At 46.7% G+C, this 61,896-nt stretch overlaps 2 protein-coding genes across 8 annotated transcripts; both read left to right on the plus strand.

Annotated features, from left to right (window-relative positions):
- The first annotated feature begins 294 nt into the window (after positions 1 to 294).
- Positions 295 to 25,572, plus strand: LOC136106686 (tropomodulin-3-like). Of its 4 annotated transcripts, none has more exons than XR_011741140.1 (11): positions 295 to 381; positions 7,893 to 8,078; positions 9,488 to 9,644; positions 16,129 to 16,251; positions 16,854 to 16,943; positions 17,449 to 17,579; positions 18,743 to 18,850; positions 20,220 to 20,363; positions 20,680 to 20,824; positions 21,900 to 22,039; positions 22,822 to 25,572. XR_011741140.1 is itself a non-coding variant. In XM_065847189.2 (10 exons), the coding sequence occupies exons 2-10, from the start codon at positions 7,953 to 7,955 to the stop codon at positions 22,851 to 22,853; spliced, it is 1,056 nt and encodes a 351-aa protein (XP_065703261.2). In that variant the 5' UTR covers positions 295 to 381; positions 7,893 to 7,952; the 3' UTR covers positions 22,854 to 25,572. The 4 variants fall into 4 exon arrangements, 1 of the variants encoding a protein (XP_065703261.2); XR_011741142.1 differs by having other exon boundaries at positions 335 to 353; XR_011741141.1 differs by lacking the exon at positions 295 to 381 and adding an exon at positions 6,797 to 6,875.
- A 684-nt stretch (positions 25,573 to 26,256) lies between these two features.
- On the plus strand, positions 26,257 to 38,298 carry LEO1 (LEO1 homolog, Paf1/RNA polymerase II complex component). Of its 4 annotated transcripts, XR_011741143.1 has the most exons (13): positions 26,257 to 26,370; positions 27,433 to 28,158; positions 28,414 to 28,521; positions 29,255 to 29,349; positions 30,006 to 30,151; positions 31,510 to 31,594; positions 31,933 to 32,027; positions 32,313 to 32,447; positions 33,027 to 33,162; positions 33,459 to 33,645; positions 33,894 to 33,991; positions 36,005 to 36,188; positions 36,289 to 38,298. XR_011741143.1 is itself a non-coding variant. In XM_065847497.2 (12 exons), the coding sequence occupies exons 1-12, from the start codon at positions 26,313 to 26,315 to the stop codon at positions 36,107 to 36,109; spliced, it is 1,974 nt and encodes a 657-aa protein (XP_065703569.1). In that variant the 5' UTR covers positions 26,257 to 26,312; the 3' UTR covers positions 36,110 to 36,279. The 4 variants fall into 4 exon arrangements, 3 of the variants coding, with proteins under 3 accessions (XP_065703569.1, XP_065703570.1, XP_065703571.1); XM_065847497.2 differs by lacking the exon at positions 36,289 to 38,298 and having other exon boundaries at positions 36,005 to 36,279; XM_065847498.2 differs by lacking the exon at positions 36,289 to 38,298 and having other exon boundaries at positions 28,417 to 28,521; positions 36,005 to 36,279.
- The last annotated feature ends 23,598 nt before the right edge of the window (positions 38,299 to 61,896 follow it).

Here is a 61,896-nt window from a genome sequence, read left to right on the forward strand (position 1 = left end):
AGCAGGGATCACTTTTCCTGGGTCACAGCAGCACTGCAGAGCCCTCGACACCTGGAAAACCCTTCGAGGTTGCGACTGCCACCACTGTGCTGGCGATTACTGGTTATTATTTTCATGCGGGGATGGCAGCGTCTACCAGGGAGGTTGCTCAGCGGTTCCATCGCTTTGCTGAAATGCGGCCGCTCAGTGCGCGCAGCTCTGCCGGGGTCCGCCCGCCCGGCAGCGCACCCGCCGCGCCCCGCATGCGCGCTCTCGGGCGCCGCGCCCGCACTACAGCTCCCGCCGTGCTCCGGGGCGCGCAGGCGCGGCTCCGTGGCGGTGAGGGAGCTGGAGCTGGAGCTGGAGCTGTGGCGGTGAGGGAGCTGGGGCGCTGCCGCCCGGGTGAGTGCGGAGCGGCCGCGGGCCGGGGCTGTGGCCGGAGCGTGGTCGCGACCGCTGCAGCGGTGCGGGGGTGCCGGGGAGGACATGGCGGGGTGGGCGGCGGCGGGCGCAGCCCTGTGGCCGCTGCCACAGCGCGGTGGGAGGAGGAAGGAGAACGGGCTGGGTCGGCGCCCGCCCGGCCCGGGGCCCAGCGGCTCACCGGGGGGGGCCCGAAACCTCGGCTGGTTTTCCGGGGCGACACGGTCGGAGCTTCCTTAGTGCGCGGCTGAAGGGCGCAGGGCGGGGTTCCGTGTTTGCCCTGGGAAATGGGCTCCCCGGCAGTGGCCCGGGCACCGGGGACTCGGGGGGCTGAGAGGAGCCGGCGGGGCTGCCGGGGCCTCGGGCAGAGGCCATCGGTTACCAGCCCCGGCTTGGCTGGGAAACCCGAAAACTGTGACTTTAAACACTTTGCCTGTGGATCTGGTTAGCATAATTCTTTCAACTTGCTGTGTATGTTTTCTATAACTCATGAAGCGCGCACGTTAATGACACTTAATGAGGGAAGAAGCTTTTCCGGTGCGCCCGCGGCCCGGAGGGTTCGGGCTCCCGCGGGGAGCGGCCGGGGGCCGGGGGCTCCGTGTCCCGGGGAGCGCCGGGGGCCGGGGGTTCTGTGCCCCGGGGGCCGGGGCTCCGTGCGCGTCTGCACACCCGCTCGTCTGTATTTCTGAGAACACTGCACACAAGCTTTCAGCATAAGCCTCTGCAAGCTACCTGCCTGTTTCTTTGTGGGTAGGCGCAAGTTGTGTTGAAGTGCTGTTGTGAAGAGGTTGCTGCATGCTTTAAATTTGCTTTAATATATTGAATGTATCCCCGAGACGAATGTTTTGCTGTGTCAGGTGTACAGAGTTTGAAAGACAGCCAGTGACATAAGGAAGAACCTGAAATTGATTAGGACACAGAAGTCTTCCCTAAGTAACATAATGGAAATCAAGTGAATGTCTTCTACAAGGCTTGTAAGTTTCGTCACTTTTTTTAACAGATACAAATATCTGAATGTCTCTATAAACATTTCTGTAAACATTCAGATATTTGTATCTGTTACTGAAAAAAACAAAAAAGCTACAAAAAGAAACATAAGATGCAAACTGTCCGAACATTTCTATAAACATTTATATAAACGTTCAAATAGTTTGAATCCGGTGTTTCTTTCTGGCTGAAACACCTTCAGGCAGTTCCTCTAGGAGGAGATCCTGTGTATCGATGTCCACCTTCAGCGCAACTCCATTGAGGAAATCCAGGTGTTGTCTAAGAAAAAATGGTGCCAAAACACCCCTCATCCTGGTGGCTCAGTCACCCCCAATGCAGCGATGCTGCCCTGAGTGCTGGGAGACGGAGTGGGCAGCTGGAGTGGCCATCACTGCCAGAGGGACTTCTCAGGGCCTGCAGTAACTGGGATTTTTAGCTTATCTCAGCCTGGTATTTGTTTGGGCTCACAACAGCAGCCCTACAGCCAGTTTGAGCACACCTGGCAGTGTGGTGGAGATGGGTGTGCTGAAATGCCACCTGCTGTGCTGCCCAGGCTGCTGCTTCGTGCCCCATGCAGCCTGTCACCGTGTGTGTCCGGCCTGTCACCGTGTGTGTCCGGCCTGTCACCGTGTGTGTCCGGCCTGTCACCGTGTGTGTCGGGGCTCCTGGGCTCCACGGGTACGTCCGTACAGCCCTGCGGTGTGCATGACTGGTTTTCAAGAGCAGGCACACAGGAGTGGGTTTTAATGGGACAATGCCAGCTTGGCAGCTTAGCCATCAGAGCACGCTGCCCGCGAAATAGCAGTGTCCTGGTTCTGTGCGGCTGTGTACAGGACGTATCAAAGCGTTAAGTGGGGTGCGTGTGGCTCCCGGTGCCCTCTGATACAGAGAAGCTGGCAGGAACTGGAAGTACAGGTGTGTTCCAATTTCCTTCATCACAGGGGAATCCTCATGCTCTGTGTAGTTACTCTGCAGTAGCTTTCTGTCCCCTTCCACTTCCCAGGTCACCGTATGGACCACTGTGACGTTGGGGAAGCTCAGTTTGCCCTGTATAAAAGTTAGTGGATTGTTTCTTTGAACAGAATGAAGCATCGGGCTTGCTTTTGTGGGAAATACGGCCCAGAATAGCTATTCCATACTGGCTGAAAACATAATTTACCCTGACTAAAAACCTTGGGCAAAGATGAGCTGCCACCTGCTGGCACTGCACAGCTTGGGCCGGGGGATGGCTGCTGGTTCCATACTGGTTCCCTGGGCCAGGGGATGGCTGCTGGTTCCATACTGGTTCCCTGGGCTGGGTGATGGCTGCTGGTTCCGTGCTGATTCCCTGGGCTGGGGGATGGCTGCTGGTTCCATACTGGTTCCCTGGGCTGGGTGATGGCTGCTGGTTCCATGCTGGTTCCCTGGGCCGGGGCATGGCTGCTGGTTCCATACTGGTTCCCTGGGCTGGGGGATGGCTGCTGGTTCCATACTGGTTCCCTGGGCCAGGGGATGGCTGCTGGTTCCATACTGGTTCCCTGGGCCAGGGGATGGCTGCTGGTTCCATACTGGTTCCCTGGGCTGGGGGATGGCTGCTGGTTCCATGCTGGTTCCCTGGGCCGGGGCATGGCTGCTGGTTCCATACTGGTTCCCTGGGCTGGGGGATGGCTGCTGGTTCCATACTGGTTCCCTGGGCTGGGGGATGGCTGCTGGTTCCATACTGGTTCCCTGGGCCAGGGGATGGCTGCTGGTTCCATACTGGTTCCCTGGGCTGGGGGATGGCTGCTGGTTCCATGCTGGTTCCCTGGGCCGGGGCATGGCTGCTGGTTCCATACTGGTTCCCTGGGCTGGGGGTGGCTGCTGGTTCCGTGCTGGTTCCTTGGGCTGGGAGATGGCTGCTGGTTCCATGCTGGTTCCCTGGGCTGGGGGATGGCTGCTGGTTCCATGCTGGTTCCCTGGGCTGGGGGATGGCTGCTGGTTCCATACTGGTTCCTTGGGCCGGGGGATGGCTGCTGGTTCCATACTGGTTCCCTGGGCTGGAGGTGGCTGCTGGTTCCGTGCTGGTTCCTTGGGCCGGGAGATGGCTGCTGGTTCCATGCTGGTTCCCTGGGCCGGGGGATGGCTGCTGGTTCCATACTGGTTCCTTGGGCCGGGGGATGGCTGCTGGTTCCATACTGGTTCCCTGGGCTGGGGGTGGCTGCTGGTTCCGTGCTGGTTCCTTGAGCCGGGGGATGGCTGCTGGTTCCATGCTGGTTCCTTGGGCCGGGGGATGGCTGCTGGTTCCATACTGGTTCCCTGGGCCGGGGGATGGCTGCTGGTTCCGTGCTGGTTCCCTGGGCAAGGGGGTGGCTGCTGGTTCCATACTGGTTCCCTGGGCTGGGGGTGGCTGCTGGTTCCGTGCTGGTTCCTTGGGCCGGGAGATGGCTGCTGGGTCTCAGACCAGGGGATGGCTGCTGGTTCCCCGGGCTGGAGAACCTGGTTCCAGTACCCTACCCCAGGCAGGAGATTTGGAAGGTTTAGGTGTGTTTTTGAGAGCTGTCTGCTAAGAAAAGCAGCATTGAGCTGTTCAGAGTTACCGTAAGGCATTACAAAAACATCCTAAGGAACCTGCTGGGCTTGCGATAATATTTATATTTACTCATTTTTCTCCTAGCTTTGGTAAATAAAGATGGCTCTTCCAAGTGCAGCGCGTTCTTCGTAAACAGTTCTGTATGATCTCGGACGCTGGAAAATAAAATTCTTGCCATCGTAGGGGTTCCCTGGGGAAGCGCTGAGCTTTGGCTCCTGCGGGGGCCCTGGCTGGCGCAGGAATGCGGGCGGCCCTGCGGAGCCCCCTGCGCCAGACCCCGCTGCGCCGGGTCGGGTTCACCCAGAGGCTGGGTGGAAGGAGCCTCCGAAGGAACAAATGAGAGTGAAGTGAACTCTGCGAACGTGCTGGCCAAAACCGGCTCGGTTTGTTTTTCATGATGTCACTTCTATTTTAAAATCCCAGTTACGGAAACCATTTACAGTGGACTTTAACAGAACTGTAGTTTCCTGTAGGCAAGATATCTCTCAAGAGTTACTCCTGTTACAGTCCCAAGAAATTGTATTCTGAAGTATCATAGAAATTTCTTTTGGAAAGAGAATTGAAAAATAGCCGTTTTTTGAGTATTTTGGTTTTTAAAAATACACTTTCAGAGAAGAGAAAACTAAAGTATAATAAATTGTAGAGAAGAGGTTTGTGAAAGCTGCTTGACAGTCTTTTAGGGGATGATTCAGGTAAATGCTAAATACCCTGAAGTAAAGTTACTGCTGTCTTCTGCTTTCTTAGTCGTTTGTTCCTTTCTCAGGTAAAGGAGTAATGGCAAGATTTCTGTTTCTGTGATGTCCAGCAGAATATCCTCAGCGCTGATTTCCAACTGCCCTTCTGAGTAACCAACGGAGAACTGGAATTTGATTGATTGAAGTGATGGCTTTGTTTCCACTTCCCTGAATGTTTTTTTAATGAGATTATTAAGTTGCTAGAGTGAAAAACTTACTTTATCTTATAGTTATGTACCTGAGAAAAGAATATTAACCCCTTTGACTTCTAACGTATGTAATGTTTTCATGGTAAAGCTAAGAAGGATACTTAGAAGAAAACGATCTCTGCTCATCAAAGAAGTGAAAAGTATTTGCCAAGCCAAAACGGATGGTTACAGTTTTGCCCATGATTTCGCAGTTAGATGTGCCACAGATATTCAGACTCCAAACAAGTATTCCTAAAAACTTGCCATTTGTTGCACACCTATCGTTGCCTATGCTGCACTGCTCTGGGGAGTGATGGAAAGCAAATAGGGTACCAGGGGTGTTTAATGGGAGCTGAAAGGGCTCGCTTGATTAGATAGGGCTTCAGCTGGCCTTTGTGCCTTTTTTAGGCAATGGCAATTCCTGATACTGTGTTTTAAAACCTGAGTTTTAGTACATTATATACGAGTGTCATGTATGGAATCATATGCTGTGGTTTCTTTAGTAGGGAATGTTTCCGAAAGTCATTACCAAGCAATCTCTGTGTAGCACAGACATGCTAATCAGTGCTACCATCATAATTCTTTAAGGGCGTCTCAAGTTAAATATGCTTTCACATTTTAAAAAATCCTTTTGATCGGTAGGTATTTGGAGTTGTGGACATATTTTCAATTTGCCAGACTGCATGTGATTTTCTGTGTCTTGCTCGAGTGAAGAGTCGGTTACAGGAACAGTGAGGGTTTCTTTCGCTCTGCTGCTCTGTTTTTCACATTTGTGTGTGTGTATGAACACTGTAGCTCGGGATTTGAAGTGGCTACGTTGATCATATTATAGAAACAAGTAAGAATCAAGGGCTATGACCTGAGCATTAATTAATGTGTTATGAAGGATGAGTAGTTTTCCAATGTAAAACACACCAAGGCAGTAAGTAAAAGGTAATTCATTCTGGGTGACAGCGTTTTACAGCGATTCATGGAGAGGAAATAGAGCCTACATGAATGTAATGTATGGTTATGCAGTGCTGCTCTCCTCCAGAGAAAGGGGAGCATTATTCTGCAGTATGCTAACTATTCTACTCCTTGTAATTACCCATTAAAACTACACCTTTAATACTTGAATGCAAATGGACATGCAGAAATGCGGTAAATAGCAGCACGCTGGTGGAGGATTCAGGCTGTGCAGCCTGGTCACAAACAATGCTGTGTAATCAGCTGCAGGAAATGTTTTTCCCTTATGATAGCGTGTAATGGCTTAAGCCATAAGGAAGGGCAGACATTAAGGCTTTAGGAATGAGAGGTTTGCATGCACGAGTGGCATCTGCTGCAGCTCCCTGCTAATTGTCCTTCGGCCTTTGCGCACCTGGAGAAACAAACGTCACGAGACGGTGACAACTGCAGGAGGTGGCTCATCAGGCCATGGAGACGCTCCTTGAGTTACTTCTAGAACACGGCTTTGAGAAGCACAGCTGTGCTGCTCTCTGCATCTTCTGCAGCCATTGAGCTCGGATATTCTCAGCTCTCTGGCCTCTTGCGAAAGGTCCGAGCTGTTCCAACATGTTTGGTTTTGGTTCAGAGGAAGCCACCGTTCTTTTATGTACTTGACCACAAAACTGACATTTCCTCCTGGTTTTTGTTGTGCCCGAACTTGACCTAAGTTGGTAGTTTAGCTTCGTAATTATGTCCTATCGATGTAAACTGTGGTTTAAAAGTAAGGTCTAGTGCTGCTACCAGTAATATTGTTTAAAAGCAGACATGCTGAAAATAGCCGTAAATGTGCTCCTCGTTCAGGTATAGGCATTACTAGGAACTGAAAATTTACCATTCTTGCAGAGGCAATTCTTAAAACCCGATTTACTTTACAGGTAAACCTGACAGAATGACTTGAATGAACCTTTATGTGCTCACATCCATTCGGTGTCTCTGAATTAAAATATCGCCCACCATAGATAACAGTGGCAGCCAGGGAGACCTTTCTGGATGGAAACAACCGAGGTGAAGGAATCCTGAAAGTGGGATTCCATGGTACAGTATCTATATATGGCCCTTCATTTCCTTTTACTTAAAAGATGATAACTTTAAATCGATCTGGTTTTGAAGTACAGGTTTGAAGTTATGCAGCTAATGTATGTGGTGTGAGCATTCGAACTGGAATGTGGGCTGCTGGAGAGCAAAAGGGGTTAGGGAGCCGAATGAGCCTGAAGGCATGGATGCAGCTTTCGCTCCCCAAATACACGGCGACAACTCTTGCTCACTCACAGTGTCGTTCTAGTTCCCTTGTTTTGTGTGTGTGCTTGACTTGAAGCAAGAATAAGTATAATATTAAGTGAGCAGATATGCAGTCTGTTCTGTATTTTTAATATGGGTGTTTTTTTGGTAGCAGGATTGTTGGGAGTGTTGCTACTTGTGAGCCGTATTCCCTAAGCCTTTCATCAAGGTATTATAATTTTGCTCGGACAGAACAGAATGTTACTTCAATGGCAGTTCTATAATTAACTCAGAGGGAAACTTCCTTTGTTCCCTCTGTAGGTAATATACAGGGATATGAGTCAGTAATAACCAATTAGCTTGTTTGTAGGGAAGTTCTCCTTTACCGTCCTTGAACAGCAGCAGCAACAATAAACCAAAAGCATCTTAACTCTTCTTTTGCCTGCACTGTCTGTAGAGAGCGGTGGTGTTAAGCTGGACTCAGAAATAGTGGGCATGTTGGTATCTCCCCCTCCTGGTCCACAGCCGGCCCTGCTCGGTGGGAATTGTGGCCTTGGAGTTCAAGAAAAGTGCGTACTGGCATTTGTCTGAATAATATATACAGCTTAGTTACTGGTGGAAAGGGGCAGGGCGGGATGGGAGCTGTGTCAGTGGAGCAGGAAGGGGCAGGTGGTGTAGAGAGCTTCCAAGCACCCTTTGTTGTAGAGTAACAGATAGGAACGAATACTGGATGAAACAGCTTTCCTCCCGCAGAGGTACTCGGGGGCTGAAGATGCTTTGTAGTTGGGGTGTTTACCTCAGCTATGGTTAATTCTTCTTATTTTTTTTTAATAGATCTGGTTAAGAATAAGAGTTGGTTTTTAAGCGTTTGAGCACCCCGCTGCTGGCCGAGTCATGACGCTCCCGTTTCGAAAGGACTTGGACAAGTACAAAGATCTCGATGAGGATGAAATTCTTGGCAAACTGTCGGAAGAAGAACTGAAACAACTGGAAACCGTGTTGGATGATCTTGACCCTGAGGTAGGTTTTAGCCAGGAGAAGCTTTATTTTCTCATTTGTTCAGAAACCGGTCTGAAATAAATTGACATTATTTTTTTTTTGCCTTGTACAATATACTTTTGGACAGAGTGTTTTCCTAGTCTGCTAATTATCTTATTTATAGATATACATGTGTATATAATGTTCCAACTGTTTATTTCCTGTTTGCAATGTGAGTGCAACCGCAGCAGAGGAAAATGGAAGAAGGGATTGTCAGGAGGAGCCTTCTGGGATTTATTTATAAATAAAAATTGCTCTTAGTCACGTTCTTGAGAAGAAAGTTTCTTTAGAAAGGCCTGTTTGACTTCCCTGTTCCCGGTCCTGCCTGGTAAACAGCCCTTTGGCATCCGCTTGTGTTTTGTTGCCTCTGGAGCTGGGGTTGATGGGCGAGGGAGGGTGCAGAGCTCTTCCGAAGTGTCCTGGTCGTGTACCTGCAGCCCACAGCCATTCCTGTCCTCGTGCCGGCTTTGCAGAGAGGACACAAATAATTACTCGGCTCCTGAATGGTTATGTCAGCATGGAGTATTGAATAAGGAATACTTTAGCTTTCTGTTATGAAGAACTGAGTTATGTCCTCTGCTGATACTGCAACTAATGTCAGAGTCCAAGACCTGTGTTTTCACCTCCTAATTCTCTGTTCTTGCTAACAATACCAGGATTAAGTTTAATCTTGATGTTCAGGGATCACTTATGAATATTATGATCTGCAAGATATTGATATTTTGACTCTGGTTTTATAGGCATTTTGAAGAGAAGTAGCAAAAGTGATTGGTTGGGTTTTGTGACAGTCTGAATTTCTATATGTTCTGTTCTTTCCATACTAATATCCTCCCGTTTTTTCCCTTTACCTGAAATATGTTGACGATAGCAGAAAAAACCCACCCCACCTTGCGTCAGGTCAAAAGTAGAAATACCCTGTGTTAAATGCTGGGCAATTGTATAAATGCCGGACAATAGTATAGGCAGTTGTCCTAGAGACTTAAAAACAGTGGATGTAAGCAATCGAGGAAGCAGTCTGAATGTCTGAACTGTAAATAGCTGAGTTTTATCTACTGCTACTCGTTTAAATGGTGTTCATTCTAGAGATGAAATGTGAGGTAACTAGCAAGTCAAGTGCTGGGAGCTGTTGTACTTAAAGAATTGCTCCAGTCCTATTCAGAGTGCAATGTGCTCTGTTCTTAACCATATTCTTGGTATCTAAAGAATAGACTACCTTGTGTCCTCAACTGCCTCAAGAAAAGGAAGTTGGCAAGAGATCAAAGATTGCCTAAAAAGGATGATGTGTCGACTTTGAACCGTGAGGACAGGGGGAAGAAAGAGGGAAATGAAACTAAGCAGGTGTTTGCTCAGACTTTCTGTGCTGTCCTCATTTGCTCCGCTTTGTTTTGCAGAACGCGCTTCTGCCTGCAGGCTTCCGACAGAAAGACCAGACTGCTAAGAAGGCTTCGGGTCCCTTCGACAGGGAACGACTCCTGGCGTATCTGGAGAAGCAGGCTCTTGAGCACAAGGACAGGGAAGACTATGTGCCTTTTACGAGAGAAAAGAAAGGTAACAGCGCCCTTTCTGATGTAGGGTTATGAGATCTCTGGAGTGGACCAGCCAGAGCTGCTGTGAACCAAAGTTTATTGAAGCACCTGCAGCTGTAAGCGTTTCCACTCGTGGTGTTTCCGAACGAGTGCTCCTGTGCGGAGGCGGGATGCTTCCTGTCCAGCGTTCTGTGGTGCTGAGCTGCTGTGCTGTTGGCCTGGAGCACAGGAAGGAAAGGAGGAATCTTTTATCAAAGATTGCAAAGTTCTGGTGGGGATGGTATCCTCCAAGTGAGAGCTACCCCTGATTTGTGTCAATAACAAACGCTGCTGTTGTGCCTGTGGCTTATGCCCCGTGGTCCTGAGCACAGACAGTAACGTTTGTGATCCTGTGTTGAATGAAAAGAAAAACAGCAGTAGAATGATGTTGTGGTAGTTACTCAATAGTGTGCAAAGACATTGCAGGCTGACAAGGCCAGACAAGTGGGGTACGCAATCAGGTTTTCTTTCTAGTACCCTTACTGAGAGGCTTAATAAAATTGTGTAGTTACTGTTACTAATTACACAGTTGACATCACAAGGAGCTTTGAAGCCTGGCAATGGTTTGGTGGTCTAAAAACCATGGAAACACTGACCCAATACATGGACACGTTATTAAAGCCTGGGATTTCAAACCTCTGTTTTGGATCTAGTCGCGATGTACTGCATGTGGAAGGCAGTCAAAGGCGCCTATAGCAGCGCTGCCCTTATGGGGAGGTGCCTGTTGGTCCCGGGTTTGGCTGTGCCGGGTGCTGCTCTTTCCTCCTGCTCTGCCTCTTGCCCCACGGATCTGCTGGTGGAAGCTGGAGACTGCCCGATGGTTGAATGTGATCGAGCTCGAGTGGATTGGGGCCTCGCAGCTGGTTTGGGGAACCCCTCGCAGCCCAGCCAGCTTGTTCTCCGCTCCTTCAGGGGGCAAGGGGTTGTTCTAGTGAGTACTGCTTGTGCTGCTGAGTACCAGTGCCTCGTTCACATAGGGGGTTATTTAAAGTCAGCCTACGTACACACATACATGGTGAAACTATTTGTTTGGGTAGATAAAATCTGTGAGAATAACGTAGAAAAACAGAAGGGTCCAGCTGTACTGCAGATCTTGGTTAAGAAAGATCAAATGTCATTTCCTTTATGTAAGAAAGCATTACGAACTCATTGTCTGGATGTTGCAATGTCATACCAGTTTAGTTAGTACAATTTCCTGTATCTCGTAAAAAGAAAAGTTGCTATTTAATAACTTTCTCTACCATTTATTTTACTATCATAGAAGAACAGAAAATAATATGAAAATGAAATGTGGCTTCATTAAAACTAAAAATGTGAGGCAAATGTTCAAGATGGAAATGCATGGTGTGTTAGATGGGCAGAAGGAGACAGAAAGGCCAAGCTCGTTGTACAGGGGGCCAGGGGGAACCTTTTCTTCTCCCCCCATGCAGACGTTATGGTTCAGCTTTGACTCGCTGCATGTTCGCAGCCATTCTGCGCAAAAATGGCAAACCCATGTCACTTGATATTGTAATTCAAGAAATGGTGATCTTTATCTAGGTGCGAAACTTGGAAATGGAATGGAGCAGAAGTTAGTATGTTTGTAGGGTGTGTTTTATGTAGAGGTAGCTCTTATCCTAGTGTGCTTTTAATTAATATTAAACCACGCAACTATGGCTTATAGTTCTTCTCTCTGGCTAGATAAATGTACTATGGAGAAACGCTAACAACTTTGGAATGGAACAGGTTAAAATCTTGCTTGAGTATTCTGTTAATTCAGAAGAAAACCTTCAGATCTAGAGGTTTTGGGGGAGAAAGACGGACTGGCATTGCAGCTATTTTTCTGGGTGCCGTTTTTGTGGGGCAGGTTTTGCTAAAACACCTCTGTGTGCTTAGCTGGTCTCGTTGCTCTTTGTCTAATTATTCATTTAATTGAGTAAGAAGGGGAAAAAAATCTATCGTCCTTTCTCTTTCCTATTTCAGTAGAACGGGCGTCCTGTGGGGCGGTTTAGCGCGCTGGTTTATCCAAGCAGCTTACCCTGGGTTAATTTTAAACACCCTGCCATGCTACTGATTCTAGTAATCTTATTTCCCTCCTGCAGTGGAAAGGCGCATCTTTCCTTCCAGTTGTCCAAAGTACCACATTTTGGGGTGACGTGTTATTAGAACAGTGTTGCGTCTCTTTCACTGACAGATGATGTGATTTCTCCCAACCTTTGGAACTTTTGGGGTTTTTTTTTTGCTGTGTGCTATGAAATATGGAAGATCTGAAATAATGGAAAGTATCGTGATGTAGAGAGAGGAACAGCGCTAAAGAAAAGTGCCCTTCAACAATCCCTAAATTATATTCTATCGCATTTTTCCAGTGCCTGATTTTGTTTCGAAAAGTACCCTTAAAGAGATACTTTGTTTTTAAACATGATTTAATGACTTAAGTCACATTCTGTTCCAATTAAGCGTTGGACCATACAGTAAGCCATTGTTCAGGAGATCCATCAGGGCAATGTGGTAATAATTCCAACAAAACCAGCTTTGTCTCAACCTGTGTATGTCAGCGTGTCGTGGAGGTTTCACAGGGCGCGCTGCAAGGGGAAGGATCCCGCAGCTGAAGCGTGAAGAGAGGCTTCAGCGTGGGAATCCGTCACCCTCGAGCGTGTTCCACACATCTGACCAGTTCTCTTGGTACAGCAAAAGATGAGAATTATTACACCTGACATAAAACATATATCAGTAACGCACTTTGTGCTGTATAGTGCAAGGCAAATCTTATGTAAACCAAGCTCTGCAGCTCCAGCCTTTGCGCTCTCCTGGTCGTGGCTTTCTCTTCCAACCCTCCCTCTGCGCTGTGTTCCTGTGGAGCGTGTGTGTTCTGTGTAGATTTGCATTTAAACGTCTGTGGTCTGTTTTGTTTTCTGCCTTCCCCTCTGCTGTGTCACCCATAAAACAGAGTCAGGCGGAGCTGCAGTCGCCTGGCCGGGGCTCTGTGGGTGCCCTGCTCGGCTGTTGCTGTAGGTCACCTCTTGCTCCCGGCCCAGCGGATTTGGGGCGCTGTGTTCTCTGTTTGCCCTTCGCTCACTGCTCTTTAAAGGAAGTGTGCTGCATGTTGTAGAATGGCGCTGATATCCTGCAGGAGCTTTGGAGAAACAACTTGTCCAATTGACGTTCTCCATACAACACCACTGAACAAAATAACGTGGTGCTCCGGCCTTAATGTAAAACAGTTTTCTAACTCACTCCTGTGTGCTCTGTTATCAGATAACAAATAACAGTGCTGTTCCTACAGTAAGACACTGAGGAAGTTGCTTGTAAGATGAATTAAAAAAATTAGAATTAACTTGTGCTTACAAGTGAATTGATGAAGCCAAGTCTGTCACAGGGTAAGAATTGGCGGCTGATGAATTGTGGATTATATCAATTTCTGGACTGATGAATGTATCAGGTGTCGCTTGCTGTTCTTCATAAAGTCCCTAATGAGATGAGCTTGTGTGCAATTGTCCTCAGTGACACTGGATTCCTTCTCTGCAAAGAGACTACTGCCACGGAGATTGTAGGCGTTCTGATCTACATGTCAGGGTCACTTGCTGCCTCCTGGCATGGGGCAGGGCTGTGTGAGAACGGTGCTGTGCACGGCCAGGCTGAACAGAGCTGGCTGCTGCAAGGCTTCGGTCCCCCTGGCTGCTCTGGTTCCGTATGAAGCGTCTGGGGCGCCTCAACAGGCAGCGCCAGCCTTTCTGCCTTCTGAGCAACCCGACCGCCTGCGGCTTGGGGCTGGGAGTTCATTCTGTTGCGAACAAAACCCGTGAACTAATCCTGGGGTTTACCCCATTTAACACGTTAGCTAAAGGCACCGGCAGCCTGAAGATATCGTTATTACAGAAATGATGTGACCTCCTCCGAAATTTGCCTTTTCATGTTGTATTGCTTGATCTTTGCGGTGTTCTTGTTGGCTGAGAAGGACGATGTCGTGTTCCTTCGTGGGATTAAATCCCTGCTATTTGGAAACGTTCCACTTGAGGGCCAGGAAAGCTTCTCATTTCATGGGCTGCACACATGTGGAGGCCTTTTTTTTTTTGTTTCTTTGTTTGAAAGCTTACATGAGGAAAGGAGGGAGAGAATTGCCAAACTGCCTTGGCAGCGGCCCTCGAGTTAAATCATTGTCCTCAGAGACACAGGGGTCTTACCCTGCTTGAAGTGACTTCAATACTAGAAACAGGGAAATTGTAAACCTCTGAACTCTGGGCTAGGATGAGGTGAAGCCAGTGAATCAGCCATTATATACACAAGGGTGTGACCTGTTTTATAACAAAAACTGCTCCGGACCCAGTTCATGTGACTAGAGCTGGAGTCAGGCATGTACGGATCAGTTTAGTCTCACTTTGAGGAAGCAAATGTTTAGAACCAGAAGTTCCCAACCTACGAATTTAAGAATTACTTAAAACAACATCAGGAAAAGTAGAGTTTTTTTGTGGGTTCTGCGTGATGAACCAGACAGGAGGCTGATCTAAATTAAAATGCTTTTTTATGAAATTGCTTTTGCTTGAGATCAGTTGCCTTCTCCTGCTCACTCCCTGCTGCTGGTGCAGATGGGATGATGTGAACGAAGGCTCCATCACACCTTCCCTCTCCTTCCGCCTGCTCTGACACCCTCACTTTTTCCCCGGTCTGTATCACTGAGGGGCAAACAGCGCAAACATCAAGCGGCTTTACATCACATGTATGCTGTTCAGAGTAGTTCATGGGTCAATGGAAACCCCGCCAAACATTCTCTTCTGAAAACTACAGTTGAAGTTGAAAGTTATTCTCTCCCCAATAAGTGATGTTTGTAAAATAAAATGGGGGTAGAAATGTACTGTATCAATTGTATCAAAATAATCTTAAACATTTACTACCTAAGCCTTCCATTTATGAAGTTTTTATTTGCATCACAAACGTAGTTTGTTTTGTACCGTCCATCAAACCCGAGGTATGGGTGGTAATGCCTGTCAGCTGCTTCCAGCCACTGTTTGCAGCCAGTACTGTTACGTAAGGAGATTTATTTTCTGCTTCTAAATATGGATAATGACCATTTATACAACTTTCCAAAGAGACAGCAACCCAGGAACAAAAATACTGCGTTGCTATCAACAGATCTTGGTCATCAGACTGTGCTGTTACAGAAAAACCTGATCACTTCTTTGAAGTCTGTGCTAGTGGTAACGCATTAACTTCCTTTACAACAGTTTGTAGTTCATTTTCTTTTTAATTTGGGGTGGGGATTTGGAGAGAGAGAAAAGGTGGCTGGGATCCCTTGTACCCGTGTCCGCTGTGGGGCAGAGCAGCCGACTTCAGGCATCGCCTCCCACAAGTGGGGAAACCAAAGCCAATTTGTCAGAATTTCCCAGAAATTAAACTGAAACATCCCCGTAAAGCTTCTTGTCGTTGGAAGGTATTTAAAAATGCTAGACTTAGTCCAAACATATAACAAGATACACTTGTATGCAGCACGAGGTACAAAAAGATCTTGGGCTTCTGGGTTCTGCCCAGCTGTTGTGATTCTGGTGCACGGTGGTTGTCATCGCGTAACCGGGATGAGCTGGGATGGTTTGTGTGTGGAAATGCGTTTAGCTGTGAATATGGAAGAGAGCAGGTTCCTGAATTAGCGCCGAGGCATCACAGGAAGATGATTAACCCGGGGAATTAACTAAAGGAAGGTGGAACCCAGCCCCTTCCCACAGCTCTGTCTGCTGGGGACTCAGGCAACTTGGAAAGTCTGAAAAGTTTGAGTGACTCCTAAGATTAGATTTGCCATTTTCTACGTGTTAGTTACTTCTTTCAAATGCATCGGGTTTGTTCTCTCAGGCACTACTGGAACTTTTCTTTGTCCCATGAATTTGTCCCGAACCCAAGCAGCGCTTTCCTCCCACGTTCTGAATCGTCCAACTCTGAATCAGCCAAATCCACACTGCTTTCAGAATAACTGTTACAATACCTTTCTCATATTCCGATTTCTTACCCTAACTTTTTAGCTGAAGATCTATGCAGGAATTATGCTGATCACACAGACCTCTATTTATAATGCGTTTCTCCTAAAGTAACTTTTCCCGTTACCTATCTGTAATAACTAAACTGTTGGTGCAGAATGTGATATTACTTCTGCTCCTTTTCCCATTGAAACTTCCATGACCTTTCTAAGTATCATTTTAGAAAATAGTGTCGTTGGCAGAGAAATCTGTTACCTTGGCTTGTGACTGACATTATATTTTACTTTCTAAACCTTACAAGGAACAAATAAGATTGGAATCATGACACGGACTCCTGAAAATTTGGAATAAGTAGTGTTATGTTCCTGCTTACAGTCTGTCTTCATCTCTGGCTTCCAAGAACAACCAGAAGAAACCTCTTTCCTTGGTGCTTTTCTCTAATATGCATTCCTTAAGTACAGAAATGTTTCAAGATAAGTAGCTATGTAATATAAAGTAATATCAGACTTCTCACTCTCTTCTCTCCAGGGAAAATCTTTATCCCCAAGCAGAAGCCTGTGCAGTCGTACACAGAGGAAAAGTTCTCTCTGGATCCAGAGCTGGAGGAAGCCTTGACCAGCGCCACAGACACAGAATTAGGTGACCTTGCAGGTTAGTGTGTTCGAAGTGTGAATGGGCTGGTGCATATTTAGACAAGAGAGATCTATAATTAATGTGGTAGTGTATTTGTTATCTGAAACGTGACTATAGGAAGTTGTAGTTGTGATAGAAACGAGAACATGTTGTATACCAATTTGGTTATAATGTATCACCTTTGTTGATTTGTGGCAATTTATAGGAAGGTAGATTAGTTTGGCTTGCATAATATATTTGATTTTCAAACTCAAAAGCTTTAAGTGAATTCCTCAGAGGGGCTGGTTTTGCTGTGTACATTGCCGCTTTTTCTGGAGTACAGGAACGTGTTGCCATGTGCCTGTGTTCCTAAAGCTTCGGTCAAGGATTTTGTGACTGAACTGCACTTTCAGCTTGGCGTGAACCTGGTGAGCTCAACTCTTTCTAAGATGTGAAAACCAACTGAAAGTCTATCATGAATTTATTTTTTCCACTTTTCTTTAAATTATTAAGAGATAGAATGGCTTATTGGTTTGATAACCGGGTCTGCTACAAACATCAGTAATTATTTAAAGGAACCCTGCTTCTGAGCTGAGTTATGCAGGAACAGTAACGTTTCTTTTCTTGTTTTCCTTGTACAGCCATACTGGGAATGTCCAACTTGATAACAAACAATCAGTTCTGTGATGTGGTGGGAAGCAGTAACGGGATCGACAGAGACAGCTTCTCGAGTAAGTGTGTACGCCAGGGCTGGGCGAATGAGATCTTTGTGCTGCACACTTACGACAGCATTTACTATTTTCTGTTGCACTGGCATTCTTTATAGGCTATTCGGTCTTCAATTCGAAATGTGCATGTCGATAGCATTGCCAATTGAGTTTTGGCAAGAGTGCAATTAAAATATCTGTGCACGCTGAAATCTATTCTGCGATTAATTCACTTTTTGAGGGATAAATCAGTGTTGGTTTTTAGGTGTCGAGTTTGTGTTTGTAATTCGACTTCCAAGTGCCTTCTGAAGGAAGCTGGTGTGCCAGGGAGGTAGAAAGGCTGCGAGGACCTTTGGAAAATAATCGACTTTTATTAAAATACGGTCAGGAAAGGATGGTGTGCGTTTTGGGTGGGAGAGAGATGTAAAGACTGAAATGATCTTTAAATAAAGTAAATACTTGGTATGTGTATCACTTATTCACACTGAATGTATGTGACCTGTTTGATTACAATTTAATGCGTTTTCAGATATAGTAAAAGGTGAGAAAATGTTGCCTGTTTTTGACGAACCACCGAATCCCACCAATGTGGAAGAGACACTGCAAAGGATTAAAGATAACGATTCCTGCCTTGTTGAAGTTAATCTAAATAACATTAAGGTAATTAGCTGAAGTCTGCGGTAAATATGCTGCTTTTTCTTAGTAGGCGGCACTTTAAGCTGTGAAACTGTGTAAGAGAGCACAATAGGCTTATTTAAGTACAGCAGCCTTTCTGCGAAATGTTGCAGTGTGTGTAATCTCAGAAACCTGGAGCTAAACCAATAAGCCATCTTGGCTTCTTTTGCCAAATGTGCATTTAAAAAGCCTTAGATTTTTCTTACTGCCAGCCCACATTTCTGTGGCTGCCAAGTTGAATCAGCTCCAGCAGCTCACCCTCGGGAGCTGACTTCTCCTTTGAATCCCTTGTCCCTGGGGAAGCAACGCGCTCTCGCTTACGGCTGCTGCAAACGCAGCACTGTTTGTACCTGACGTCCTCCTGATGCTTGTACGAAAGAGCTGTTGGCAATTGGAGCAGCTTCTGCTCGGAAGTGTAACCATGGTGTTTTTAAACCTGACCAATGCTTGTGCGTGTTGGAGTGAGAGGGAACAGAGCTGCAGCCGCCCTGACGCACGGGGACGGGCCGCGGGCTCCCCGCCTGCCTGCGCTGTTCCTTACCCTTGCCAAGGGAAGGAAATACAACATGGTTAGGAATATTGGACAATAGAAGAAAAATAAATGCCTAAAAAGGCAACAGAACAACATTGCTGATATAACAAACGAAGAAATTTGCTACTTTAATTATGTAAAATTAATTCTTTTACACTACACTGTAGAAATTATCAAACTATAAACTGGCAAATTCTGGAATTACTCTTAACAGAACACAGACGATGAAATGCTAATGGTTTCACCAGTTTAAAACTCTAAATCGTATCTTTGTGAAAGGTGAATTTGATGCTGTTAGCAGAAGGTTTGATTCATGTAAATTTTGCTCGATAGCAGTTCCAAGTCGGCTAAGTACTTTATAACACTTCTACGGTGACAATGGCATCAGTGTGGTAAAGATGACTTTGCTTTATAGAATTGCTGTCTCCAATAGCCATTGCATCTCACGTATAGCTTTGCTACACATATAGGCCTTTACTGAGAGCCTGCGGGAGACCAGCGATAGTTACTATTATAGTAGGCTTTGCTGTAATGATAAGAAGGTGATGGAAGAAGCTGGGAGAGGGGGGATAAACCTGTCTATCTTAAGAGAGTGAAACGCTGTTTTTAATTCAAGTACATCCCGATTCCAACGCTGAAAGAATTTGCAAAAGCCTTAGAAACCAACACGCAGGTGAAGAGCTTCAGCCTGGCCGCCACCCGCAGCAACGACCCCGTGGCCGTGGTGAGTACGGCGGTGATGGGAACACGGGCTCAGCTGAATCCCAGCTAAGTATCTGGGGACGAAAATGACTAAATTCCACCACACTGTGAAGTGTTTTGTTTAACAAGATGTGTTGTGTCCGAGTTAGTAAATGACAACTAGTTGTGTAATACACAGCAGTGTGTCAGATGGATGAGGTGAGTGAGAATTCTTTTTTCCAGTCCCTTCGCCCCGATTTTTCATTTTGATAACCTCCTTCCGGTTTTCCTTCTTCCCTGATTGTTTAGTTCTTGATGTTCATTCCATGAGCCAATAGCATCGTCAAAATTATTAAAAAAAGGCACATTTGAAGACTGAAAAAGCACGTAATATTTGTCAACTAAGCAGAGTTTTAGTTGAACAGTTGTAAAATACCTGTTTCTTGGGACTCTCTGCTGCCAAAGATTGGTTTACAGCAATGGCATTGAAGCATAATATTAGTCAAGGTGTCTAGTTTGATACAATTCAAACCTAAGTGTTTATCATCTGGTCTTGTTTTTTCCTATGTTGAATCAAAAGTAGTAACTTAATTACGTGCAAAAATAGAGGTAAGGAAACAGCATGAACTGTTGTGCCAGGACGATCCTTTGCATTTGTTTTTATTTCCAATTAGAAAGAAAAGTAGTTTTAAACACTCCATTAAATGAACAAATGAATCTTTCAAAGCTTTGTTTGGAGTCAATTAAAAAGTTCCTTTTCAGCAGAACCAAAGCATAATAATAATCCCTAAATGTTCATTATCTCAGGTGTGGTTTTGTTGTGTGGTTTTTTTTTTTCCATTGTGACTTGATACAAAAAATATTAAAGGCTGTGGATTTTATGGTAGTGAATCTCAGCAGTTCCCAGTTGTTTTCTTATTGTCTCAGAAGTAAGATCAGGTGTATGCCTTTCCTATAGGAGCTTTGAATTGTACGGCTTCCTACCAAAGCGGGTTGAGAGTCAGATCTCCTGCTTACAAATTGACCACGTCTAATTCTCCTTTCAGTTGACTGATGCCCTTTCTCTGGCCGTCACTTAGCAGCTTGCGTTACTCACTGCATGCTGAGGAGGCTCACAAAATGGAATTGGTCCAATATGCTAATTTCACACTGTTTGTATTCTGTGTGGCTGTTTAGTTTGTAATGAGACATTTTCTTGATTAGATACTAGAAAAGAAAAAGGGAATGTAATTAATGCTTGGTTGAAGACTCACTTTAGTCTCAAATAATAACTGAAAACTTGCAAATTTACAGTATGCATCTGTGAACTTGTTTCCTCCTATTGAACTACCTAGTGGAAATGGTTATCGCTGTGTCCGATGATGAACTGTAGCAAAATTCCGAAGTGTACTGATGCTTTCTTGCATTCAAAGGCTCTTGCAGATATGCTGAGAGTAAACACATCGTTAAAAAGTTTAAACATCGAGTCAAACTTCATCACTGGAGTTGGAATTTTGGCACTGGTCGACGCACTGAAAGACAATGAAACACTGACAGAGATCAAGATTGATAATCAGGTGAGTGAGGTGGTGGTGGTGATGTTGTCATTCAAACTGGTCTAGTTGACTGAGTATTTTCAGAAGGCACGTGATAAACTTTCAAAACTATTTTACTTTTAAATACCTTAACCCCATGAATGGTTTTCTCAGAAGCATCCAGTTGAAGGTGATTCCTGGTCACTTCTGTGCTTGCTCGTGCTTTAAAGCGCGCTAACGTATTTTACGACCTTCTGCCTTCTAGATTAATCAAAATGAAGCTAAATGTTTATTGAGCGATATGACGGGAGTGTTGTGCTCTCCGCAAGCTCTGTTGTGTTTGTGTACCTGTTAACAGAGGCACCAGCTGGGCACACTTGCAGAAGTAGAAATTGCCAAGATGCTTGAAGAAAACACCAACATCCTCAAGTTTGGGTACCATTTCACACAACAGGGACCTCGAGCCAGGGCAGCTGCAGCTATCACAAAAAACAATGATTTGGGTAAGATCTGTCACCGGAGAGTGACTATAAATGAATGTGTGGCACAGGTTTTAAAGGTGTCTGGTTTTTCTGCTTCTCTGTTGGTATAACCAGGAGAGTAAAATATGAGTTTCAGGTTTCTTCTGTGCTTTACTCCTATCCTGCTGCTGCTTGTACTTTGTTGCAGGGTGTCCAGGTGTATGAGTTGAGGATTTTTAGCGCAGTCTAGAACATCCAAACTCCATGTGAGCTACGGCAAAGAGAGGGAAAATAGTAGCTTTGACCATTCAGTTTTATTCAGATAAGACTCATTTTTCCTTTAAAAGCGGAACTTGAAATGAGCGGTGCAGGATGCCCTCTTCAGTGCAGCACGCCCAGCCGCACTTGGATTGCTCGAGCAAGGGGACCGAACGTACTGTCCTGTGCAGGCGCTGGGACGGGGCCGTTTCTCCCTTATGGTTCTGTTCACGCACAGGTCCCTTCCCTGCCCCTCTGAAAGGCAGCGGGGAGCAGCAGCAGCACCGTATTTGCTGCAGTGGGTTTTGTCGGAGCTCACCTGTTAGAATTCTGACTGAAGGGACCAGCAGAAAATCGGTTAATAATAAAGCACTTGAATGGGAATTACATAATGATGTCAAATGTCAACTACAACAAAAGGGTCCATCTATTTAAATAGAGTTACATTTTAAAACTCCATTTAATTGAACTTTTTGGCTCTAGATGCCATGTGATAAGGATTACACGCCTCACCAGTGTGAAAATGGGCCAAGCGGTTTAGTAGTAGCAGGTCAGGAGTACGTTAGAAGGAATGACACAGGAAATTGGCATTTGGTTTCAAGGTCTGCTTCCTCCCTGGGTCGAGTCTAAAGTGGTGGAGAACAGCTCTGCAAAACATGGAGGGGGAGCGACAGAGTAGAGCGCTCGGGCACTGCAGAACTGTGTCTCAAAACAGGCTGGAAATCAGTTATCTTTCCATCATAACGCTTCAGGTGTCTCTCTGCTTTCCCTTAAGGTTTCTCTTTTCACTAGTTCTCATTTTAGTGTTTGACCGTTGGAACTCTGTGTTGATATCTTGCCTTTTTCTTTGCTTTCTTAGTCTGGAGTATGCGAGTAAAAGTCTCTGCAAATACCTTTTCACCTCTCCAGCCCTGATGCTACAGAGACAGGTTACTCTGAATACCCCCTTGGGTATTGAGCACGGAAAACAGATATTCAAAGTCTCTCATTGCTGTCTTTGTACGTTTCTTTTAAAAAAACCCAGTCTACATCTTCTTTGTCCCCTGTTGATACTGTGCTGTACTGCTTCCCTGTGGCTGAAACCGCACCGTTCCTTTTCACTGCATGGCTGGAGAAGCCTAGGGGTGGAAATTCTCCCACCTGCTTGGGATCTTGGGATCTGATGGGAGCAGGTACGCGTGACTTGGCTCACTGCTCTGGATTCCAGTGGGGAGGAGTCTGTGTGCTGCTCCCAAAGTACTGGAAATACCCAGCAAAACTCCAGTCATTCAGGCCATCTTGCGTATTCTTGAGTCTAAACAGCATGGGAGCTTTAGTGATTTAATTAACAAATTTTTGTTGCTTTTGCATTTTCTGACCGATTAATGTGTTTTGATTGATGGATGTAACATTTTAGGCTATTGAACGTAACATGATTTTTGGCCAAGTGTATAAATAGTATTAGATATACTATGAAACTCTTGTGCTGTTTCTTTTGAAGCATGTAAACTTAATTCTCCACCACGAGAAACCAGCAACGTAAAAACCGAGTACTGGCTAAATCTGCTAATCAAACAGCAAATGATTAATGTTTCCCGCGAGTATCTCTTCACAAACCTTTGAAGCTGTTCATGAATAATACAATAAGCACTACTAAAGCATAACCTTAAACTGATGGATAATATTAAGTGTCGATTACCTTAAGTTGTAGTTGTGAAACTTTGTGGTGATGTTGTGGAAATATAAAAAGTAGTTACAATGCTAAAATAGTAAAACTTGTTCTTTCCTCTCCCTTGTCCCAGTTCGCAAGAGAAGGGTGGAAGGAGACAATTAGTGCATCTTGTCAGACGTGCGGAGGTTCCAAGGGTCGCCAAGGCGCGCCGGTCACCGCGGGCTTCGGCAACCTCGGAGCGTTTGCCTGGGTTAGAAGGGAAAAGACTGGAAACCCCGTTCCTTTTAAAGCAAAGCTAAATGAATAATCTGCTGGTATGCATCGCATTTTTCAGATTGAGACCCAGTAACTGCACCAGTCTCTGTACCATAGTTTTTGATCGGGTTTTTTTATGAACTTTTTTGTATTTCAAGACTCCAGCTGTGCTTGCTACTAAAATTGTAATTCCAAATCAATGGTTTAATTGTCTGTAGTCAAAGAATGGAACATTGAAGATCATTGGGCAGATAATGACCCAATTGAAATGTTTGTTAGAAAATCTGGGGGTGCTTATTTGTGTTGAGGGGTGTGTATATTCTTGAAAACAATGTGTTAGTGATAAGGGATTCTTCACACAACAGTCGGAGAGTAGAGCTGTTCAGCCTTGTTCACATGCACTGAAGAGAACTCTTTAACAGCTTTATCTGTGGGTTTACTTTCTCATTTTACATTAGTTCTTGAGACTGTGATTAAGTTTAACAACATCCCTTTTAACCAGATGAAAATAAATTGGCTAAGGGCTTCTCCCAAGAGATCTGAAGCACCAACAAAAAAGGGGAAGCCTTGCAAAAAGGAAAACAAAGCAGGAACTTCAAAAATGACACCTTTTCTATTACGCCTAAATCCTTAGAGTCTTTTTCCAAACGTCCCATAACCTTGTCTTGCCGCCCTGTATCTAAACTGGATGTGTTTTCAGGACTGATTCGACCAGCATTGTTTAGTTGGTATTCTTTGCTTAAAAATCCTTATCTACATTCATAAATATGAATTTCTCTAGAAGTAGTGGACATTTGTTAAAATCTGCATGGTTCTGTACAGGAGAAACCAGTAAAACCAGTGTCTTAAGTTGCTGGCAAATGGAAAAAATCCTTTTTTTTAAGCTGTTGCATTAAGCTATTAGTACGTCATATAAATCTATCATTTTTTAATAAAGCAATGAGGTAACACTTTTAAGAAAGGATTTTCCTGTTCTGCTTACGTCTTGATGCTCCAGCACTACAGGGCGTGCAGAAATTAACCAACAGGCAGTGTCAATCTGTGTGGCGTAGCCATTATTAAAGTACGTAAAGTTCTATATCTCAGCAAACTAATAAGGCAACAAGAATCACTTCAACTTCTGTACGTAATCACAGTAGACTTCCCTGAGATAATACCTAGAGGCTTTTTGGTGTAGGTCTGTTCGGACTGTCCTGTCCTCACTTGGTCAATGTCGCCATGAGATCATAAGCTCACAAAAACGTTCTAAGGGACTGCTTGGCTATACTTAGAGTGACACAGAACACAACTGACAACTGTTTTTATCAAAGGATCGTCATATGGTCAGCATTTTATGTATACAAAACATATGGGACTGAGATTTTTGCATCAGGTTGTATATCCCATGAAGTTAACAGAGCAGCTCTCTGACATTGTGTCCGTGTTGTAATTTGCTGCAAATCTTGGTTTGGGTCTTTAAAGACAGACTTTGTTCTGCAGCTGACTTGGAATTTTACTGCAACTGTACAGAGAATTTTCAACGACAGTGCCTTCAATGAGGATGCACATAGCTGCTTTATACCTGTGGAAAAGCATTTTTTCCTATTTCAAAACTGGCCTTTTGTTATAATTACAAATAAATGTGTGCTCTGAAAAGTATAGTCAGGATCAATTCTGTTAAAACCAAAGGCTATGCACCCTGTAACTTCAGAACAACTAGAAGTGATCTGACTAATAATAAAAAGGGCTTATTTTGGCTTTGGCTTTTGTAAATTTTCAAGAACTTTTTAGTTTTTGGAGTTCTTATTTAGTATGCATTAAGTCACAACTGAATATGTTTTTATAGGCATGATGTATAGAAGTGGCCAAAACATGTCATGTGCTGAGTTGCCTAAAGCTGTACTTGACTTTTTTATTTGCTGAGGACCATAATCATTTTGTGTCAAAAACCAGGCTGTCACATCTTCCTTCATTTGTTGAAGGGCTGCATGTCCATGGAAATCTGTTCACGTATTGTGACTCTGTGACGATATATTTTATCATTATCTAACAAGATTAGGCAGTCATCTCCTCCTCAAGGATGGAGAACTGCATGGAGCGGTTACAACAATCACTTTTGTGCCTACAGTTCTTTCTTGGGATAAATGAAGGGATTCAGTCTGTAGCCAGGAATCACAAACAGTCTCAACAAGCAAAGACCCTGATGAAATGCTAGCAAGGGGAGTGAGATCTTGTGTCTGACTCTTAGTTTTGAGTGTGGAAGTGGTATTACTTTGATAACCAGCTACCAAAAGCACAAGGTCTTTTTTCCAAAAGAAGTGATACCTTTTTCTTCTTGATTATTTTGCAGGCTTAATGCAGAACTCAAATTGACTACAAATGTTGATTCTGTTGGTTCCAAGCTAAGCATGGAAATTTAACCTATATTCCAAAGCAAATATCTGTTTACCGGTATATTTTAAAGGAATAGCCTACTTCTCTCTGCAGCTTGAGTAACACTGTTTGTAAGCTACAAACGAGCAAGTATTCAGTTTAAATTTCCATTGAGGAAACGTGAATGGAGTGTTTTAGCCTATCAGCACTATATGCTGTCAGATTGTAACCCCGTACAAGTTTTGGATGATTAAAGTACTGTATTCTTGTTGTGGTTTGGGGTTTGCATGTTTGTTTTTTAATAGCGTACCGACTTGCTTCAAGTTGACCACTGTGTTTATTGTCAAGCTATTACTTTTTCTTCTTCAGTAGGAAAGGGAGTGACTGAAGGCTGCTGGCTCTGTGGAGCTCGTTTTTCGCGGAGCAGGCAGCAGCAGGATGTGCACCAGCTGTGAGAAGGGTGACATTGTATGGGTCACACCTGTCCCAGCGTATGGTCACACCTGCCCCATCCATACAGACCCGCAGAGGAGCAATGCTGGCCGCACGGATGCTCCTGCAGCATCGCTTTGGTCACGTTTGGCGAGGGAAGGTGCAGAGATAAAGACAAACGTGTTGTGATCCCCTCCTGGCCGCGGTGTCCGTGTGTGCCCTGCGGAACCAGGGCGGACCAGCCCCGCTCCGCTCCGCTCCGCGCCGCTACCGCCGCGGCGCCCGGCGCTGGCGTTGAACCGGGGGCGGTGTCGCGGAGCCCTGTGCTCACCCAGGGCGCTACCCCCGCTGTAACACCGGCGGGCGGGCGCACCCGGCGCCGCTCCCCTCACCCGCGCTGTGCGTCCCGCTGCTCCCGGCCCGGGGCGCTGTCACCAGTCCCTCCGCGGTACCAACCGCGGGGCGCGGCCCCTTTAAGAGGCGGTGCGTCCTCCTCCCGCGCCTGTGCGTCGCGCCGTGGTTGCGTCACTGAGCGGCGCCGGCGGTGTGGCCGTTGTGCGGCGGCGGGGCCGCGCTGTCGCCATGGCCGACATGGAGGAGCTCTTCGGCAGCGACGCGGACTCGGAGGCCGAGCAGAAAGGTGCGGGGCGCCGCGCTCCCGTCCTTCCCTCCGCGCTCGGTGCAGCCCTGCCCTGCGCTGGCCCGTCCCGCAGCCGCGGGGCGAGACGGAGGGCCGGGGCCCGCGGGGATGGAGCGGGGCGGGCTGAGGGGTAGCGGCCCCAACCTGGGCCTGCTCCGCGCCCTTGCTCCGCCGCCCGGGATGCAAAGTGCAGGGCGCTGGTGCAGCCGGGCAGAGCGGCCCCGGTGTGCGGGGTTTGGCGCGGTGATGCGGGGCGAGCGCGCTCCCCGGGCTGCGGGCCCCAGCGCTCCGGAGCGGCCGCTTTCCATCAGCGCAGCCGCGGAGAACCGCGCTGGGGAACAAAAGCGGGGCGGGCTAATGAACCCGAGGACGGGTCCTCACCTGCGTGTGGTGTGTGTGCGTTCGAGGTGGCGGAAACAAAGCGGGTCTGCTGTTTGCCCATGGGTGTCTGGAGAAGTTTTGGCTGTCACCAGCATCTAAAGCAAATGGGGGAACGCCTCCCTGTTTAAGTCGTTTGTACATTTGTAAAATGCATGTCTCAATTTCTGTAAGTTATTTTTCAAGGCTGGTGTTCCTTTGTCTTTCCTGTTTGAAAGTGCATTCAACAACCTCGGCTTTCAAGAATAGCCCTGCTGGAACAAACATGTCAGGGAACATAAGGCAACTAACTCAAATCAAAGAAATTATCACAGTTTTAGATTTGGAGAATCCCGTAAGCCATGTGTGTGCATTCGCTTATTTTAAGCCCTCACTATTTCAGATTTTATTTCCTTTTGTATAATTGCTTATTCTTCCTGCAGCTTTAGAATCTTCGACAATAGCTTGTGGTTTCAATCTTTGTGTGGCATCCATCATTTTTCATTGTGTCTTTCACTGGCTGTGCTTTCATTGGTAAACGTTTTATTTCATTATTCGAGGTAGCTCTTCCAGTTCTTTGTTGCAGTTCTCTGTAAGTTTTCTCTGGATTTTCAGGGTTGGGGTTTTCTAAAGCAATGCCTGTTATCCTATGGCTTTCTTTGTAAGGACACTTTAACTCTTGAAAGGGTGATGTTTATTTTGCAGATTCTGATTCTGGATCTGAATCTGACTCCGACCAGGAGAATGCTGGCTCTGGCAGTAATGCTTCTGGAAGTGACAGTGACCAGGATGATGACAGGGAGGCAGCAAAACCCAGTAACAAGGAGTTATTTGGAGATGATAGCGAGGATGAAGGGGCATCCCATCACACAGGGAGTGACAACCACTCTGAAAGATCCTACAACCGATCTGAAGCTTCGGGACACTCTGAGCACGAAGATAACGATCAGTCAGACGTGGACCAGCACAGCGTTTCAGAAGCTGCTCACGATGATGAGGAGGATGATCGCGGGCACGGGTCAGATGAAGGCAGTCATCATTCAGAGGGAGATGGTTCGGAAAAGGCACATTCAGAGGATGAGAAGTGGGGCAAGGAGGACAAAAGTGACCAGTCAGACGACGAGGAGCGACAGCAGAACTCTGATGATGAGGAGAGGCAGCAGAACTCTGACGATGAGGAGAAAGCGCAGAACTCTGATGAAGATGAGCGGCCGCAGATGTCTGATGATGAGGAAAGACTCCAGAACTCAGACGAGGAGAAGATGCAGAACTCTGATGATGAGGAGAGGCCCCAGGGCTCAGATGAGGAGAAGATGCAGAACTCAGATGATGATGAAAGGGCTCAGCATTCTGACGAGGAGAAGATGCAGAACTCTGACGATGATGAAAGGACCCAGCACTCCGATGAGGAGGATCAGGAGCATAAATCTGGTAGGACTGAGTACAGTGATAATTATTTGTGTCTGGTTTGACCTCTCTTTACTGTTTCATTTATATTGGCCTGAAAAGAGTCGGATTTCAATGCAGAGGCATTAATTGTGTATCTTTCAACTACAGTCACCTTTGCAGCTTTTTTTATGCAACACTTTAAAATTCCTTTTCATCTGAATCAACTTGGTAATACAAAAGAATTTTAAAATATGTGGAACAAATTCTTAATTTGCTGAGAATAATTATGCTCCTTAGCAGAGTCTGCAAGGGGCAGCGATAGCGAAGATGAAGTTTTGCGAATGAAGCGAAAGAAACCAATTGCATCAGATTCAGAAGCGGACAGTGATACAGAAGGACAGAAAGGTAAGTGGTGGCCTTGTTTTGTGGGTTTTTGGCTCATTTAATCCTCATCCTAAGTGCACCGTTCAGCTGCTGCAGAACTTGATAAAACCGATAGCACTTGCTATACAATGTGACTATAGTGCTGTGAAAATAACCAGCACAGCAGGAGCTCTGCATGGGGAAGTACACGCTGTGTTTCTGCTGATTGTCTCTAGTTGGCTGTATCAGTTTCCCCTGTGAGAAACAGAGCTTTTCTTTGGTGAATGTTGGTTCCCACGTTTTTACTGAAAGATGTGAAGAAGTGGTGACTCTAATCAGAGCAGCCCAGAGGAGCTGTGCTGGTGTTTGGGGTGTTCAGCTGCCTGGGCAAGAGCTGTTGATTCTTCTGAGAAGTAAAACCTCACATGCATCATGAAGTTGCCGTTTGCATATACTTAAGTTGTTTGCTTGAGTAAAGGATGATGTTACACTCTTGATTCTTCTGTTGCTGTTTTTCAATTAGATTCTCTCATTTGATAGAGCCTCTCCAGGAAAACATAACTTGAATTCTTAGTTTAGAAATACAAGGGAAAAATTTTCAGGATAAGAGAATACTGTATGCTTCATAAACATTCAGGATTTTTAACCTTTGTAGGTGATTTTAAGTGGTAATAAAAGTGAAGGATGTGTTTCTCTTCCGTGAGCGTGCTTGCATGTAGGGGTGTGTGTGTGTGTGTGTGTATATGTGTGTTAAAATAGTAATTTTCTGCTCAAGAGCACGCAGATGTCATGGACCTGTTTGGAGGTGCAGACGACATTTCCTCAGGGAGTGACGGAGAAGACAAACCACCCACGCCAGGACAGCCCATTGTGAGTAGGCTCGGCTTTGGAAATAATTAATGTGCCATTCCACACTGAAATGTGGAACACTGACTGACTTTGATAATTTAGTGAGGAAAGACTTAACAGCATTAAGTAAGCTTTACAGTTAATTTTGCCCTAGCTGAAAGAATTATTAAAGTTTTACAGAGAGCCATGTCAGATAGATTCATTTATCTGCCTTTCCCCAATCCTGCTCCACTTGAAAGAAACGCACCGAGTAGTTTTGATTGTCATCAAATGAAATACAAAGTCATAGCTGTCTTTGGTACCTTAGTACAGCTATTTGACAAATATTTCATTTTGGGTGTGATGATAATACATGAAACTACTTTTTTAGCTGGGAGAAGCTGTCCTCCATTTCCTCCCCAGTGCTTAGCTGAGAACTCTGTGTCAGCTCCATTGTTGGCTCTGTACTGTCTTTGGTTGCTTGAGTTTACACCAGTATTTGAAATCGCTTTAAGTGGCATGTGAAAATGTTGAGTTGGATTGCTTTGGTGGAAAATGTGCAAGCCCTTTTTTACAAAGCTTCCTGATTTCTCTCTGTGCATCTGCCTGACTTCCAGCAAAATGTAAGTGCTTATTAGAGCAACAGTAGCCAGACGGACTTCTTTCACTTATGCTCCTATTTGCCTTTCTGTCATTAGGATGAGAATGGACTGAGTCAAGAGCAGCAGGAGGAAGAGCCTATTCCAGAGACTAGAATAGAGGTGGAAATACCGAAAGTAAACACAGACTTGGGTAATGATTTGTATTTCGTGAAGCTGCCCAACTTCCTTAGCGTGGAGCCCAGGTAATTGCGCATTAAATACATGGGTGATAAGGTTTTTTAGTGCTTCCCTATAGTGCTTTTGTTCCAATAATACACTAGTATGTTGGCTCTATTTGAAATGGTTGACATTAAGTTCCACGCTTTTGGTTGTGATCAGCAATAGTAGTATCTATTGTTATCTAGTCTAAAGTGCTGAGTAATTTTCTTAGGAACTGAGGTTTCAGTGTGATTGAATAACTTTTTAAGAACCAGACAAAAATATGATGTAATTGAAAGCACATGGTATCAGTTGAATTTTAACCATAGATTTAGGCTCTGAGTTGTGAAAACAAAATGCACTGGATCTTTATGCACTTTGGAATGATAGAAACATCGTTTTGAATTTTAGAATGAGCCCTTTTTTATTTGTGTGTGCTAAATGTACTGTTTAACTATGAAGAAGCTGTTTACTCATTTTCCTGTTTACCTAATCCAAGCTAAAGAAAGCTTCTGGAGTTCATAAGGAAACACCAAATGAATTACCTGAGTTGTTTGTGGTGTCAGGTTTGGCCCTGAAGGCCACCTGCAGCACTTGTGGTGAACTGCTGTGAAATGGCTCCCTTCAGGTGTTCTGTTAGCAGCGTTACTGCAGTGCTGTTAGTTGGCAGTGGGGCGTTGTGTGTGACACCTCAGCCAAATCACTGCTCCTGCTATGGACTGGTTCAGGAGAGAACCCTTAAGAATCCAGTTAGCGGCTGCGATCAATGAGAGGAGTCCTGAGGGTCTGTGGGGGTCGGGCAGCACTGAGAACAGAATGGTGCTGTAGCAGGGTCTGTGCAGCACTTACTGCCCTTGCAGCAACCTGGAAACGGTTGGGAATGCGGGCAGGAAATGCCCTTCCCCTTCACTCCCACCCCAGTCATCAGGTTTTTTGGAGGAAGAGAGAGAAAACAGTCTCATCTTCCTTTCCCTTTGGTTGGTTTTGAGATAAAAATTCAAAAATGACAAATATTGTGCTGTTAGAAGACCCGTAATTCACCATACTTATAAAAGTATAATTTTTCTTTTTATTTTCTCTATATAGTGTTGGGTATGTTTTGTTCCAGACTTAACCCTGACCTCATAATCTTGATGATAAGGAAAGAGTATTTTGGGAAGCAGACTTGCTTGCTTTAGGCAGAGCCATTTAGCGAGTCTGAGCGTTGAAGTGGCTGTGACCGGTGGCCGTGGGGCCGCTTGGGTGGGTCTCCCGTGGTGTCACATCCATGCAGTACATTCCGTGCAGACGCGCTGCTGTGTCCCATCTACAGTCTCAACCTTTCAAGCACCTGGTATTTTGCACAGCTCTAGAAGAATCTGGATTAATTTTTAGAAGAATAAAGAGTGTATTATATTTTCAGACCTTTTGATCCCCAGTATTATGAAGATGAATTTGAAGATGAGGAGATGCTTGATGAAGAGGGTAGAACTAGGTTAAAACTCAAGGTATAATGTTCATTTTCCTTTTCTCTTTTTCACTCATCTAGCCACATTTCTTCAAAGCCTATTTCAGGTATTTCTAATGGTGTTTAGAGATGTGGTTCAGATTTTGAAAGTGTGAAGCAGTTCAGCGCTGAGAAAATTTGATCCATTTTAGTAATAATGAAAAAGAAAAGCTTGACAGCTTCATCTCACCTATGAAAGTGATACCTTTCACCTTCATTTCTTTGCATCGTGCAGCAAATTATTTAGCCTAACCGTAATTCTTGACCTATATAGAGTGTATTTTACCACAGTATTTTCTGCTGTGAGTCGGAAAAGTGTTGTGTTTTGTTTTTCCACAGGTAGAAAACACAATACGATGGCGGATGCGCCGAGACGAGGAAGGGAATGAGATCAGAGAAAGTAATGCACGGATAGTCAAATGGTCAGATGGAAGGTTGGTTTGGACTTTGTGCTGCCAAAGGAGTACGGTTGCTCATACAGGGAAACGCCGTGCTGTGCAAAATTGGAAGGTCAAAAACTTTGATGTCAGTTCTGCACAGCAGAGATTGTTTTAGTCCCAGTGTCTTGAAAATTTCATGCTCTGCTTAGTTTGGATTGAAATATAAGTATTGGCTATATATATAAAAAGGAAGCATGAAGGCTTTCTCCATTTATAAATGAGGCAGAAGCTGGAGTGTGGTGGATTTATGGAGTAACTGGTGGAGGGCTCTCTTTGCAGCATGTCCCTCCACTTGGGCAACGAGGTGTTCGACGTGTACAAGGCGCCGCTGCAGGGAGATCACAACCACTTGTTCATCAGGCAGGGGACGGGTCTGCAGGGGCAGGCGGTTTTCAAGACCAAGTTAACCTTCAGGTAAACGTGCTATTCTGTGTTAAGTGTTGATACTGCTTTTGCAGTTAAATGTTGTAACTTTTCGTAAGCCTTCAGAGCTTAACTGTTCAATAAGAATATGCTATTTTTCAGACTCAGTATTTCAATAAGATTTTTCCTAAATTAGATGTCCCAGTTTGAAAGGACAGTGTGTCATTCACTGCAATATGTGGGCTACATGTATTTTTTTAATGTATGTTTTAATCTTCATTTTTAAGTGCAAGTCGTCATCTCAATGAGAAAGAATTTTAATGTGCCCTGAACTTAACCTTTCTGCTGATGCACAATTGCCTCCAGATGATGATTTTGTCTTGAGATATTGGTGTGAAATGTGAGGATGATTATTGAGGCTGGTAATGGACTGCAGATGGTTCACCGAGAGCAGAATTGATGTCTCCAGTAGCTGCTACAATGCATATCAATAAATAATTTAAAAAGATGATTTTTTTTACTTTTGTGCAGATTAATCTTTGAAATCTTGAGCATGCCGACCTTAACTGTTGTCCTTTAAAAATGGATGCATTCCTTCAAGAATTTAACGCAGCAGTAATTTTTTAACAGGCCACACTCTACAGACAGTGCCACGCACAGGAAGATGACGCTGTCTCTGGCAGACAGATGTTCAAAGACCCAGAAGATCCGTATTTTGCCAATGGCAGGGCGCGATCCCGAGTCTCAGCGCACAGAAATGATTAAGGTATCGTGACATGGAACTCTCCTATCTGCTGATTTAATCTGAAAAATCACAACTGTGAGATAGTTGAATGTTTCCAAACATTTTATGACCTTATGAAAAACAAGGCATATTTTGGAGTTACAGACAAGAGTTCTTAGCCATGGGTGCAGTTTGCTTAACCTTACGGATTGCAGAAAAATTGGAATATGAACAATCTTTACACTGCTGCGAAGTTGTTTCAGAAGCTTTGGTAGAATACAAGGTGCTCTTGAGTATTTTTTCCTCAGTCTTGATATAGTGCTCCTTTCTTTGGACAGAAAGAAGAGGAGAGATTGAGAGCTTCCATTCGTAGGGAGTCTCAGCAGCGGAGGATGCGGGAGAAGCAGCATCAGCGTGGTCTGAGTGCAAATTATTTAGAACCTGATCGCTATGATGAAGAGGACGAGGGAGATGATGCAATCAGTCTAGCAGCTATCAAAAACAGATACAAAGGTGGCATCAGAGGTAATAATAACCCTTAACGGCACCTAAGTAGGGCCTGTGTGATTCAGGTGGATTAATTTCAAAGCAGGGCTCCTGGTAAGATTGTATTCTGTCGGTTCATTTGATAAATGAGACGTGAATTCAGTTGGCATAAATTTCTTTTGTTTAGTCTGGGGTTAGATTCCTCTGGCTTTTTGTGGGACTAAATGTAAGAGAATTATTTTATTGTTCTGTCTTCCTCACGTTTGTCTTTTCCTTTCTCTCTGCAGAGGAACGTGCTAGAATCTACTCTTCTGACAGCGACGAGGGCTCAGACGAAGATAAAACACAAAGACTGCTCAAGGCAAAGAAGCTGACTAGTGACGAGGTAAGAAAAGGGGTTTGTTCTTAAGCTGTTCGTTTTCAGTCAGGAACGTTTCCTGCACTAAATCAAGTGTTTCGAATGGAGACTTTTGTAGTTTCATCTCTGTTGTGATGAATGTATTCTTTGACTTGGCATGCTTTCCATGGTAATTAGTCACTGGTTTTCTTATACGCTGCGTTAGTTCATAGACCTGAGTGATTCCCAAAGGAGACTGGTATTGTTATTCCCGCTTTAAAGATGGCAGGATTTATGCAGTTATGTAAAATGACTTTAACTAAAATTATGCAAGGAGTAAGAAGACTTAATATTGGAATCCTAGTGTAGTGTTGTCTCCTAAGCTAAGTGGTCCTCTCCTGTTTATTATGGAAACAGCGGAAGAGTGTTTTTAAATAGAAGAGTTAAAAAGGTCAATGTCATTGCTAACCAGACATTATCCATCACCCAAGTAGCATCCTAAGCATTAGGCCATGATCAGATTAACTGTTAGCTACAGCAGACGTGCTGTTTCCTCTTCTAAAGTTGTGGTTTATTGGTTTGTAATTTATCACTGCTGGGTATAAAGCAAATGAATCTTTGTGTACATCAATTAATTTTTCTTTTAAAGACACAGATTCTGACCTTTTATTCTCCATTGAGGAAAATGGAACGTTTTGGAAAGTGTGACAGTAATCCTGGAGGCAGAGTGAGGCGTGTAGGCAGAGCTGCAGTTTAGTGATCTCTGCTGGTAGAAACCGAATTGTTTGTAAGACACTACTAGCTGTTAGTGACACAGCAACGCCAGGACTTTGCAATCCCAGGCTCTTAGAGGAAAAGCTAAAGCTTTCTCTGCTGCCTCCATTTTAAAATGCCCTGCCTTTCAGGTACTATTCCCAGCAGGGCCACGGAGGGGTGCTGCAGTTTTAGGAACCCCAGCGGTGGCCGGTACTCGCAGTCACCGCCTCCGAGCGTGGCGTTTGTATGTGCATCTGCATATGTGAAACACGGACCTGCTGGGATGTGCTGTCAGTCAACAGCACAGCACAACCTTTGTCCTGATAACCATTTGCTGCCGTTACTGAAACATCAATCTGTTATTAACACGCTTTATCAGCACGGGGCAAGTGGTTCTACTGTTGCTGTAGTTCGTGGGGATATTCTGCTAAACAGGAAGACGAATCATGTAACTGTAGCCCAGCGAGATTACAAGAGAGTGCTTGTTCTGGGGAAGAAGCTGTCGTTGAGATTCCCTCCCCTACTAATTTCTGTTTTCCATACTTAAAATTCCTTCCTAAGTGAGATTCTTACTGTGCTAACCTAATACGTTACCGTAGAAGAAAATGCTTTGAATAAAAAAATTATTCATTGCAGTTCTGATACTCAAATAATTCATTAAAGTTCTGAAACTCGATCTTGGCTGCTTCTTAAAATCCAAGTAGTGCATGTTGCTTTAAAAACCAAACCCAGCAAATGGAAAAAGGGCTGAGGTTTCTTAGACCTGAGGGTATTTTTAAAGATACTCTTCTTTTTAAACAATAATTGAGTTACCGCTTGTTTTCCATGTCAAAATTGATGAGTTTTCAATTAACAACTAGTGATTTGTAGTTTGAACATTTTTGTAGCATTCTGATTTAAAATGTTGTTTGAAAGGATGAGTTAAACCGAACCGGTATAAATGCACACAGAATAAAAATCAACCTGTGGACTCTGTATTTAGGTGCTAAAAATTTAGCATCCAACCTATAAAAGTCATTATGTTATTGCTTGCAAACAGGTAATTAACTCAATGACCTGAGTTCCTTTGACCAGCTCTTTGGCGCCTCCTGAGCTGCTGCTGTTCTAGGGCTGTAACCCGCGTGCTGGCTCAACTGGAGAACTGGTGCACAAGCGATCCTGCAGCACCGAATGGGAAAACTACAACCAATAGTTTTGCTTTTCTCCCAAGAAAGAATCTGAAATCTTTTTGTTGTTCTTCGGAGTTTTTTATTTTAGACTGAAGTATCTTGAGGTTCTTTATTTTGTCCTTTTTTTCGCCTTTAGGAAGGTGAACCTTCTGGGAAGAGAAAAGCAGAGGATGATGACAAAGCAAGCAAGAAGCATAAAAAATATGTGATCAGCGATGAAGAGGAAGAAGATGACGATTAGTATTGAGGAAGAACAAAAGTTGATTTCTTTTTTTATATATATATTTATATATATTGTACAGTTCTCTTACGACAAAGATGTAAGTAACCATAATCGGGTTATTTTGATAAACGACAATTCCCCTGAAGTCCGTGGATTTGGTGTGAATAAAGATTTTTGACTTCCCTTTATTTTTGCAGATTTTCTCCTGTTGCAGTAACTGTTGCACCCCGGATCGTCACTGTGCCACTTTTTTAACCTCACACAGTACATTTCAGTTTTGTGAATTGTTGTAACTGGTTATCCAAGTGAATTCACAGTGATTTTCACTGGGTTCATTAGGAGAAACCGTTCTGATCTTTATAGAACACTTGGGTGATGAGTTTGCCTGATAAGGGTATGGCGATGCAGTTTGCTCTTTGTGTGGGAGGGCTGGAAGAACATATGAGCGGTCCAGTACAGTTCTGCTTTTTTCCTACATATTCCTTGTTTCCTGTGGACAGTCCATCACTATGCTGGTGGATTTTGATGGCTGAAAATACTGCTTTGTATTTGAGTAAACTGAAAATCCTGCGGTTGGAATAGTTACCTGATCATGTAAGACATTTATTTTTCATGCATCGAAGCCCAGAACAAAAATGTTTGTCTTGCCTGAGTGTTAATCATAAGAATAATAGGCACATGCTAGTGATGGAAATGGGAGTAAAAGCACTTATTTAAACAAAACCACGAATTTCTACCAGCAGAGATTGAAGCCTCCTTTAAATGAACCACAATGCAAAAATACATCCTAACAATAGTGTCTCATAATTTCATATAATCCTTATGGTGCCATTTCCTGTTGATCCTGGTTGTTTTTTTAAATAGGCTTGTTTAGCTGGAAGGTCACTGGAGGAGAATGTTCTGGACAGAATCTTTGCTGCTTTTACCCTGTTTTAAACACCTTCTGTGAGGGTGCAATACCAGTTGCAACGTGTGGAAAGGCTGGAAGAGATACCTGAACCTTTCCACGCTTATTTCAAGATGAAATATCCCACATGTGGTTTCTCTCCTTGGTGAGGGAACATTCAGGTGGTGTCTGTGTTGCTTTTTTAACAGACTTTGCGCACAGTCCTGCAGATTTTGGGTGCAACTCGGAAAGAAACCAGAACTAGCTTGATGCCTCTTTAGACAAAACCATTGGCTGGTGCTGTGAATAGTTCATTATGTGGATTTGTGTAATACAAGATGAAATAAAGTAACTTGCCAGTTGTGTAACAAGGACTGTTACCCAGTGCAAGTGCTCCACAGTGAGCACTTTGCTCTCCTGACATTCCCTGGTTTTTGAGATGGAGCTTTCGACCTGGACATCTTGCTATTGTCATCGTTAATCAGGCCAGTAGTTTGTCCATTTCTCCTGCAAGTATGGAAACAAAGAGCAAAATTCCAACTCCGATGTCTGAGTGCGTGAGAAACTGTTCTTTGGTTTTTTCCCTCTAATTAAATTGTTATCTAAGAGTTCCCCTGCCTCGTTAATGTGCAGATAAAACCTTTCTCCATCCGCTGGAATTCTCTCCCTGTAATCTTAGTTTAGCCGTGTGCTGGGAGTCGGGCTCTGACACGCGTTACCTGCCGTCCAGGTGTGAGCGCCTTGGGAGCCGGAGCCCGGACAGGGACCTGTGTGGTGTGACGTGCGGTACCTTCACGTACAAGCCTGCAGGTACCTCTTAAACAACAAATCTGGCATATGGAAACACAGCACCATTTCACTGGTAATGTCAGTTTAATTGAAGTGTTGGGTATTTTTATTTTTACTAAACCCCAAAGAGTGCAAGTGTTTTGATCACTTTCATAGGTTTGATGCTGACTAAACCTTTACTAAGTAAGCCGTCTGCTTTAGCTTCCAAAAGTGGATTACAAAGATGAGAAGAAACCATTTTTTACGCTGTCTTCTTTTGTAAATTGCTCTTTCAAAGTCTTATTTAAATGTGGAATTTTGGAAAGTGTTTCCTCAGCTCAAATTACTTTAGCAATCATCTTGTAATTAAAGTCACTTGAATGAACTTAGCCTTATCCACACTATTTTTTTCAGTTGTTGATGTATAGTTTTATTTCACTTACAGACAGGTTTTGCTCTTTCTTTTCCCAGCCTCCAAGTACGAGAGAATTACTTGCAATGGTTTCATTTTACCCAAATTAAAAATATTAAGGCGGAGGAGAATGTGGATTGAGCTGTGTTGACTCTTGTACTGACTGGTCAGAACACTTCTTCCACAAGGGCATGGTTTGAACAACTCCCAACAAATACAGATTCTTTGGAGACCGATGTTAAGCTGTGTGAGTACTAGATTCTCTGGCTAGCGCCAGGGTGTAGGATAAACTCTTGTGACAGTTACTGGAAGCTGTTCTTGCCTATTTAGTTTTGTTGTTTCAATTATATCCTCCAACTGTACCCGGGTTGCAGTTGTTGATGTGGAGTTTTCTTCCTAGTACCCGGTAGCATTTTCCAGCAGCCGCTTTCCTGCGCCCGGCTGTGCAGGGGGCTGGGTTTGGGGTGCAGGACACCCCATGGGCTGGGGGTGCATGGAGCAGAGCAGCTGCCCCTCCAGCCCTTCACTCCGCCTGGCAGCACGTTTGGCCAGAACTAAACCAGCTCAGTGAGGCACCTTGCTAAACTCTCAGGAAATCTCATATTTTTTGCCAAGTTGTTGTGTTTTCTGCCAAGCACGCCTGCAGGGCTGCCTGTGAGCATCACTGCCAGCTCACCAAGTTCCTGTGGTTGTGACTCGGGGACATGGCGGAAGGCAGAGGTAAACACAGCCTTGGATTTCTTCTGAAAACTTACCCTGAGCATCCAGAAATTGAAGACGTTTCTACAGGCGTAGCCGCTTGAACTGGCACACGGAGCAGCTGTTGGTGCCGTGAGGAGGTGCAGCCGGACGGGCCCTGTGTGTGGCACCAAGTCCCAGCTCGGCTCTGCCAGCAAAGCTGCAGCCTGAGCACCGCGTAGGACACGCGGCGGAACATGTAGGACACGCAGTGCACCATGTAGGACATGCGGCAGAACACGTAGGACACGTGGCACACCGTGTAGGACACGCGGCGGTGTCCTCCCCAGGCTGTCACGGGAGTTATTTGTGAGCCAGCGGGCACAGGGCTCCTCCGGGTCAGCCCATTCCACTCGAGCACTATTGTTTAGCGGCTCTCTGGGTGCTGCTGAATGTGGAGGTTGTTACGTGGAGGTGATGGAGAAGATGATTTGTTCCTGATCGATGTTTGGGTTTTGCTCCCAGAGCTGCAATGTCGCACATCGTAGGCTGTGCTGGCGCTGGGGAACCTGGGGCTTGCCTGGGAAGTGCTGCGGGAGGGAACGTGACCCATTCCTGCTGCCCAGGGATGGCCTCGGGCTGGAACCGCGTTCTTAATGCTTGTCGGGACATGAAAGACTCGCAGAAAAGCTGCAAACTGATATTGATTACTGGCTTTTATCTTTAATTGCTTTAAAACTCTTGGGCGTTCTAAGTAATTATCTACCCTAAGTAGCTGAGAAAAAGAACATAAAATTAAGTAAATCTGTGCTGAAATTGTCAGACACAAAGCCTTTGTGAAACAAAAATCATTTGTCAAGACTTTGGTTTTTTTGAGGGTTTTGGTGGTTTTTTTCAGGGGTGCTTGTATGCTTTGAAAGCCTATGAGTCTTCGTTTACTGGGCTGATATTTGGAAGAAAACAGTTATTAAAGTAGAAGCTTAACTTCAGATAGTGATTTTTGGTTTAGTCTGGGTTTTTTCTTCCATTAAGGCTTAGTCTTGAGGAAATGAGATGTGGTAGAGCCAGTTTACCAACAACCACAACTTCGTGTCTCCGGGTTATGTTAACGTTTTCTGGGAAGCAGTTGTTAGTCACGGAATCATACACGTGTTGCATTCTTTATTGTAAATTAAAGATAAAGAAAATCGAAGACAGTGGAAGTATTGACTAGTATGCCCTCCTTTTTGTATCCTATGACTGAGTCAGATTATATCTCATTTTGCTTCGTGCTTTTCCTGCCTTACTTCAGAATATGACTGTGGAACCGAGGTGCTGATCTCAGCCTGGTCATTCGGCAGTTTCCTATGTTAGGTTCTTTTCATTGAGTGTAAAGATGTATGAGAAACATTCTGTACAGGGCAAGTTCTTACAATAAGATGCGTTATTAATGTTATGATAAACCCATTTACATGGATGCTGAAGGAACACACTCATTTTCAATATGTAAAGGGAATAAACGGGAGGCTTTGGGGCCAGCCCTTCCGTTCGGGTGTTGGGTACGCGTGCGTTTCGTGCTCCTGTGCTGGGCTGGGCTGTCATCTGGGGCTCCAGCACCCTGCACTGGCTCTTGTCCTGGTCGTGTTTACTGCCTGCAGCTTTCAGGTTTGGTCCCTGGTACAAAGCAAGATAACTGTATTTAAACTGGGTAAGCTGCCTATCTCCTAGTCTTAGTTTTCAGCTTAAAATAAACTGCTGTGTGGACTGGTCTATATTGGTCACAGGAGGAGGGCATCCCGGAGTCGATAAGGAAGGATCAAGCTCAAGTGTTGCACTGAAATGTGTTGGTTGGTTTGTTTTGATTTTCTTGTTTTTTCCCTCTCAAAATTAACTGGAAAAAGCTCAAATGCCAAAGTCACAGTTGTGCGATTTAAAAATGATCCCGGGCAGCTTATGTGTTTTCAAATGTATGTATTTATTTCTCCTGATAGTGTCGGGTGTTTCTCCTTTCTTGCAAGCAAGTTAATCTGGGTCGGTTTAAGGTTTTAATTTAGACTCTGAGAGGTATCTTTATTTAAATAAAGACAGATCTTTCTGATTTTTCTTTGGGGATACCTCATTTTGTATTAACACGGACACAATTGAGTTATCATCCCTTTTCCATACCCACCTTGCTACACCTTGTATGTCAGATGGGCAATTTGTCCTTTCGATGAACTTCCTGTGTTGTTTCTCTCAGTGCAGGTTTCTCTGGTCACTAGGAATGGAAATGAGAATATTCTCCTTTGGAAACGCCTCCTGTCACTTTGAGGAGCACTGGTGATCACTTACAGCTTTGCGTCTGGTGATGAAACAAGAGGCTTAAATAACAAGGACAGGAATAGTCGAGTGTTAGCTCACCGACTAAAAATATTTCTCTGTTGTTTTTTTTCCCCAACAGTTCCCAAATATGTTTGGATTCTTAAATGAATCTTCTGCAAATGACCGGGATGCGTTCTTATGTTGGGACTAACCACATTTAGGTCAGCCTAGCGGGAGAACATAGGATGCAGATCAAACTCCTGCAGTACTTACAGTAAAGACGCTTAAGCCGGTAGCAACCTCCTGTGTTTTAAAAAGAGTTGAATTGATGAAGGCTAAACTTTCAAATTACAGTTCCAGGTAAGAATGTCAGTTTTGTAACAGTCCAGCTGTGTATGAGTGGTCTAATATACATAAGATGTACATTGCAGTGGTCTATATGTAACAATGAATGGAATCAATGTAGAGGAGGGCAGCCTTCAATCAGTAAGTTGACTTGACAGGGACCTGGATGCTTGGGACAGCTCAGAGTTTTGTGCGTGGCACAGGCTAGGACAGGGGTTTGCATCTGGAGTGCACTGGGCTGCATAGAAAGAACAATTCCCGGGCAAGCTGTAAGGAAGGTTTTTGTAAGAGAAGTTATCCTGAGACATGCGGCACAAACTCCTTTTGAACCGACCTTTGATGTGACACCCGATGGCCCGAGCTGCGCTGGAGGAGCCCTCAGCACCGGGGCGCTGGGAGGGACAGCTCGAGCTCTTTGTCACAGTGAAGAAAACAAGGTGTCACCTTTGTGCTGAGGTCTCTGGGAGCAGTTAAAGCCGGATCCATTCCATGCTGCGGGGCTGAACCCTGAGCAAACACGCGTTTCCTTCAGGACACTGCGATTGTACCATTTGGAAGGACTGAACAGCTTTCAGAAGTGTCCTGGTTTTGTTAAAAAACGAGTTTCTCTTTTAGTGAATTTGCCTGTCAGCCAAAGCCTTCATGTCAGCTGCATTTTCCTGGAGAACCAGACACATGTTTTGGCAAACCCAGCAATGGAATGCAAACTTATTGGTAAGTACAGATGGACATCTCGCGAGAGGGGCAACGAGAAACCGGTGACCGAGAGACTGACCAACAGTGAATAACATTCCATTCACCTGAATACTTCATATAAAAGTGGGAGATCATGAGGATCTCATTCCCTCTCCCTTTTCCTTTTTCCTCATGGCCGACATTAGGAGAGGACCTTGCTGGTTGTCCCTGTGAACGGAGGCCAGTGAGAGACTGAATCCAGCTCCGGTTGGCTACAGAGTCTAATCCAGGACTTTGGGTGCTGGCTCTGCAGTTGCTGAGACTTTCAAGATTGGTTTTGTATATTTGTATTATTTTCTCGATTCTTATCAGTAGCATCAGTAAAACATCTTTAATCTTTCCAACTCTCTTCTCTCTGTCCTTCTTTCCCTCCCGATCGCCTGTGCTGAGTGGGAAGGGGGGAGAGGAGGTTGACAATAGATCTGCCAGGGTTTGATTGTCACCCCCAATCTTAACCCTCGACAAGAAGTCACCAGAGATTTTGAGTAAAGTGGCTTTTCAAGGGCTTGGAGGGGTCCAGCCTTTAGACGCTTCTGAAATCAGGTTGTGTAGGTGTTTCAAAAACCTGAAAAGCTTTAAAATAAAGGAAGATGGAATAGATGGGGGGGGTGGGGAAAAAAACCAAACCAAACGTGTTGCTTTGGAAACAGAGGAATGGCAGAGCTGTTGGCAGGTGTTGAATGCAGCAGAGGGGACGGATGAGGACATGTGGGGGGATCGAAGCCACAAGTCGCGGTCGTTCGTGGTGTACGTTGTGCCTTGGACGCAGTGGTTTGTTGCAGCTGAGCTCGAGAGGCAGAACATTATTTCTCGCTCCTTGGAAAATGTGATAATTACCAAAGAGTGGGCTCACAAATCAGAAAAAAAAAACCAAGCATGCCCTGTCTTTCTATCAACACCCACTAATTAATCAGAACTAAACAGGGTGTCTGCCAAAAGGATGTGTTTTTCAGGACACGATTCCAGATGGTTCTTTCTAAACCGTATAAATATATGTATTTTAAAACTGGTAACAAAGAAGACTGTAAAATAAACTGAAATCTTGCATTTTAAAAGCCCCAGATATTTAGAACACATAGTAATGCAATTTAGCCCAGCCGGCTCCGGTGTGCCCTGCGGCGCTGTCACCTCCCTGTCGTCCCGTTAGCCCCTCGTTTATCGCTCCAGCTCCACAGCTGAGCTGTTGCCCTGTGTTTCTGCACCCTCCTTTGTATGAAATGCTTGGCTGTTGCACAAGTTATGGTCTGTTAAGTGTTTTTTCAGACAAGGTGCAATTTCATTCTGCTCCAAGAATGGTCCCTTTATGAGAAGGATCCTGTGAGTGCGAGGCTGTCGATGGCTTTGGGTTTTAGCCTGTGCTTGACGCCTCTTTGGTCTGGGGTTGCAGGTTGAGGGCCGTGGTGTGACGTGGAGGAGCAGCTGCTGGTAGTTGGATGGGCTCACAGCTTATAAACCTATACGGGTTCACTTCAGTGTTTAGAAAGCGGGAAGATGTTTGCTGAGATGTATAGGGCAGTAAATATTTAAAACCACAACTCTGCAGTACAGAATACTTTGGTTCTTGGGTTATTTGGTGTGAAACACCAGTGTTGGAGGTTCACAGAGAAGTAGTTTGCGGTGTGGACCTTCATGCTCTGGGACAGAATAAACTTGATGCGAGCCTTCCCGATGGGTTTAAGCTGTTGATTCCCAGGGACGATGCGCTGCTTGGTTATCTCCGGTTTCCCAAAGGTTCTCGGGGTCTCAGCTCACCTTTCGCTACAGCTTCAGGCACTACGTTTTCTGCTCTTAGTAGACAAACTGCAATCTCAATAGCTGCTTTTTGAGCTTTTTGTCTAAACACAATGGTGTCTCTCCCTCAGTTGCGGACCACTGAGCTCTTGCCAGCTCCCATTTGCTTGAGCTTCTGAATAATTCCTACTTCTGGGAAAAAAAGAAGTGTCTTAAGGCCTTGCAGCTTAAAGTCAGTGTCTGTGTGCTGGAGTCGGTTCTGTGAGGATGAGGCAAGGCTGAGGTCATTTGGAGGTGGCAGGTGAAATATCTTTGTGCTTCGGTGTGACCCTTGCTAAGGCATTGGCAGAGCTTTGATGTGGAAAGCTTAGGTTGCTGCTTTGGGCCAGCTGTAACTGGTCCGTGTCGCCACTCATCAGTTTCAGGGCTTCAGGAGGGAACAGGGCAGATTAGCAGAGAGCAGCGCACAAAATCCTTGGTTTTGGGCAGCTTTCTGGTTCTTGTGACCGGTTTCCATAGCAGGGAAATACACAGCTTTGGTTAAACCTGTTACGTGTGACTTTGTTGTTGTGCTCTGCGATGGTTCCTGTGTTTAACCGCGGCGCTGAGCCGCGTAAAACCTGCGGGTGTTCGGGAGGTGGGAGCTGCTGGGGCGTCCCTGCCCCGTCACACTGACTCCATCACCCCACCAAAACCATCCAGGGCATTCTTGTGAACCGGCTGGCACCTCAGCATCGTCAAGGGTAGAAAATGAGATCATGCTGTGCATAGTTGGGAGTTTGTGTATTATTGGTACTGAGTATGAGGGAGAATTTGTATTTTGAGTTGAAGATCCCAGCATGTGCTGGGATTCCTCTTGTCCCACCTACAAGAAGACAAGTTAAGCAGAGATTTTGTGCTGCCAGATCTAGCAAGGTGATGCCACAGGTGTGTATGGGGCTTGGGTACCATGTACACGCTTCCACTGGCAAAAGAAGCCTCATAGTCCCAGTGCTGCTCAAATCCTCATCTGTTCAACAGCAGCACAGCGTGGGGGTTCTTATTTCTTCTTCTGAACATCTGCCAGCCCCGTGCAACGAGAAGAGCGGCTCACAGCTGCCGCTTGGAGGAAGGTGGCGCAGGGCAGGGTTCCGCGTGTGTAGGAGTGAGGGGTGTCCCTGGGCGATGCTGGTGGTAAAACCCCCATCATTTCCCTCCCCCGGCAGAGCACCTTGTTTCTCTCCAGCCTCTTTTCGCTTCCCCAGCCCCCAGCTGCAGGCCGCTGAGGTGCAAATCGCTCTGTCCACAACTGCTTTTAACCGATAACCGTTAATCACCGCCTTTTGCAAAACAGCCTGCAATGTATTTTATTTCTCTTGCTCTTCTGCTGGCCTGCCCTGTTCTCTCTCATTCTGATTTGTAGCTCTACATATGGGTATGTTAATGGAAAAAACCTTGAAGGGACAGACTGTGTGCGCTCAGACAGCCGCTTCAGGAGGAGTACGCGTTTAGCTGCTTAGATTTCCATGTACGTACCGCACTATGGCTCAGCCGAGCAAGTGGAGTGTGCATTTAATTTAGTGAATGTCTTTCCTAACCTGTCACAGCGCTGCTTGTTTTGCTGGAACATATGGTCTGGTGGGGCTGTTGATTCAGCAAAAATAACGATAGCCAGTAGAGCTGATCAAATGCTCCAGAAATAGTTTATCACATGAATTATTCAATGACGGTTGCTGTTTCTTATCACATAATGCGTTTGACCAGCTGGAGGCTGGTGCGCGGGAGCTCGCTGAGGGGCTGTTCTGCTTCGCTCACCTGTGCTGCAGGTGCGGAGGTTTCCTGTGCTCCTCAGGGGTGGTACAGGTGGGACGGGAGAGCCCGGAAGGTCTGGTCAAGGACTGAAGTCCTCTTAGAACGTGTCCTAGTTAGCAAAGCCATAGAGGGTCCCTCAGAGCCACCAGCTGAGCATGTTAGAGATGCTGCAGTTGATTTTTGTGCATTGGTTGGAAGCTGCTGCAGCTGTGCAGGTAGAAGGGATCACTGCACATGCTCGGGGGCTGAGGGAGCCTGGGGTGGTGGGCGTCTGGTGCAGATGTTGGTTTCTGTGGTATTTTTATACATTCACTCTTGCATCCTTTTTGAGATAGACAGTCATTAAGGAGATGTGGGTCCCCTTAGATCCGTGACGAAAGGCTGTGGTGAGCAGAGAACGTGAAGCCGTGATGCTGATGCGTGGCGCTTAGGAGGCACCATTGACAGGATCCCCTCCCATTGTGCTGCTCTTTTCCGTGGCCACCGCTTTCACAGAAGAAAAGGGCGAGGAGGCTTCCCCGGGGCTGTGCTGTGTTCCGAAGGCTCAGCCTCGGGGCTGTGCTGTGTTCTGAAGGCTCAGCCTCGGGGCTTGCTCAGCCCAGGACCTGCTCCTCAGCCTGGGCAGAGCTGCTGCCCTCTCGGGGTGGTTCAAGGGGACCCATGGGGGGAAGGACCGGGCTGTTCCCGTGATGGCTGCTGCGGGTGCCGTGTCTCGCGGCGGGTGCCATGTCTCGCGGCGGGTGCCGTGTCTCGCGGCGGGTGCCGTGTCACACTGTGGGTGCCGTGTCTCGCTGGGGCACTTCCATGGCAATGTTCCCCACTCTACCCTCAGCTTCTCGTTGCAGCTCCTGGAACTGAGCGAACCTTCCCTCGCGGTGACCCAACTGCACGTGGGGCTCTGCTGAGCAGCGCTGCATTTAAGGCAAACGCAAAGATGATTTTGTCTTTCTTGCTTTGAATGTTAATCGTAAGAGCTATATCTGTTCCTCAGTTAGTGGAGTCCATGAAAAGCTCTGTGCTGGCAGCCTGGTGTGAGCTGAGGAGGAGATGTCGGCCACTTGTGCTGCCCCGGGGTGGACTCCACCCTGCTGCAAAGCCAGGCAGGATCTTCATCCTCCCGGTGACCAATCAGCCCCAGGTTAATTGGGCTCACAGTGAGAGTTTCACAGTGCTGCCCGTACCATCTTGTGCACTGCGAATTCAGCAAATTCTTTGGAGAAGGAAGGGTTTAAAAGTCACAAGCCAAGAGCTGAACGTGTCCCAGTGTCACCTCAGTGCCTGTGACCCCCACCCGTCACAGCGGGGTGGGATCCAGCTGCTCCCAGTGCATTGGCCGGTGCAGGGAGAGCGAGGGGGAACTGCGGCCTGTATGAATGCTTTGAGTACCAAAGGACGGCTCCAGGTGCAGCTCAGGGCCACTTTCTTAGCAACAAAACCTTTTGACAAAACAAACCAAAGCCACTTGACAAAACCGTTCCTGCCCCAACAGCCTGGACTTGCCCTCGGGCAGCTTTGCTGGGGGAGCTACCTGTGCCACAGCGTCTGAACTCCCGCATTTGTGCGCTGTGCTGTCCCGCAGCATCTGATAGCATCAGAAAGCAGCAGAGAGCATTGCTGGCCTTGCAAGAGTGTGTTAGGAACCCATCTCTACCCTCAGACCGAGGGGAGGAGAGCGGGCACTGTATTTTGGCAGAGGTTCCTTCGCGTATTTACATTTTCTGCTGAGATGAATTGCCTGTAATGGCTAAATCTGAGCGACTCAGTTCATTGGGTTTTTTGGTTGTTTTTCGTGTTCTTTTCTCGTTTGTTTTCCCCTGCAGCCTTGCGGTCGTTCTGCAGCGCTGCACAGGGATGCAGCTCCGAGTCTGGTTAAATAGCGCTTACTTTCACAGTTTATCACAATCCTCCTTGATCTTTCCTCCTGCCACTGAAGCCATGCTTAGCTATCTGTCACGTGGCAAGCATTCAAGTTAATAGTGTAGTTAATAGCTGAGCACCCTCATGGCGGTGGCTCTAACCGTGTTGGTCATGGTACAGTTGGGAGAACCCCTCCAAAGCCAGCTGTGGTGCCACCCTGTCCTCCGTATGGCAAATGGGGCCGGTGAGCTCAGATGAGCACCTCGGTGGTTCACTGGGGCTGCAGCGGATGCTCTGCAGATGTTTCGGAGCTGCTGTTGAACACCCCCTCGCAATGCAGCCCTGTCCCACCCCTGGTGCCGGGTCTCCCTCTCTGCTGCTGCAGCAATGATTCTCTGCGATCCGGCACCTGTTGAGGAGCCGTCCCCGGGAAGGGAGCTGCTTGCAAGACCGGAGTGTACAGGACACAGTGTGAAGCACATGGACATCGCTGTAGACATCCGAAGACGTGCTCCAGAAGGTATGTTGTTATTCTGACTTGCAATTTGCTTCCCAGCTGTTACTCTGACCCAAATTTCATTTTTGTTTTATTTTAGTAGCTGAATGAACATCTTTCTCTCATGAGAACGTTCTGTGCTTGGCACAAAGGAGTTACCTCTCTGGAGTGACGGTACTTTGGGCTTTTCATTGCCATGGCAAAGGGTCTTATGTGGCATGAAAATAAGCTGAAACCTGCTACATTCTCCACCGTCGACACCAGCGGTAGCTGCAGCGTCCCCCAAGGGCTGCGGGTCCTGCATTCATTCTGCCGCGAGCCCGTTCCCGATGGGTGACGCTGCGGGAGCTGAACCCAGCAATAGCAAGGGAAACGGGCTTGAACATGAGAAGGTCATGTTGTGTTGCTTCTCTGGTTTCCCAGGCCCGCTGCGTGTCCCCGAAAGACCCAGGTGAAGCTAAAATTAGCCGGATAAATATTTATAGTAGATATGTTAGGATATAATCCTCAAGGGGTCTGGTTGCTCTCTCTGTGCTCCAAAATGTACTAAAGGGGAAATAGTAGCGCTATAAATACCGCCGTGTTCAGCTAGGTCATTACCTTAGGGGTGTCTATGGTTGTTTTCCAGGGACTAAAGTTGCAGCAGGGAAAAAATTAACAGGGAACTGAGAAACCGGTGCAGGGTGATCCCTTGGCAAACGATACTTGGGCTGCAAGGCTTCGGTTACGCAACGATTCATCAGTACAGTAGCAATGGGGTTTAAAGTCCTTGTATGTGCAAGTCACGGCAGCGATTTGTGCAATGTTTGTACAGGCTGGTCAGACCATTTTGTTGCGTATTTCTTCGGAGAAGCCCCAGCCTGCAGGTGTTTCGCTTTGCTTGTGGTCGGGCTTTTTAAATTTCCTTTTCCTTACATTAGAAAATAGACCAGTGCACAAGCTTGTGAAGATTCAGACAAAAATAATAGGAGTATGTTATTTTCCAGCTGTCAGTTTTCCACACCGATTTACTTAGACATCTTCCGAAGTATTTAATATCTATAGACAAGCAAAGCACAACTTTCTGTAGTAAATGTGTTTCTTTGATTTGGTTTTGCTCTTTCCCTTTACAGGAGCAAAGCTCAGGGTGCTGCTTTGTGCTTCCCCAAGAACAGGCTGCTCCGACTCCAGTAACCAAGCGGCTGCAGTTTGCAGGAGTTAAAAGCAGCTTGCACAGAAAGTAAAAGGACCTGATTTTCATAAACCCATGCTCCCCAGCTTCTTTGGGAAAAACTTTGTGGTTAATGTGCTGCTCCCTTGACCAAGAAGCTCCTGGCAGGTGGGAGTCTCGCTGGGAAATGTTTGAAATAAATCCGTCTAGCTGGTCCACAAGTAGTGTTTTACCCTATGCAGACAGTACATGGAGTATAGTTAGGTCCATGTCTACATTTAGTGTGTTGTTCTGAAGCACCTGACGAGGCAAAAGGTCTGAATTGTGGGGACGTTGTCTTTTGAGTATCAATAGTGAGCTGAAACTCTCCTGTGTCATCAGTGTTGGGGTTACATAAGCAGTAAAGAGTTGGTCGTGCTTGAATTTGTCATGACTCTGTTGTTGATTTTTCAGCTTCCTTGTGACAACAGGAGCTCTGGAAGGGAAGGAATAAAATATCTTTGCTGAATGTAGTAACGAAGATGTGAAAGAGGTGAGTGAGTGAAGTGTGCTGTGAACTGTGCTCTGGGCTGGGCTTCCTGGGGCCTCCAACGAGTTGTCCCAGTGCATCTGAATACATTTTGAACTGGGATGACCAGTGTGGTGGAGCAGTGCCCTGTGACAGGCACCAACCAGCTTGCCTCACCCAGAAAGAGAGTTTAATTTCTCTACTGTCAATCACGTTTGGCACAGTTTAATCTAGTTCCATCACCCATCCTTCACGCCTAACTCCCTACACTCCTTTGCCCTCTGTTTCAGATCCTCCTCCTGTGGTTGTGCATCATTATGTTGAGTGGGCAGCTGCAGTCACTCCCCAAACACCTGCTGAGCTCTGGGAACTTTATCACAGATCAGTCAGCATCACGTGGTGGCCCCAGATTACGCTGAAACAAAATCCTCTTCGTTTCTCTCCGTTTTCTGTTTTCCAGGTGGAAAGCTGAAAATAGCCCTGTTCAAACAGACCTCCCACAGAAGCCTGCGTGAGTCTGGCAGACACTAGAGATCGAATCAGTGCTTCATGGTTTGGTTTTCACTTAATAGTTCATATCAGCATTTGAAAAAATAAATAATGCTACCCCTTCTTCACTGAAGAGCTTTCAGCTTTGTGCTTGATGATTGCATTTATTTGATCCTGTACAAGAAGACTGATTTTCATGTGATTTCCTGCTAATGTCAAGCCATAAAGCAGCCCGGAGCCTCATCCCACAAGAGCTTCCCCAGCTCTGGCTGCTGGCTGCAGCAAACAGTGCTTTCTTCCCAATAATTAAATCCCTGGGGAGCATCAATAGCTGGGTTGCTAATATCGCATTTAGATAAGAAGGAGGAACTGTAGGTGATGCGGGAGAATTGCTTTGAAGAATCTGCTGTCTCTCTAAAGCACTTTCTAACTAGAAGGCAGATGTCTATCAAATCATCCTCTTGCCAGTTAAATTTAGGACTGAAGTTGGTGCTGCTGTAGAGCTTCAGGAGGGCCAGCCCTTTGAGCACACCGGCTCACCGCTCCGGCGGTGCTGTGGATCGACGCAGGCTGCGATCAGACGTGTCCCGCAGCACGCCGGACCTGCCACGCTGTCCCCCCTCCTGGCTGCCCGGGACCGCAGGTACCGGGGCAAGAGCTGCAGTCAAACCTCCCTTGGCAGGTGGAGCCTCTTCCCACCCCTGCTCGGGCAGCCCGGTGCTCCAGGACATGCTGTGTCACAGGCTTCCCAAGCATGTACCTGTGTCACAGGCTTCCCAAGCATGTACCCGCACCCACCCCTCGCATCAGGAGAACAAACACCCCAGAGCACTCGGTGGGAGCAGGGGTGATCACCTCCCCCAAACACACCAAACTGTTGTGTTCCAGAAGAGCTGAACACTCGCAGCCTCAGCCACAGCTGATGGGAGCTGCAGCGAGAGCTCAGCAGTCATGGCAATTGCACTCCTGGGAATGAAAGGAGATGGGTTATCCTGCCATGAACCTTCAAAAGCCCTGGTAGTGCAGTGGAAGTGGTTTGTAATAGCAGGGATTCATTTGTTAATAAACTTCCACTTGCTCGTCCTGTCCCTAATTCAGTGGGCGTCCAGCGCCAGCCTCTGCTGCAGGGCGGTGCTGGAGCTCGGGAGGAGCAGCTCAGTGCTCTGGGGATCTTGGCAGTACCACGGGCCTGAAGAACACCCTGCTAGCTCATAGTATAGGTGGGTTAACAGATGTACCTGTTTACTAGCTTGCTTAGCAGCTTGTTTCCTTCTGGAGTATACACTGTGCAGAAAGAATAGCAACTGTAGTATTTTTAGGAGAGTAAGTTTAAAGAAAATATACATAGGAAAGAGGGATTGACTAGATCAAACACTGATGGGCAACGGTCTTGCAGTGGCAGGGAGAAGAAAAATATGTTTTACTGGGTTTCCCTGATTACTGAAGAAATCCCAAGCTGTGTGTTTTGCTGTTTTATGTATCGAAAATCCGAAGGCATGTATCAGGGCATTACCCAGGGCTGGTGTCCCCAGGAAGGGTGCTGGTTCCTGCAGCCGGGTGCGCGGTGACAGCGTCCAGCCCGTGTCCCCCGCTCGGCTCCTCCGCCTTGGGCCTCAGCCTCTGGCTGATGTTTCTCCTGCCTATTTTCGGTGTCTTTATTGTCTGCTCAATGCCAGTGCAGCCTGGCTGTTGGACGCAGGGGGTCCCCTTATCCAACCATCACCGCGTTTGGGTCCGTTACGGGAGCTGTTTGTGCTGGCAGGAGGCAGAGTTTGCTGTCTGGTCTGTCCCACAGGTGGGTTTTTGCCATGTGAACAATGGCTGGCCTTTCTGTTCCGCCACACAACAACTAGAAGTTGGTTTATAATTAAGCTATAAGGCAAGACACACCATGGGTTTCCGGGTGACTGAAACGTGCGGCGGGTGCTGCTGGTTCTGAGGCAAAAGGATAAAGTGGGTTCAATGTAATACTCACCTGCCTGAATTGCTTTGTCAGAGCCTGCAGTATTTTTATAATAATCATGCTTAATGCTGAGCACTTAGCACTCTTCATCTTCAAAGCACCTTGCAAACGTTAACTAATTAATTGCCACAACAGCCCGGTGAGGGAAATGAGAGCAGGCAGAGGATGTTAAAAGCAGAGTGGCTCCTCGGGGGAGAATTAATGTTTCACTGCACACTCTAGGACAGTGGAAGAAGCCCAAGTGAAGCGTGCGAGTGGCGGGAACGCCTTTCGTCCATCACCGGGCAGGGGCAGCGGGGCCGTTCCCGGGCCCAGCTGTGCCCCGAGCGCCCAGCCGCTGCGGACCCGCAGTGGAGCCTCGCAGGCTGCTGCTCGCGGGGCTGTGCGCGTCGGGGCTCTGCTCTGGAGGGGCGTTTAGGAAAGCCACGGCACTAACGGGTCTCTTTACAAAGTGAGGCCGACACAACCTTTGAATTCTGTAGTTTTTCTGACTTGTAGGATGCTCTGCTTGGCTTAATGAGAAACAGCTGAAGTCTCCTGACTCCAGGGGTGACCGATGGATGACATCTCTGCTTCAGGGAGAAGAAGGTAGAGCGGGACTGGTCTTCCTGAAAGAGGTGGGAGCATTCAGTTATTTATGGTTAAGTCTTTTGAAAGAAATTAAACAGTACTATACCAGAACAACTCATTGCATTTCACCTGGTTTTACCCTCTCCTGAAAAAAAAAGTAAGTTAAACATGTAATCAGAAACTTCAGAAGCAGCGTTTTTACTGATAGTTTGTTTTGAGTAAGCCTTGCTCTTAAAACTAGAGAGGCTTAGGAGGTTGGTGGTGTTTTCGGAATGACACAAAGAGGTGCTGCAGAGCCCCTCCAAAAGGCAGCAGGCGCATTTGGGAGAGGATGGCAGAGCAGAGGCACCGGCGCCTTGTGCTTTGTCGTGGTCACAGCTGGAAATCAAGGAGTTTCGTAAGTGGAAATCAAGTCCAAAGCCGAGTAGGGCATAGCCCTCTTTTCCCTTATGGTTTGTGTGTGTACCGAGCGGGTGCGCGGCTGCCAGCCCAGCGGTGACAGGCACGCAGCCGCAGGGCCATGAGGCACGTTCAGGAGAAAAGCATCAGTATCTTCTTTGGTGCCATGATTAGACTGCTGCCGCGTCCTTTATTGGGGCTGACCTTAAATTCGGCTTCAAACAGCACCTTGTGCGCAGCACAGCTGGTCCTGCTGGGTCAGGTTGAACGCGGGGGCGCAGGGGAGAGCTCTGGGCACGGCGCGGTGTGACTTGCGGTGCCGGCACCGCGGCCGCTCTGCTGCTCGTGTGCAGGGAAACCAGTGGAGTGGTTTCTCCAAAAGGTGTTGGTATGGGAATGCAACACACAGGGGGAGAATATGGGGATCCGCCTGACATTAGGGAGGTTTAGCAGAAGTCACCTCTGGTGAGGAAAAGCAGAGAGGCAGCAAGGACTGGTGTACATGGGAGAGAACTTGATGTTTCACTGTTGATCTTGTCGGCTGATTTGGTTCTGATAAGTTCCCGTGTGTGCACGATTATTAGTCAGTATTTACAGTTAAACACTGAAGAGAAGGCTGTTACAGTCAAATAAAAATGAGTTCTCTGCAGGCCTTTATCGTGCCCAACACTTAACAAGCCCTTTGGCACTGGGTCCCTTATGAAGGTGACAGAAGCAGCCTCCCGTGTCCCCTGCAGTCGGATCTGCTGTTGGAGGGAAACACCAGCATGGTTTGTCCATGGGATCATAGAAAATCCAGAGCTTCCCATGTTGGAGCAGACCCAAGGTCTCTTGTGCTTTATGCACAAGCCCATCGTAGGAAGGATGTGCTGTTTCCTGACACTCCTGGCAAACCGTTTCCTTCCCTGAGATGAGCAGAAGTCCTTACGCTTGTCCAGGACTCATCCAGACATCCAGTTCACTACCAGGACCCGTGCAGGAGCTGTGGGAAGCCAGCGTGCCCCGTTCTTCCCCGGGCTCTCCCAGCAGCAGAGGCAGCCTCTGCTCAGCTCGTGTTCTCTGAGGGAAAAGAGGAAGAAGGGGAAGGCAGAATGATGCAAAGTCTGTCTTGTCTTTCTCTCATTTGCGTGTATTTTCTGGGCAGGTTTTCCTGCTCTGACTCAACATTAGTAAGCTTTTGTTTCCCGGTTTGTAATCGTTCCGTGCTGATAGAGCAGGAAGGCTGTCGTCATACGCGGTTGGTGAAATGGCCCCTGACATTTCTGTTAACTTGTTTAAACAAATACATCTCAAAACCAGTTCTGTTTGGGAGGGCAGTGCGCAAGGTTAACTCTGTGTGTGCTGGCAAGTACTTGTATATGATGTTCTACTTTTCCAAGGAGGTGTAGATGTATTTTCATAGAGCTTGAGCTCCAGGCAGCAGCTAATTCTGCAAATACGTTAATGTGAATGTATTTTCTATTGGTTGTGGGGTTTATCTTGCTCTTTAGATGAATATAATTAAAATATTCTGTTTGCCTATCCAGATTTCAGGTATTTTCATAAGCGTGGTCTTGTTTGTGAAACAGGTAAGCTTACATAATAATAACATTTTCTGGTTTCTAAGAGGGCTATGACACAGAGCTACTGTAAGTAGACAAAAACTACCAAAGAAGCCTGCGACAGTGTTTCACAGCAATCTCTCTGTGCCCTCCATTTCTGCAGGCTCGTAGTCTGCTTTCTCTCAACACATCCATGGCATCGTTGATGAATCCCTTGGCCTGCGCACGTTTCAGCCTCGTGTTCCCGCACGTCTCAGAGGGTGAAACACGCACGGTCTGTGAGGAAGCAGCTGGGAATCGGGAGGGAATTTATGAGTTGCTTTCTGTCGGTTTTGTTTCACCGCCCAGCTCCAGCCCACCCGCGGGAGCCGCTGCCGCCCCTCCGGGGCCCGTCGGCCTGTCCGTGGGGAGCAGCGCTCCGGCTGCCCCCTTCTCCCTGCTCTCGGAGCAGCGTGATGAGGCTCCCCGTGACTGGCAAGAGGTTTAGAAGTGAAATGGTGCCCAGGCTTGTTCTGTTCCTCACATCCAACCCCCAGTGGGGAGCAGCGCTCCAGCTGCCCCCTTCTCCCTGCTCTCGGAGCAGCGTGATGAGGCTCCCCGTGACTGGCAAGAGGTTTAGAAGTGAAATGGTGCCCAGGCTTGTTCTGTTCCTCACATCCAGCCCCCAGTGGGGAGCACCGTTCCGGCTGCCCCCTTCTCCCTGCTCTCGGAGCAGCGTGATGAGGCTCCCCGTGACTGGCAAGAGGTTTAGAAGTGAAATGGTGCCCAGGCTTGTTCTGTTCCTCACATCCAACCCCCAGTTCTCACTCTGGCATCCTAGACATTCACTGAGACTCCGAAGCCTCTACCGTGCCCTGCGTGCAGCAGGTTTGCCCAGGGCTTTTGGAAAGTCCCTGACCAAGACTGCTATGCTGAGACGAGAAGTATTTTAAGGATTTGGGTTAGCTAAACTGTGATAAGCTGCCGGAAGAGATTTTTTTTTTTAGGTTGCGTTGAGCTCAAGGCAAAAAAAATCTTTAATCCACGAATCACACCTCGCTGAAGGTGGTTTTGTTTTGCATAACTGGTCAAATGGCAGTTGGTGTTTTCACTTCTGTTTAGAGCTTAGGAAAAACCTTGGCCTGTTTGAGCCCTGGGAAGGACTGTAGAGAGGCTGACGAAAGGAAAGGCCTCCCCTAGAGCAAGGAGCCACCAGACTCACAAAATGACCCAGAAAGGGTGTGAATTCAGCCCATGAATTGGGAGCTGGAATAGAGAACAGTATGGAGAGCTGCTTGTGACAGCCAGTGGTCCAAGAAGACACCTCTGTGCAGGTTTACGCTCACTTTTGGACTGAGAGTGTTACTAATCACGAAGGTCCCTCTTGTGCTTCCACTGAAGTTCCTGTCCCAGCTCCTCCAGCCTCGGGGAAGCCCACGGAGCCGTGGGTAGCAGCTGTGGATGTCCCAGGGTTTGGGGACCTGCTGCGGGGAACTGATGTGAAGCACATCAGGCAGTGTAGGTGTCCTTAACCTGTCCCTCCCCACCGAGAACACCAGTGCAAACCCGGCTTGTGAACCCCGTTGCTGGTGGTTGTGTGGCACACAGAGTAGCTCTGAAGTTGTAGTCAGCCTGTGGGACGTAGAGAGCTCCAGCTTGATTTTTGCAAATGTTCAGCATTCAGTAGCTGTGTTTGTGCCCATAGGATCAATTTACACAAAGTATTCAGCAGCTGCATGCTTTGCTCCTGGAGGAATCTGCCTCTTTCATTCCTCTCCGGTGCCCATCAGCACAACCAGAGAATCTCTCCAAGAATCTCCTTGTGTTGCCGTTATTTTTAGCGCTAAATTTCCCTTTCTTCTCTGCCCGTTCAGTAATCCTTCCCAGAATGCATCCGCATTCTTGCTTCTTTTTTTCCCATGCAAACATGGCGAGCAAGCTTTCAGGCTAACAGACGTAACTCGTGTGGCTTGGGATGACCACGGCGTGAGAAAGAAGCGCTCGTTTTGCTGGTCGTCTTGCACATGAGTGTTCCACACAGTCATTCAGATGTTTGAGGTTGGAATCCCGGGGAGTGCAGCCTGCGCAGATAGAGATTGATGGGAACGGCCCGTGGGGAGCGGTGTCCCCGCGGGGGCCTCTCCGTGATGCTCCTGTGCCAGCTCCGACTGCACGTGTCACACACACACGCTTGACGCTGATTGTGTTTTGCCACCTGACCGCCCTTCCATGGTCCAAACCTCAGCTGCAGCGAACAGGCTTCAGTTCCACACATGTCCTCCCGTTCCTGATGTGACCTCTGTGCCAAGGTTGGGAGAACCACCTTGGGAACCGGCTGTGAGCTGACAATCCTCCCCGCATACTGCTGGTGAAGAACAACCCCTCTCTGAAGCAACGAGCCCCGTGGAGATTGAGGTGAGGAAGAGCTGCAGTGTGCTCCTCGTGGGCACGGTGGAGAGGTGTGCTCTTGTCAAGGCTGTGCCTGCTGGGGACAGGAGTTGTGGGGGTTTACAGGCGCTCAGAAAGCGCTGGGTACATTTTGGGAGCTGGTTTGGTGTAGGTGCAGGCTGTGCCCCGAGGGCTCCTCCACAGCCCTGCTAACAGGAATAAGGCAGCAGAGCCTCAGGGGTGAGGAGTAACGTTTTCTGACAGTACTGTAAGTCCCAGTTTTGTGGCTCTTCAGGCAAAACTGGACTTTAGAAATATTTTTTCTGAGGTTTGACCTCCTAACAGCTTTGCACCAATGTAGCTTTAAACCAGTACAGCACCAATCCTGTCTGGATGCTCATCTATTGAGAACTGGTGTACTTCTGTTTGGCTTGGTATGGGGGCTTGGGTATGGTTGGTGGACAAATGTCTTCTTCCAGCTCCTGCCTTCACAGCAGAACCATCTGCTTTTGCTGAGGTTTCCGCAGATCTGCTGCTGGAGGTGCCCAACCTCCTCCAGACAAAACCAATTGGTTTTGGAGCTGCGGTTTCTATCTATATACATATAACTGCTGTGTACAGCTGGACTTACAGAGTTTGCAGTAATTTTTTTCCTTTAATGTTGCTTGCAAGCTTCTCTAACAAAGACTGATCCTTGACAAATGTTTCACAGCCCCCTGATAACATCACAGCTTGAAGGGCCACGTGTTGGAGGCCTCTTCTGCAGCAACAGGTTTTGACATTTCTGCTCTACCGTCTCGTATCGGGTCACCGGAGCGAGGTTTCCCGCTCGGTGCCGCAGGAACAATCACGGTTTGTGTTTGATCTGTGCTTCAAAGAGAAGCGGGGGTGCTGCTGCAAACCTCTGGGGGGGGGGCATCTTCTGGGGTAACGTGTGGTGGGGGGTTCTGACAAAATGGTTTTTAAGGGACCCATCTGGTTTGCACGGAGGGTTGACAGCATGTGGTCTTTGTTGTCTTTGGGACCCAGCATGTGCTCGGGGCTCCACTTGTGCCAGGAACGGTCACTGGTTTCGGGAGGTGGCCTTTACGCCGTGCTTTGGTTTCCCTTTCTGTACAACAGTGCCTCCCTTTCCCTCGCGCGGAACCCACCGTGTCAATAACGACGCACTCCGAGGCAACAGCGAGCACAGGCTGTCACTGTGGGGTGCAGTCACACCGAGCGCTTTCAACATGGAAAGAAAAGGGAAATGGCTTAATCTTTGATTTCTCCATTGTGAACCATCTTTTTAGATAATATATCAAATCAGCACTGCGCAAAGATTACAGAGCAGTCTTTGGTCCCAAGTATTACCAAGTTCCTTCCTTTGCTGTTACAGCCCCATCTGAAGTGCTATTAAACGCAGCACGTCACTTACAGCGTGTCTGAGCAGGCAAAAGAAATAAGAAGATCGGTATTCTGGCAAGTCAGCAGATGTCCCCGCTGGTCATTCTGTGTGTTGGGCATACCTTGACCGGCTTTGTGCTGCTGACTTCGGGTAAGATGGCACTCGGGTTCACCAGGACAACACGGCGCTCAGCACAGGTGGTGGGAATTAGCTAAATAAATACCCACACAGTCCGTGGTGAGACCTCCTGTTGCTGCAGGTGAACTTCTCCTGTAAGCCGGGCAGCTGTGCTGTGGTGAACGGTGTCAGCAGAGTGAGCCACAGCCCATCATGTCCTGCAGAACATTGCTATTTTGGGATTACTGCTCTTGCACTTGCCTCTGCATCCAGTTATATCAGTGCCTGAGAATATTCCCTAGCAACTCTGATTCTTTCACTGTATTTTCCTCTGGTAGGTGATTTTTTTTTCCTTTTTTTTGGTTCTAATTTTAACCACAGAAAACTGAACTGAGTAGATATACCATTTAGACACTGCGAGAAGTAAAGTATGAAACAAGGCAGTTTATTGTCCTGTCCCAGCTGGGCGAGCGTTACCCTGCTCAGCCAGCCCTCCCGGCGGGGCCGGATCCAGCCCAGCGCTCCCACCCCGGCTGCGCTGGGGACAGACCCATTGTTCCCAGCTAATTGTTTTCTCCTGTACAGAAGCCGACTTCCTTTGAACTGCAGTATAATGGGACACCAGGCATCACATTTCCTTCTACCCGCTCTCCTGTGGCATGTGGCAACCTGATACAGCTATGACCAAGGTAAATGCATGAGGCTGTTAAAGTCAACGTGTTTTATGAGAGCGTTGAAGAGAGAAATGCTGATGTGACGTGGCCTCGCATGAGCTTTCCCTGTTTGAATTAAGTAGACTGGTCTTGTTTCCTGCTTTCAGGCAACCTAAACGGATTAATCACTCTATAAAGAAATAACACAGTGTGACGGGGTAAACTTTCTGCAGGCTCAGGAACATTGGAGAAAAAGCAGTGCAAATCTTAGACTAAAGCTAAGACTTAGCTCCATCTGAGCTTTAACTGGACTGACCAGGTTCTGTGCTAGGCAAGTGCTTTCAGTTTTCTGCCTTACTCCTGCGACTTGTCAGCTCTCAGGCTTTCTCGTTTCTCCTCCAGTTCCCTGTGCAGACAATGGTGAGGCTCCTCCTGGGCTTTCAAGCTGTAACATCCCCAAATCATCCTTGGGCAACTCATCCCTCCGGTTGCTTCCACTGCCCTCCTAGCCCCTTGCTTGGCTGCAGCATGTCAGTTAACATCCCCTTGTCCAGCTCCTTTCCTGGGCTCTGGTGATGCGTTTGCCCTGCGGAGGCAGCGGGAGTGCTCAGGGTTCCCCCAGCAGCAGCCTCACCCCTCCGTGCTGGAACCGTCCCGTGTGCGTCCCCGCCTGCTCCGGCGTGCACGCCTGAGATTAAAGCATTTTCACTCCAAGTCCTGGTTTGGTGGGGGTTCTTTGGCTTTGTTTTGCAGGATCGTAGCGCAGGGTTGTACATGGCTGTGCTGTGAGTTGTTCCTCTCCCCAGCACCAGAGCACACGCTGCTGCAGGTCGCTGCCTCCCCTCCGCAGGGTAGGTACCTGCAGATGGGCCCGCGGTGTTCTGAGATCCATTTGCGCCCCACAGCTCAGATGACAGGCATCAATACTTGGTATTCGTTCCAGTGAAAGAGGGAGTGCTTCTTCCTGGCTCGGGTCCCTTTCGTGTGTCTGTATGTAAATCCATTATTATATTCTCTAACCAAAGAAATTCTGGGGATTCCCGGTGCATTTTATGTGACTCACAGCAATTCTTTGATTTTGGTATTGCTTTGGTTTTGGGCTGCGTTCGTGATGGGGTTTGTGTTTGTTCATTTGTTGGTTTGTTTATAAAAGCAGAAATAAACTTGCCCCGTTTTCTGTGAAATGGCAGCAGCAATTGAAGCTCCTCACATAGCAGGAGCGGGAGTTTGCCGGGCGTAACACGTAGGGCACCAGGCACCGCATAGTTTTGGGATTCAGGTCTCAAAGGCCGCTGCTATAGGAGGTACTCTGATATTATATAATATAGTCTGGTGCCTTTGGGCTTTAGGAAGAAACATAATTCTCTTAAAAACCCTTTGGTTACCGCAGCGCTTCAGGCAGAACGTCCCCGACCGGTGCCGGTGCCGGGCAGGAGGTGCCGTTCCAGCTCTCCCATCTCGGCTGCTTTGGCGCGGGCTCCCTGCCGCGCACAGAACCGCAGCACCGTTTGGTGCTGACCGGCTTCGCAGTGGAACATCCTTCCACAAGCATTACTTACGGGAAGAGAATGAACATCCCCTGTAAATGGCCTGGCCTGGTGGGGAGGAAATGGCTCATTTTGTGAAGTACACTGTTTACCGGATAGCGAATGGACCGTCTCCAAAATACATACTTAGCCCACAGGAAGAAAAATATCTGAGGTGATTCCGTTTTTATGTCACCGTTTAAATGTTATATAGTTCATAGCAAATCAAAATGTGTCTTTTTTCATGTGGGCTGAAACTGTCCTATCCTGTGCCAGGAAATTGGTAAAACCAAGTTTTATATTTAAGTAAAAAATCCTGGGTGTGTGTGACTTGCCAAGTTTTATTTTACTGTAACGCTTTATGGCTTCATTACAGTGGTTTGTGGTAGGGGTGTGAAGCAAAGGTAATGTCTCCAGTGATACTGATAAATGTCGTGCTTGTTTTGCTCAGTAATTCCAGTGCAGCAGCCAGCTCAAGGCTGGGCTACGATCTGGGTTTTATGCGAGGCTGGGTTCGTGATGCCTTCATTTATAATTAGTTTCTGCCAGCATCTCTCTGGTATTTTTGGTCCAACCTCAGGCTGAAAGGAAAGTGCCGCATTCCCTAGCACCGGAGACATGAGTAAGAACGTTGACATGGATTCGGTGCAAGATTAGTGCTGCTTTGGCTACAGATGATCTTGATCAGACACTCTCCTGTGATACGATATTCATCCAAATTGAAAACACCGTGACCTGGCCAAACCAAACGGCAGCGGAGCACGGTGTTCAACGAGGAGCCGAGGCCGGTTCCGCCGCGGTGCGGGTGCCAGGGAAGGCAAGGACAGCTGAAAACGTGGATGTGGGTGCAGCGCCGGGCTGTTGGTGCTTTTGGAGAAACCCTGCCTGTAAACAGTACAGAAATGCCTGTAACTTCCGTTATGGGGGTGCTCATTACTTCATGCTGTTAAATAAGTATCTTCTATTGATAACTGTCAAATATATATAAAAAAAGAGGCAGGAATCTCTAGGTATAGAGGTTGAGCCCCATGAAAGGGAGAGGGACCTTCTGGGCTTCTCTGAAGGCTGGCGGTGGGTGAAACACCCGAGGGTCATCCAAAGCTTCGTAGTCGACGTTTGAAACCGTGTCAGAGCACAGAAAGGATCCTGCACGTGT

This window comes from Patagioenas fasciata, chromosome 12, assembly GCF_037038585.1.
Source record: "Patagioenas fasciata isolate bPatFas1 chromosome 12, bPatFas1.hap1, whole genome shotgun sequence".
NCBI classification, from domain to species: Eukaryota; Metazoa; Chordata; class Aves; order Columbiformes; family Columbidae; genus Patagioenas; species Patagioenas fasciata.

Bases quoted from the DNA above. Each gene is read 5' to 3' on its own strand.
- LOC136106686 (XM_065847189.2), top strand. From the start codon at position 7,953: ATGACGCTCCCGTTTCGAAAGGACTTGGACAAGTACAAAGATCTCGAT. The intron at 17,580-18,742 runs GTAATTAGCTGA...TTTTAATTCAAG, and splicing joins TTAATCTAAATAACATTAAG to TACATCCCGATTCCAACGCT. The intron at 18,851-20,219 runs GTGAGTACGGCG...TTGCATTCAAAG, and splicing joins GCAACGACCCCGTGGCCGTG to GCTCTTGCAGATATGCTGAG.
- LEO1 (XM_065847497.2), top strand. From the start codon at position 26,313: ATGGCCGACATGGAGGAGCTCTTCGGCAGCGACGCGGACTCGGAGGCC. The intron at 29,350-30,005 runs GTGAGTAGGCTC...TTCTGTCATTAG, and splicing joins CCACGCCAGGACAGCCCATT to GATGAGAATGGACTGAGTCA. The intron at 30,152-31,509 runs GTAATTGCGCAT...TTATATTTTCAG, and splicing joins TTCCTTAGCGTGGAGCCCAG to ACCTTTTGATCCCCAGTATT.